Raw genomic sequence first — 72,089 nt, 5'->3', positions numbered from 1 at the left:
AAAGAATTCTTTTACGATGTGGGATTTTTGTCTGTGACAGAAAAATCAGGCTAAAAATCAGACGGTGTAATCCTGGCTTAAGTGTGATTTCCTGACGCAGTGAATGTCACTGTCAGTGTTATGTGCCGTAATGAAGCTGACATAAGCCTGATCAATTCAGTTTGCAATCCAGTACTGATGCTCCTGCACAGTTTTCTCCCTTTTCACTTTCAACCAGATTTAAAAACACTAGTACTTTAATCCTTGTTGGAAAAGAGGAACACATTTCATTTCAGTGTAGTTTTCAGAACTATATATAGGAGAAAATTTCAAGGTTTTTTACAATGTGAAGGGTTTTTCCAGGCTAGACAATGGAATAGGCCAAATACCCTAAAATACCAAGTACTGGATCAGTCCATACGGGCTGAAAGGACACAAAATTCACATTTTTAATATAAAGCCCATACTAAGAAACTGGAACCACTTAAGTATATTATCCCTAAGACGATTTGCCTACTTTTGCATCCCTTTGTTACCCAGCTTATAAAAAATTTTTTTCTATGTGACTATTCAAGTTTTTTTTTTTTTTTTTTTTTAAATCTTGCTATTTATATGTCAACTACTTGAAAAATGAGTAGTGAATAAATAAAAATACACATCCTTGTATTTAAGCCAGACAAAATAACAAAAAAGGAGGAAAAAAAACTTTTTTTTCACTGCTAAGCTGCAAAGCTAGGAAGAGTGGATTTGCAATTGTCTCTTTGACAAGACACAAAAAACTCTCCGTGCCAAATAATTTGTAAATTATTGAGCATTATGTAAGATCTGTCATGCTGCAGGTTACATTCCAAATACGCTGAAATGGCATGATGAAATTCATATACAGTATATGAGCTTAAAAGACATGATGAAATTACTGCAGAACCACTAAAACTGGCCCGGGTATAAAAACACACATGTTCATCGCAATGTACAAAAATGTAAAATGTAAATGTAAACAATGTAAAAATCTGAACGTGTGCCAGACAGCACTACATTTCCACTATGTCCACTGCACCAAGAATGCAAACAGATTGCATTTGAACGAATGAAGCCTTCAAGCTGCTTGCTGAAAGGAGTGAATAATTCCAAGAGAATGATTTTCGGTTAAATATAATGTTAATTCACCTTTACGGTGTGTCAAACTGCACGATTCGTTCCCATGCCGCAATGCTACGGAAAATTAGAAGAGAATGACTTTGTCAGCTCAAAGGATTAGCTTGTGTGCTAGTGACCAAGAGGCTAGATCTTAAATTCCAGGGCTGCCAAAGAGCCACTGTGTCAATAACCAGTAACTCTCATCTAAATAAAGGAATGTGTAACATTTTTATGTAGCATCTCGAAGGCTAGGCTGTGTGTGAATATCTTTCACTGCACCAACAGCTCCAGATTATTCAGCTGCATAACTTCAGCCCAGATCCCTTTAGTCCAAAGAGCTTTCCATATAAATATTTGTTTTTAAAGAAGCAGGCCTGTGGAGATCCTTCTCAGAGACCAGGAAGAGGAGCAGGAAGCTCGCTGATGATCCACAGAAGGCATGATGATGGAGGATTATTAGGTCATTCGCCAGATGTGCACTGAGCCTAGTTTTATTCTGTTTAGAAATTCTCGTCTAGGAAATCCATTTTTGGCTAGGACCGAGCAAAATTCATGTGATTCAGCCAACGCGGCCTTGTGTTAGACATGATCTACTGCTACTGAAAATAAAAAAACCCTTCAAAGACCATCTTATCCTGCATAATAATCACACCAAGTCATAACCGGATTCAAAATAAGTCTTGTAGTTTAGCAAAGAAAAATGCATAACTGTTAATATGGTGATTTATGGAAGGAGTCTCCAGTGTCAGCGCTTTGTAACAGTCAGAGGTAAAGCTGTAACTTGAAGTTTTCAGACATCTTCAGGACAGAGGAGTTCTGCAGTTTCTCAGTAACACGACAAACTGTGATTTTTATCTCAACTTCAGGAGAGAGAAAGAATAGAGTCTGGTGAGGGAGAGACTGTTTATAGCTGCTACAACCCAAGTGATAACAGGAACTTATTTTATGGATGTTTCACAACATTAAACATAACTATTAATGGATAAAAATATAATGTTAGTGCTAACTGCTGCGGTAAAAGAAGAATAAAACACTTTGGGACATGCTGTAAAAATAACCTCATCACACCACCCTTTTGTTGATTCTTTTCCTAGAACAGCACACCCTGAGTGTTTCACTCTTTACACAGCTCATTACTGGATGCTGTTTATATCCCTATGTGCTGTTACTTAATGGCAGTACCACCTCTGGACTGAAAGTGGCTGCGTTACAGAATTTTACACAGGCTTTCAATCAGCTAAAGTTGATTTAAAAACACAGTTGTACAAAAATTGAATCACAGTTGAATCAAATACAAGGAAAAAAAAGGTGTATGTACAGGCTGCTTTTCAGTCCCATCACTGGTTGTGCATTTATGTAGTTGTGAATAAGTGTGTAATGTTTAATACTCAACTTTAATGCATTAAGAGTTAATGAGACAAATATTCAGTGTTAATAAAGTTTTTAAAAATCTGATTAAGGTAAATGGACAAAGGTAAATGAGACATGATCGATTGAAGTGATGTAATAAACAAGTAAAAAATGAACAACCAAACAGGAAGTAGTAGAGTAGTAAGTAACTACAGCAAAATATAAAACTTCATCAGTATTATAAAACTTAATATTTTAAACAAGAGCAACTGTTTAGCAGCAGTGGGCGGGGCCTGAGAGGGACCGCACCATTTCATCCAATCAGAGCGAGATTCTGACACTGTGTGAGAGACACAACAGTGGAGTGCGTTTTCAGCTGATGTAAAATAAATAAATAAATAAATGAGAGAGAGAGAGAGAAAGAGAAACTTCATGAATTTTATTAAAACATAAGTATTAAATTAAACGGAAGTAAGCGATATAATGAGATTAGAGACGACTGGAAACAGGGAACAAAGTAAGTAAGTGATTATTATTGGCATTTTCTGGAGGTGTGTTTGGTGGTAAACAAATAATAATAATAATAATAATAATAATAATAATAATTCAGGCTGATTAGCATCTAGCTCTAAAGACAAAGTTGTTTTATATTATTATAGTAAAGTACAATAAATAATATGAGGATTAGGAAATGTGTCAGAGCCAGTATATTGTATAAGAATAAAGAAAAAAACTTAATTCCAAAAGCGTGGAAATAATAACTAAGCTTATGATTATTATAATAAGTGCCTGAGGCTGTTCTTAGAAGGATTAAAAAAAACCTTACAAAACCTTCGTCAACATCAGAGGCAGAAGGTCATATAGGGTTATTGTGGAAAGAAAAAAAAGAAACATTTCACAGCTCAAATAACAGTCTGTTATCTCGTGATAGTAATGAAGGTAATGCTGCGTCACTTGAATATAACATCTAAATGGTTTTATATGGAAGAAGTTAAACTCAAGCAGCACAGCACGACCTCACTGCCTGTCTGGGTTAAAGGTGCTCACAGGACATGTGCTGTCTGTTACAGACCTGGCCTGAGCGTGCAATGAGCAGAACTTTTCTCCGCCACATCAGAGGCACGGGAACATCTTGTATACACTGTTTCGTGCTTATATTCCTGTGTCCTGGATCAGCTGTCTGACTCACACTCGGCAGCCATGTTGAGTTGCTCTTATTTGTTACGGAGGACATAAACAACTCAGTTGTATTTGGTTAGTATTTGGATAAAGTAGACACTGTATGCTGAAGTGCAGTGATTATAAATAGCGAACCTCCACAACACGGGGTGGCGCGGGGGGGAGGGTTGTGTAGCAACTACACAAAAACAGCAAAAAAAAAAAAAAAGACACGAGCATTGTAACACTACTGCGCTCTTGAATTCTGATTCATTTCAATTTATGTAACTAATTAAGGTAATTAAATAATGAGTGCCAAAATGATGCTATTTGAGATTTCAAAAAAATTCTTCGTGTTTAAACAAGAGACAAATGTATAGCAAAACGACAACTTCAATTTACAGTTCAGTGTAAGGAGTAACAGACTTCAGAGTGTGCTGTTATAGTAAAATAAACCCAGTGACAGGATGAAGTGATGAAGCGTTACTGTTAGCACTCCAAAGTCCTGAAGTACGTCCTGAAGCGCTTTATTCCTCTCGTCACACAGCAGTTTACTAATGATTCCAAGTTATTTATATTATTTAAACAACATTTTTTTTTATCCATTTGTAGTTACATTTAACATCTACAAAACAAGCCCCTGCTCTCACTTATATTATAGCAGCTATAAACAGTCATTCCCTCACTTTAAAAAAAAAAAAACAGTTCACAGAGAACAGATTGAGCTGTTACTATAGAAACGATAATGTTTCAGAGCTAGCACATTGATAGAAACCTGCCGTTTATGTTACAGCTGGAACTACTCTAAGGGCCGTGCTGTTAGAGAACATTAATCCACACCTTCTGACCAATCAGATTCGAGAATTTAGCAGCGCCGTGGTGGAATGAAAACGAAAACACCTTTTAAGATGTAGTTGAAAGTATAAATGTGAGTAAATTCCATGCATTTATTTGCACTTTTCTGACATTATTGCTAGTTGAAACATCGAGCAAATGACACAGAAGTCTCATGGGGGAAATAAGGAGGTTTCACACATTGGAAAATAAGAAGCAATTAAGAATTTTAATTATCCAGCCTCATTAATCCACTGAAAGCAATTGCATTCAGTGTTAAAGTTACTGAGTGTGGTTACAAGGCACATGAGGAAAAATCAGCGACATACCACGTCCTTCTTCCTAAATTAGTGATGCTTAGCACAGACACCCACACACACACACACACACACACACACACACACACACACAGACGCAGAGCCTCAAGTGTGCTGCTTCTTGTCCCTGCTGTTTACTGCCTTGGCAGAGTTCCACGTTAGGTTATTCTTACAGATGTGATCCTAAGCAGATGTGCACCAGAAAACCCGACAAACTCGTGTCTGAAACGTGTACCAGTGGACAAGTTACTCATCCACAATGTTAAATTATGCCCCTGTTGACACATCCGATATACAAACGCACAGTTCTGACCGAGCCTTTGCGGATTTTCTGCCGTTTGTTTACTGCTTTGGGAGGAATTCTGTCTGCCGAGCTCAAACAGCCGTATTTCACTCTCACGTTCACGTTCGCTGCAAGCCTAGCAAAGCTCAGCGGAGAATCTAAAGCCTAGCGTGTGTCTATATATGTGGGTGTGTGTTTGTATATAGGTGTGTGTGTGTGTGTGTATGTGTGTGTTTGTCTTGACATCAGGTGGTGAAGCTGCAGTGCAGTGACGCGCAGGACCGCGTGATGCTGATGGGACGACACATGGTGCGCGACGTCAGCTGTAAAAACTGCAACAGCAAGCTGGGATGGATCTTCGAGATCGCCGCCGAGGACAGCCAGCGCTACAGGGAAGGCCGTGTCATCCTGGAGGGCGCTGGTGAGGAAGAGCGAGGGGTTCGAGGGGTTCGAGTTTCCTCAGACGCATCCTGAAAACAGGTGCATAACAAGGCTGCGTGCTGGTGTTTCACATTTACACTCAGACAAACTTGATATTAGTGTGCAGGCTGCAATTACACAACGAGAACATGAAAGCAGAGGCGGAGATGTGAGTTCAGTTCACAAAATGGGATGTGTGTGTGTGTAATGTGCACACACACACACACACACACACACACCCAGGGCTGAAAAAGTGTCCAGATTAACATGGGCTTAGATTTATGACCATAAGAGTCCATGCACGCACACACACACTCACACACACGCACACACACACACACACACACCCACACCCGGGGCTGAAAAAGTGTCCAGATTAACATGGGCCTAGATTTATGACCATAAGAGTACACACGCACACACACACACACACACTAAAAAATGATTTAGTTTATTTCAATTATGGCCCAGGATGAAAAAATTGACCAGATGGTGTTCCAAAATCCGATACATGTTGACTCAAATATAGAAGATGGGATTGATTGATTTTTAAATACACAGGCATATGCGATCGAACATGTCAAAAATACCAGTCATTTTTTATTTAAAAAAAAAAAAGCAATAGTGAGCAATATGTCAGGAACAAATCACTTGGTGTTGTGCTGTTGTAGGAAAATAATCAACGACAGCGTGGTGTGATTAAGCAGAGTTACTGTTACCACCCCAAAGTAATGATTTTTCCTCTAACAGCATGTTGTGCAGTGTTTTATTCCCCTTACACCACAGCAATTTGCAGACAATTACTTTTTTCTTATTAAAGAATACTTTAATTTTAATAGAACGTTAGAGTTTTGAGTCTGTGTGTAGTTAAATGTAATGTAGTGGAGCCTCCATGAAACACGTAGCACTTTGTTATAGCAGCTATAAACAGTCGTTCCCTCATCAGCCTCTCTTTTTTTCTCTCTCTGGAAGTTAATAAGACAAAACCTGCAGCTTGTTGTGTTACCGAGAAAGCACAAAGCGTAAACTCGTATGTCCTGAAGACGTTGTAAAACTTAGTTACAGCTTTACCTCTGACTGTTACAAAGCGCTGACACTGGAGACTCCTTCCATAAATAATAATAATAATAAACAATAAAAATCTCCTTCCAGAAAACGTCACCGAATCAACGATTATGAGTTAGTGAAGCATATAACAAGGAAAAGGACAGAATCTGCAATGATTGGGACAAAAATAAATGTTGCTTGATACAGTGAGTTAAAAAACATATAAAGTTTTAAAAGCACTGACACATGATGCAGTATCCTGATGTGTTTATATTAATTTCTTCTTATTTTCCTGTTTTATTTTGCCCCTGGGATTCGTGACTGTATACCACTGTTCTCATATTGGCAAGGTCTTCTTGTATAATATAAGGTCTTATATTTGTTTCTATGTGAAATGATCATTTAATTCAATTTAATACATTTTTGTCAGCTTCTTTTGTTAGGGTTTTTTTTTATATTATTATTTACCATGTATATTTGGAAACAAAAGTGTTAAAGCTCTAACTGTATTTAAGTGTTTACAGTAACTATAAACTCAAGGAAGTATGTTAGTCTCAAGGCACTTGCCCAAATGTGCCCATCAAGGACATATTCCCATCTCACACTCTGGCTCTGCCCTCACACTGACCAGGGTAAAGTGCTTACTGAAAGAGAATGAGACATTTATAGGCAAGGCAATGTAAATTTATTACAGTGCGATACATACACACTTCCAGAGTAATAGTAGCAAAGTTACATATATATTCACAGACATAGTTTTATATATATATAGCAGCAGGATATATACACTTAAAGCAGATTGATATATACATATAGTAGGGATACATACACACTCTCAGATGTGTAGTAGCAACACATTTGGGGATTGATTCGTTTATGTGTTATGATGACCAGATCAACACACATAGCAACCAAAGGCCTCTCTGAGTCTAGCTTCATCATCACACCTCCCATTGAAACACACTCCACTACACATGCTTATTCCACTAAGCCAAACAAGCAGCTGGTGAGGCTTTGGTATTTATGCCTCAGGTCCCATCCTGAACAAGTGCTCAGTGACAGCAGTAGACTGTCAGTGTTGAGGATAAATCAGATAAACACACACAGTAGTTTCTGAGTTCCTGTGGCTTTGTGAGAAAATGCTACTCTTTCACTCTTGAGCTTGCTGGTTCAAATCTGAGCTTGTTGGGTGTGTTTTTTTTTTCTCTCAAATGCAAATGAATAATAAGTACACTAAACAAAGCTTTGTTTTTCAGACAGCACTGATGGCTTTGTAGGATAAGTGACTGTCTAGAAGTCATGTTGAGATGCTGGGTTTGATTCCCACCTAAAACAAAATAGTGAAGTTTTAAACCTACATAATGGTTTCTTAACATTTTAGATCATAATTTTAGCAAGTACATAATGTATTCACATATTACAGTATAGATACAGTATGTAGCATTTTATCTTATAATGTCATATGTAGTGTAAATGGTGTATATGACAAGTGTGTCTATATACATGAGGGCATATATGCCCATATGCATGTGCGTGCAAATAGTAAAACATACATATAAACCTGGACACATATATATATATATATATATATACATACATACACACACACACAAAAATGTATAAGGACACTGTGTGTGTGTATATACACATATAAAAATGTGTAGACACACAAAGTATATATATATATATATATATACATACATACACACCGGGTACTATAAGGACACAGTATGCGTGTGTGTGTGTATGTATATATATATATATATATATATATATATATATATATATATATATATATATATATTTTACACACACAAAATTCCTAGCTGTTTATGGTCCACTGCAGCATAACCCCTGTTTTCAACTCTCCAGAAGCCCCAGGTGGGACAGACTGGCTTTTCTCTCTCTTTCTCTTTGCCAGATTTAGTGCCCCACCTGGTTCCAGCACTTTCAGCTCGCCTGCAGGCTGTCTCGATCCTGTGCGGTATACACCGCAGAGGGACTCACCCTTAGACATCTGAGCCACCAGCACCTTCAGACCAACGTGGTTTTCCCCAGGGGTTTATCTTTTACTTTACATCAAACAGCACCAACACCATGCCCTTATGACGCAAAATATCAAAGCTGGTCTTAAACCTGGATCCTCACATTGAGAGCACTATGTAGCTGCCTACTGAGCTATCCAAGCTGACCAACAAAACCTGCTCATTTTAGTGGGTTTATCTTTTACTTTCCACCACCTATGCCCGAAGACAAAAAACACTGATAAAGAGTGAATATGTTTGTTTAGTAAAAGCAGGGTGGAGCAGTGGTTAAAGTTCTCATCTCACAAGTCCAGTAGTGCTAGTTCAAGCCTCAGATAAGGTAAGTCTCTGTGTGGTGTTTCACATAGTCTCATCCTGCTCTCTGTGTGGGTTTCCTCTGGTGTTCACTACTAAAAATACATCTGTATATGATCCTGAAAATAAATAGACACAGGCTATAAATCAAATACAGATGATTCAGCCATATGTGCTTCTCACAAATATACATACTGACACCTTAATCCCACATTCAGATGTATAATACACACAACTAGGCATGCTGATTAGTAATGCCTACTACACATGAACATAAATCCTAGACAGCCTTACAAGCTACACATAAAGGAATGCACTGTGTCAACCATACTCACAAATATGAATGAGTCAGGTGCCCTACTTACACAGTACTGCAGTAACAAGCTAGACATACACACAACCCCAGTAATGTAGTTATTCATAATTAAAACAAAGTGAACACATTCGTTAGCAGCACATCTCCAAAAGAGCCGAGTTACTGAGACCTAGTTCACATGCACTGATACTATCATGAAGTAAAAGCATGGCTTATTTGACCAACAAGCTGACAAAATACATCATTGATTGCAGGTAAATGTTGAAAACAAAAATCTTATGTTACTAACACAGACTCAGTCTGATGATGAGGAACATTTTGAGCTTCATAAGTCCCACAATAATACTGAGTTCCAGACCTTTTTGCTCGGCCCTCAGCATTTTTACATTGGAGTACATGGGTATGAGTTATCAGTCAAAAAATACAGCAGAAAAGCAGTTTTCTTCCTTCCTTCTTAGTTCATTAATGCAAATAATATACAACTCAGCAAACATTAGACAAGTACATATTTAGCATCAGTTGACTACATAACCACAGTGCTGCTGAATACTCGATTCTGATTGGTCAGAAAGTGTTGATTTACAATAACAGCAGGTGATAATAGAGCAGTAACAGCATAAAATACAATATACAAATGGCTTGCAATACAGTATTGTTTCTGTATTCAGTCCCAGAGACTTGTATGGTGGATGATGTACAGAATACAAGGCAAATAATACATGGGTACAAAATCTTGTTTTTATTAAAATCGTTATTAAAATTGATAATTGTTGGTAATGAAGCATTCTATAAGGAAGCATTTAACATTTACAAAGAGAGTGACCAGGTTCAGAGCTTTGGAACAGTCAAGATTGAAAGAGCAAAGGAATTAAAAAAAAAAACAAAGAGAGTAAGACTGGTAAATGAATGTCATAAAATTATACTATTTCACCTTCTGGGTGTACTTGGACACATAGGATATTTATAACATGTTTATAGCCAGTAAGAGTGAGTTAGTAATTTTTTTTTTCATTAGTTGTTTTGCTGCTATACTAGTTTTAATTGACTGCGTTGTAGTTAAAATTGTTTGTCTATTCAAATAATTCAGTTTTATTTGTATAGGGCTTTTGTTGGACTATTCACAAGAACACTGGATATCTTTAGATATATATCCCCATAAGAAATAGGGGCCCTTTGCCCCTTACCAGTTTGTTAGATGTATTAGATTTCCTCTTGTTCTCACACTCCATGTCCATTGTACACACTGGAGCCACACATTATGTGAGCATTGTAAGGTTCAGTTGCACGGGAGGACCCATCAAGGTGGTCTTTAGAGCTGCTTAACTGCAAGTAATAACATGAACCTACTTGTTTGACAGACATTCCACACCCTTAAAAGTAAGCATGAATTGTTGATGAATGTTTGCTAAAGTCAAAAGCATCATCATTGGCAAATTGATATGGTATAAGAGAAATAAAACATGTCAGGAAGTGTACAGGAGATGAAGCAGCTTCAGCATCACAACAGTAACACTACCACACCGAAAACACCCAGTACATTACACATGACTTACTAGAACTCAGAAATTCTGCCCCCAAGATTTTTTTTTTTTAAACAATTTAAAAGGAAAGATAAATTTGTGCTCAAAATGATGTGCTTCTGTCTTTGGTGCTGGTTTGTAGCAACAGCTACATGGTGGAACACCTCCCTCAGGGAAAACATGGTATTTTACTCCCACGCTTCTTGGGAAGGACTAGTCATTTTTCCATAGTGAAGTGGGTCAGTGTAGACAGGAGACACTGTACACATGGCCAGGAACCCCATTGGATGTTATAGTACACCGTACTAGAGGATATATTATGCATGTGGTGGTAATAAAAATAAACTCCCTTTGAAATAAGTTAAGAATCTTTACCTTTGCACCTTGAAAAAGAAAAAAAAAGGAAGGAACTGCTTCTGTGATACCGGAAAAGCTAATTAGAATAAGAATGCACACAAGACCAAAAACAAAAAACACACAGTACTCTAAAGGACAGATGCCCCAACAATAAAGAAATCATAAATTAGTACAGGATAAACAAAACATCAAGCATAAATCAGTACAAAATTTCATACATCAACCACTACACAAAACTTATTACAAGATTTCACAAGACATTCCATTATTACAAGCCTGAGCGAACATGTTGGTGAAGGCAGCTGTACCGGAGTGCAGAGGTCACAAGTCTGAGTCACCAACCACCAACCCACACTTTCACAGATGATCACAATGTCTCTTCTGTTCCTATAGCCTGATCTGAACGGTCTGGAGAGACTGATGGGATGAGCCAGAATGTCTTTCCAAGCCTAAAGAGTGAATGGTCAAGTTTGTTCGTTTCAATTTCATCTCAGAGAAGCTGGAAAGTCCTTCAACAGCAGCCTCAGAGTTAGATCAAGAACATCTGAGAGGAGCTAGAGGGGTGGCTGAAGGAGGTTGATGAAGGAGATATTCAACAAAGTGCAAGGTTGCGAAGGATCCTGTGGCCACGGTTCCTCTACGAGTTCTGAATCTCTAGCATCACAGACCTAATGAGGAGTGTAAGCTAATACCTGAGGAGATGGCTAGCTGTGCCAAGGAGCCTGAGCTCGCCCTCTAGGCAAACACCTGCAAATTTAGGTTTCCCTTTATGTCCATAGAGAAGGAGTTCAAGGTTTTGTGTGCGATGGAGCTGCTGTAGTACTGGACCTCAAACAACTTTAAAGTTTCTGGAACAGGAGCACCATTGTAGTCCGGCAGGAAGCAGAGCTGGGCTAGGAACCTTTGCAGCTCACAGGAAAGGAGGAGGGCCAGCAGAGCAGAGGAGATGAGAGAGCAAGGTACCTGAGGAACCTTCCAGCATCCTTCAACCATCCTATGCTCTCGGGGAAGGTTGGTACCTCTCGGAGTCTGCTGCTAAGGCACAAGCAGAAACATAAATCAAATTACTACAAGGATTACAAAGAAATGAAGTAAAATCAATAACATGATTTCACAAGACATAAAATCACAAGATTCTACACACACACAAAAAAAAAACAAATCAAAGGCCTTATGTCATACTTGCAGACATGTATGAGGTTTTGTGACTAATTGAGCTCGGATTGACCGATACTGAACACAGAGCCCAATCTTTATGCTATGCACAGTTTCAAACAATTTCTTTTTTTTTCCTTGATTGCCAAAAATCAAGACAGTGAGGCAATACTGGATCAAAGGTATCAAAAGGAAGGAAGGAAAAAATTTTAAAACCAAACTTTGAGAAAAGCTACTTTGAAAGGACAGGGTCAAAGCAAAATGGCTCCTAGGAGCCATGCCACATTATTCAACTTTAGTACTTAAGACAAGTGATTTCTAGTGAGCACAATGATGTAAGAGAGCCCCCTGGTGGCTATCTTGGTAGCTAACGTTAATGTCAAATCCATCACTATGAGGAAAACCAAAGCATTTTCAACATATATGACCCAGATGGATATTGCTGCACATGTCAGTTAATGAAAAAATACCTACAGAGAAAAACACTATTGAATAAAATCAGGGCCATAATAAAAGCCCAGAGAAATACATAAGAAAAATCCAAAAATCCACTGTAAAATATTGTGTTGGATAATTGAAGCTTTGGGGCAGTTCTGCAGCTGGTGGTCCAGGGGATCTTTGGATGATTAATGGAATCATAAATTTCACTAATTGCCAGTATATTTTTACTCCATTACCGGTTACACAAAAAATGTTTTGTGATGACCATTTCGGTTCAAAACCTGGTTAGCTCTGCTAGGTTAAGAGTTTGCTTTAGAAGGGATTTTTCCACAAGATCTTGAGCCAAATGTTTTCGAAATCAAATGCAGAAATAATTCAAGAAACACAAAATTAATATTTTGTAATGACCATCTCAGTCCTAAACCTAGTTACCTCTGCCAGATGGTTAAGACTTGGCCCTAGATGGATCTTTCAACACGATGATGAACCAAATATGTATCTAAAACCAGCAATGGTTTTCATAATGATATGCGGTTGTTTCTGCCAGAAGGTTATGACTTGGTTGTAGAGAGATCTTTCAACAAGATAACGAGCCAAACATATTTCCAAATCAACAGAGAAATGGATAAAAAATCCCCACAATATCTGTTTTTTTTCCAAGTGGTTGCCTCTGCCAAAAGGTTAACACTTTGCTACTGATGGATTCTTGACCAAGATCACGCAACAAACATTTCTAAATCAACGCAAAGGGTTGAACAAACATCACTGTATTGCAATGACCATCTCCCTTTAAAGATTTGAGCCCTACTGAAAACCCGTGGTCTGGATTCATGAGGACGTCCACGTGCACAAACCCAGGAATATTCAGGACCCTTGATCCTTTGCAAGAACGAGGATCCAAGAGCCTCTGCAATTTCTCCAGCCTTACCTGAATCACAGGAAGGGATTCAGTGCTAATCTTCTTTACAACAAAGATCAAACACCAGTTCTTGTATTCATGTCTATGTCCTGGCACTAAGAGACAGCTGTATAGACCATGTTTACGTGAACTGGTTCTAAAGTAGTTCTGACTTTAAGACAAGATATATTAAGATATTTTCTACGTGCAGGGTAGACACCAGCTTACACAGTCATGTCTGATCAGGTTTCCTGCCTAGAAAAACCTCTGGAGGATGCGTCTCTGTGTCTGTACGTGACCTGCTGAGTCACTGTGATGTACAAGGAGTATGTGATGTGATTAACTGACTGGGTTACATCCCTGGTAATGTGCGTTAGCACGGGGCATGAGGATCAGGCACACCTGTCGTCCTTCATTTATTTTTCACGTTTAGGAACCTGAGCCTAGAACAACAGAAATGCAATTTTTGGACTGCTTTCCTTGTGCTCTTTCTTTTGAAATATTATTTAGCAAAAATGCCATGTATTACATCCATCATATTTAGCATCACTTCAGCTAGTTTAATTCTTCATGAAGTGCCCTTGGGCTTTAAAAAAAAAAACAAAAAAAACACCATACTGCACACAGTTAAATGCAAATACCTTATAGAAACCTTGTTTTGTAAAATATACTGAAATTACAAGGAAGAGAACAGGACTCTTAGATCTGAACTGATGTAGAATGCAGAATGCCGTTATGAACAGTATTGTGCATACAAAAACACCATGCATCACTTTTTCACTCTCATCAGGGAACCAGACATTTTTGGACAGTTAGTTAACCTGTTCAGTCTACAACAATGCTGATTTCTGGATAAACAATCCTCGTGTCAACATCGCGTCTGCGTAATTAAGCAGATGGAAGACATCTCCATGACATCAGCCAGCAGCCTTTATGTGGAGCTCCCTGAAGAACTGCAGGAGACCCGTTCACGAGGTCTCCATGGCCGCTGTTCCCAGAAGTGCTACTGATAACAAGGAGCATCCTGGCTCTGCCTGGTTTCACATAATTACCATGGCAGCAGTGGAAATTTCTGCAATGATTTTCCTGCTGGCTGATGCAATGGAGAAATGACATCACTGTTCCATGTACTGCTTGTGACGAAGCATCATTAGAGCTGGTCCAGGAAGGAGCATCAAGGTAGGTAGCACAGGTCAAAGCATGGTTAGACTTGTTTGATGGTTAGGTTGTCCCTCCGAAAGAACCGTTACAGACCATCAACAAAAGGTTTCATCAGAAAGGGTTCTGAGCAAAGCCTTTAGGGAGGCTAAGAACCATCAATTATCCAACAAACGCTTAAAGAACCCTTGAGGAATTTTTGATATTTTTAATGAGAAAATCCAGGGCAGGAAACGACACTAGAGCTTGTATCATACGAAGCACTTGAAGGAAACCAGAAACCGATATATAGGATATATCGGACATCGCAAAAAAGCAGACTGTCTGAGCCTTCACACCTTAAAGCATCCAAGAAGGCTAAAGGTGTACAGAAACCCAAGCAAAAATGATGGGTCTCTTGGATTGGGCTAAAAATTCCCAAGACCTGTAATACTAACAAATCAGACATCATGGGTAGCTTCTTGTCTCTTGTTTCGCCACAAAGTAACCCAGAGAGTTGAAACCCTTTATGGTCTTGATTTCACTCATGTGCTTTCTTTTTGAGCGAGAGAGAGAGAGAGAGAGAGACCCCTCCCTGGGGGTTAATATCGAGCTCTCAGTAGAAGCAATAGGAACATCGTGCATCTCCAAGGAAGAAGATATTTTCCACCTTCATACATGAATAAATCTGTTGAACAAACCAAAATTCTCCAAGATGTATGACTAGATTTGTCCAAGCTTTCCATAAAAAGAAGAAAATCCTCAAAGGAGGATTTCCCCCCTTCAGGACACACCCTTAGGACAGGTTCTCTCCAGGTGAGCTTGGAAAAGATTAAAGAAAAATGCAACATGTTCATATTGAGGAGGCTGCTTTGATGGGACAGGGCAAAAATGGGACTGAATTAAACTTTGATAGGTAGAAAGACCTCAGAAAATCTTCTAGAGCTTCTATGAAAGTTTGAACTTAGAAAAGCCAGTACACACTTCACACTACACAGCTCAAGCTAGAAAGCTTACTTACAAAAGTCCTGTACAGTTATTGAGAAGACTTATGGACAGATGACACAAAGATTAACCTGGCCCAGTGTGACTCAATCACAAAACTGTGGAGAACAAAGTGGCTATTCATTAATATCCCTGACCTTTGAAACATGGTGGCGGTAGTACCATGTACATAAGTATGTAAACTACAGTAAGCATGGCTACCAGTGGAACTGAAAATCATTTTTCATTCCAATTAAATGGCAAACTGTGCCTCGCCCTACAGCAGGACAGTAACCTGAAACGTATTTCTATAGCAACATTTGTGGAAAGTTCCTGTCCAGGCCCAAGTCAAGCACTCAACCTGAATTCTACGAAAGACGAGGCTGTCTCAAATCAAGAAAGAAATGGAAATTGGAAATGAAACTTACATACTTGCCAGGTACAGCAGACTTTAAATTCACGTTAATTACATACAGTATGGTCCACTGAAATGTTCGGACTAGCCGCGATTCCTAAATAATTTACCCAGTGTTGATGTAAACGCCATCAAATGAGAGCTGAAATTCTGTGATTTAACCTCATTCATTGCTCAATAATTCACTGATTATTTATCAGTGCAGCTTCTGTTCTACTGACAATGAAGTAGAACATCAAAGTTACCAAATAAATATATGTAGAATGCATATTTGTAGGCCAGTTATTAGTGTGACCGGTTATTTCTGGTTAGTTGTACTTGCAAAGTCAGTTCTCTTTGGCAGTGCAAAGTATACAGACCTATTTTAAGGCATAAATAAAGCCTATGAATAAATAATGGCCCTGACCTTCTACATATTACATCCTCCAATGATCTGATCTGAAGAGAACAGATCTTCACATATAGCCTCCTCTGTACACATATACACACATCCGAAATTCAGCCCTAATATAATACTGCTAATAGTTTTATTTCACTCATCACCACATTTGTCATTTGTGTTTAGTGACTCACTGGCAGCCTTATGGGTGATCACATGCCTTAAAAAAAAAAGGAAGGACTTTCCCACGTTGCTGCGTTTGCCGGACTTTCCTAAAGGCCTGGAGTTTTGACTTCTCATCACGATGCAGCATTTTAGATCAAATATCATTACATAACTTCATGTAACTTTTATTTTAAACCTATATATTACTATTATCTTTAAAACAACTGAAAGTTCAGATGAAAAACTCTTCAGGGTGATATATGAATATTATTTTTAATTTCATAATTAATGAAATAGCATAGTTCTAAAATATACAGCATAACATATCCCATAATATACTTTAGAGTAAAATTAATATTGTTAATCACCACATGACTGCTGATCCTGTAGTGAGAAGGAAAAAAAAAAAAAAAAAGTGAGATTGTGCTCTTTTAAATCCCAGGTTGATGATTAAACTTTTCCTAACTGTGACAAAGGCGGAAGTAACATAAAACCACAGACACTTCCAGTTATTATGTAGCTAACACACTCACTTCACTTTACTACAAGTGTGTGTATGAGACAATGCTTCAAGTTAGTAAGTGCTAATGATTTATCAGCCTCATGGCCACAGTGACCCAAAGCCTCATGAATGTATGACATGTTCCTCAAACAAAAGACACTGTTAAATGAAAGTCTGGTGAAAAATTCACACATGTTGCACTTGATTCTTTAGTTTTGGTCCAGAGCTACGAGCTATGTCTACGTGCATTTGCTTCTAACAAGCTATGAGATCTGCATTTTAAATAAACAATAAAATATAAGCTACAAATATTGCATATTTAATATATATTGTACCACAGCTGTTGTGGGCTCCCCCGTGTGCATTATTTTCATATAACAACATGGTCTGGAGTTTGTTGTTCTGCTTATTCCACGTCGATTTGCCAACAATTACAATGCTTAATGTACAAAATATTGTACATTTTAACAGTTTAGAGTGAGATTTAACGCTGTGGAATTTTCCTGCTTGAGCTTTTTCTCTTTCCCTCAGTTGGATCGCTCTTTAAACATTAAATAAATATTTCCTCACAAAAAAAAGTTACCACATTAATGCTTATACATTTCCCAAGGTTAAACACGTTTTTTTAAAAAAATCTGTTTAAATTATGTAGTAGAAACAGAATAGAAACAAAAACATTAGAATGAGTGCATTAATATTAACCTATTGTTCATGGTACAGATAGGACTACTGTCTGAGCCGTGCTGTTATATGAAAATAATCCAATCCAAATGATCTAACCAATCAGATTTGAGCATCCAGCAGCACTGTAGTATGGAGGGTACCTGATGATTATAGATGACACACTGTTCTACACCACGTCAGGCTTCCAAATCACTGAAAAACATTTGGGGTAAGAGGGGAAACCAGACCTTTACTCACAGTACATTCTGACATGATGGTAAATGGCCTTTTCTATCCAGCTGAACAACAATTCTAACCTGAGGGGAAAACAAGAGAGGTGAAAATGGTACAAAAAAAAAAAAGTAGTAGTGAGGCTACTGGACGAGCTAGACTGGTCTTACCGGCAGCTCAGTGGTTAAAAACAGCAAACTTGCCACAGTTGAGGGAAAAGTAAGCGATTGAAATCAGCTGAATTGCAGAAAATGACACGTGGGATTAACTGCAGACACACTTGGTTTAGTTTACAATGCATACACAGTTAAATTTGTTTTAAAGCACTATATATGATTACATTAAGAAATAGGAATAGAACAAATCCATCATATTATGAAAAATCTATAATTTGTCTTTTGGGCATGAGGTTGCTGATTTAATACTGCCATCAGACAATTTCTCTTCTATGTAGATTGCATTCATGTTTGCAGTGGTGTTTTTTTTTTTTTTGACCCCTCAAAGGCACAGGACGACGATCAAAATCTGTTTAACCTTTGTTCACAGGTGACTCTGCCTCGTTGCTGAGCAAGCATTTCCTACACCTATAGAAACGTCCCTACATGACCTACAGGACTACGGTTCCTGCAGGTACTATCACGACCTTGACCAAGATAAAGCTGTGAATAAATGAATATTTATATTTTCAGTGGCATAACAGCATAATAACGCCCAATTATTATGTTAAAGAAATTCTAATGATAATATATTGCAATATTGCCATTATTATAATTATTAACATAATAACAAACCCAGGGTGTATTCCCACCTCACAGCCAGGTGCTCCTGGGAATGAAAGAACATTTTCTTTCCTATATCTATACCAAAAATATTACTACCTAATACATCACAGTTATAATACTATATTTATTCAAAAATGTTTTCAATTATTAAAACATTTATTACTGACCCTAAGATAACTACTACTAAATAATAATCCTCCTCCTCCTCCTCCTCCTCCACCCACCTCAGAGCCAGAGTTCCTGGGAATGAAACAAGAGAAAATATTTGAAAATATTAGAAATATTACTGAAGTACATATTATTATACTACAATTATATTCACTTATATTGATATCAACAGTATATAATGCAATAATGTTTATTAAACTATTACTGCTATTACTATGTTAATACTATTACTACTGTAAATAATAATAATAATAATAAATGATCAAATATCCCACCACGAAGCCAGTGTTCCTGTGAATGAGAGCATAAACAAGAATATTACTACATATGATATTTATAATACTACATAACTACATTCTGATAGTGTATAACGCAATGAGGTTCTAAGTGTCACTATTATTTAATAAGTATTAATGATTAAATAATTTATTACTGATGCTACTATAACTACTATTACTACTCAACAATAATCATCGTCATCCAGGGTGTATTCCCACGTCACCGTCAGTGCTCCTGGGAACGAAAGAATGGATGAGCAAGATGAAAATATTTTCATCAGCTTCACTTTCCTGGAAATATTACTACACATTATCAATTATAATAATACATAATGAATAATTATATTCTGATAATAATAGTATACAATGTTTTAGATAATTAATGTATTTATTACTACTACTTCTAATAAATAAAACTATTAAAAATAATAATAATAATAATAATAATAATAATAATCTGCCCTCGCATCCAGGGTGTGTTTGCGCCTGATGCCTCAGTGTTCCTGGGATAGATCCTGGATCCACTGCGAGCCTCATCAGGATAAAGTGCTTATTGAATATGAACAAATGAATAAACAAAAAAAGACTTGAGAGTATATTTCACAGGCAAGACTTAATATACAATTATACCCAATGTACATAATACTACATAAAGCATAATAATAATAATAATCTGCTAATTCCAATATACAACAATCAGCCATAACATTAAAACCACTGACAGGTGACGTGAATAATATTGATTCTCTCATTACAGTGGCACCTGTCAGTGGGTGGGATATATTAGGCAGCAAGTGAACAGTCAGTTCTCAAAGTTGATGTGTTGGAAGCAGGAAAAATAGGCAAGTGTAAGGATCTGAGCGACTTTGACAAGGGCCAAATTGTGATGGCTAGATGACTGGCTCAGATCTTCTCTAAAACAGCAGGTCTTGGAGGGTGTTCCCGGTATGCAGTGGTTAGTACCTACCAAAAGTCATCCAAGGAGAACAACCGGTGAACCAGCGACAGGGTCATGAGCGCCCAAGGCTCACTGATGCGCGCGGGGCGTGAAGGCTAGCCCGTCTGGTCCCATCCCACAGAAGAGCTCCTGTAGCACAAACTGCTGAAAAATTTAATGCTGGCTCTGATAGAAAGGTGTCAGAACACACAGTTGAACATCACAGCTTGCTGCGTAGCTGCAGAGCGGTCAGAGAGCCCATGCTGACCCGTCTACCTCCAAAAGCACCTACAATGAGAACGTGAGCATCTGATCTGGACCATGAAGGTGGCCTGGCCTGAGGAATCACGTTTTCTTTTACGTCATGTGGACGGCCGGGTGTGTGTGCGTCGCTTACCTGGGGAAGAGGTGGCACCAGGATGCACTATGGGAAGAAGGCAAGCCGGTGGAGGCAGTGTGACGCTCTGGGCAACGTTCTGCTGGGAAACTTTGGGTCCTGGCATTCATGCGGATGTTACTTTGACACGTACCACCTACCTAAACATTGTTGCAGACCAAGTACAGACATTTTTTCAGACATAATACACTACACATAATGCATAATTCTAAATTTTAAAGATAACAGTATGTAATGTAAGCGTTTAAGTCATTAAATCTGATAATGTCAGCCTTCTAGAAATCTCTGAAAAATACAGCCATTTTAAATATATAAACAAGCAGATTTCTCCTTTTGCTAAAACTTCAGCCCTGCAGAACTCGACAGCGCTTTGCTTTAAGCAGTCGAGCTCGCTGCAGTTTTACACACCATTTCATTAAAAACCACTCCTGTGTTTTTGGTATTTATTTTTATCTCATTATTCTAAAATTTGTTGAATTTTTTTTTTTTCTAAAAGATTTTTATTCTACATAATCTTATTTTGTACTTGTATATGACATATTACAAATAGATTTACGTATTTTATCCCTGTAAACAGATTCTTCTTTTTTTTTTTTTTTTTTAATAATTTTTTCTTCTTGATTGTACAGCACTTTGAGCTCCCACATGTAAGACACGTGCTCTGTAAAGTTTATCATCATCCTCCTCTATAGAGCAATTTATTCCATTAAACAATTAATGGCAACATGAATATTTAATCCTGTTATCATGCGCGGTTACCATGGAGACGGCACCGCCCTCGTTAGGTGCTGCAGATGTGAACGGAAAGACTACAGAGAGGAGGAGGAGGAGCGTGAAGGGCGCGCGCGGGCGCGAGGCGGTGCCGGTGCGGCTTTAACGGAGCCGCTCGGCGCGCGCTTCCTCAGTGAGCTCAGCAGCTCTGCGCTCCGTCGCGCGCATCACCATGGGGCGCTACAGCGGCCAGACATGCCGCCTGATTTTCATGCTCGTGATCACGGTGATATTTTTCGTGGCCGAGATCGTTGCGGGTTATCTGGGGAACTCGCTGGCGCTGGTGTCGGATTCGTTCAACATGCTGTCGGACATCCTGTCCCTGTGCGTGGGGCTGGCTGCGGGCAGACTGGCGCGCCGGCCCGCGTCTCCGCGCTGCACGTTCGGCCTGGCCCGGGCGGAGGTGGTGGGCGCGCTGGCCAACGCGGCGTTCCTGGCGGCGCTCTGCTTCTCCGTGTCCGCCGAGGCGCTCAAGAGGCTGGCGCGGCCCGAGGCTGTGGACGAGCCGTTCATCGTGCTGGTCGTCGGCTCGCTCGGGCTCGCGGTCAACGTCGTCGGGCTGCTCGTGTTCCAGGACTGCCGGTGGCTGTGCGGGAGGAAGGAGGAGGGCAGAGACAAGTCTTCCGACAGCGACGGGAAAATAGTCATGAACGGCGAAGCAGGTGCTCCTATTTGTGCTTCAGTCTCCATTACTCTCTGTTCCACACATGCGATCATTAAAGGTGCAGCTCGGTGAAAAAGCAATGCCAAATTTTCCAACATGGTCTCGTGCTCAAAAAAACTAACAATCTTGTGATCACAGACTTCTGATCATTTAAAGGTGTTCGGTGAAAATAAAAATCCAACATAGTCTTGTGCTTTAAAAAAAACTTGCAGTCAGGAAAGGTGTAGTTCTGTGGAAAAAAAGATTCTCAGCATGACCTCATGCTCAAAGAGTAAAAACACGCCAGGAGAATTATTCTGTGCAAACACACAAAAAGGTTAAAATTAAGGTTAGGGGCGTGGCATCAAAGGTGTAGGTTAGTGAAGAAAAAAAAACAGCACAAATGGACACACATGGACTCATGATCAAAACATAGCAACAATTAAAGGTGTAGTTTGGTTTAAAATAGAATAAATAATCCAACATGTTCTTAAGAAAATAAAATAATGAAATAATTTTATAATGAATTCCAATCACATTGCCATTTAAACAAATTTCTAATGAAGCTGAAGCTTAATGGAAGCTTCTGACCACCAATTAGCATCATGCAAACTGCACACACCTTTCTCCAGTCACCTAATCTGGCTGAATTGTGCAGAAATAATCTCTAAAAAAATTAGCAAAAAATGTAAAAGTATTTAAAATACATAATTTACATGAATTTCAAAATGGCCAGATCTGTGGTTTTGATGTGTGATTTGTGGTCATTAACAGTTTGCTAAGCTAGCAGCACTAGTGTCCTGTAGAGGCCAAGCTTACATGCCAAGCATACCTCAGACAACGAGGAAAACAGCCTTTAAAAATCTGTAATCTTAAGATTCGGTTACACATTAAACGCAGTGCTGAAGTGCACGACGCAGATAAATCCAGCATTTTGTTTTCAGCTTTGTCAGAGTGAGTCAGCAGTTTGGTTTCCTCTTTACAGCCTTGTCATTAATGTGCTTCAGTCTTTCAACCCTATTTAATTAGTCACCTAGGGAACAATGCTAAACAAGGGGATGGTCACTGGGTTCATGTGGAAAAAAAAATAAAGCAATAACCAACGTTATGTAACGTTATGACTTTATATAACTTGTAGAAAAGCTGAGTGCACAAGTAGAGGCTACGTTTTAAATATTTAACCCTCATCTGACACGCAAGCTGTCATGATACACTAAAGAGCAATGCTAGTTTGGGTGGAGCCAATTAGCAGGTGTATCACTGGCAATCCGTTGCTTCCACGGAGGCTAGGCATCTTCAGGGGACTCTAGCTAGCTCTAGCTCTCTTGTCCACCAACGTTGCATGCTAAAACAGTCCGGTTATGGACTATAATCACTGAAGTGTGGAGTTGTGGACATTTTGTTGCACGACTATTTAGTTGCACCATTATGTCCCATCATGCACTAATGGACAAAAGCAACATGGCTACTACAGTACGACAGTCCAGCGATCCATCTCAGTCTCCTAACTGTGTATTAGCATTGTGAGTGAACAGTATTAGTTCGATTAGCAAGCTAACATTAAGTAATTTTAGTCCATCACTATGGCCTACCTTGTGTGAAGTTGGACATTTTCCATCATTTCAATCTGGTCAGTATTTGAATTTGAGCACAGATTTATATTAATGCGCTCATTCTAATACGTTATCGTTTCTATAGTAACACCTTAGAGACTTGTATAGCCAACATTCCACATAAACGGATTAAAAATGCATGTTGTCGTTGATATGCTTAAGATTTCTCCAAAGAGACATTTATTTAATATATATTTGTGGAAGGAGTCTCCAGTGTCAGTGTGGTAAAAGTTTTCCTACATGATAAAGTCATCAGGAAAAACAGCATTGTTTTGTTTATCCTTAACTTCAGTAGAAAAAAAAAAAGTTATAAACAACTAGTTATAGCTACTATAATGCAAGTAATAACAGGAACCTGTTTTGCAGACATTCCACAACATTAAATGTGACTATAAACGGACAAAAAGTTCAACATGACGTTCTTTAATTTATAAAAAGTAATGCAAATCGCTATGGTATAAAAGCAGTAACACACTTGGGGATGTGCTGTTATAGGAAAATAACTCCCTTCATTACACGGGTGATGCCGTGGGGTGCCGTCACTGATGATTTTCCTACAACAGCACACCCCCCAGTGGTTTGCTCACAGAGCACAGAGCGGGATTCAAGTCATAGCTGCTGTGAATAAGGAGAGTTCGTGGAGACGTGTGAAACGTCTGGTTTGTATTTGCTATTTGGATGTGGGCATGGCAATTGGGTGTATCCGAGAGGCATGAAAACAAATATTTGGGTTAACAACCTGATAGCTGAAGAGGTTATAGTAGACTGTTTGCCTAATAAAAGCATGACCTCGTGCTCAAAGAGTAGTAACAAGCCAGGAGAATTATTTTGTGCAAAAAAAAAAAAAAAAAAAAGGTAAAAGGATGTACAAACTCTCACACATGATTCCGACAGACTCATCTGGCAGCCATTAAACATGACATCCCCTGTCTCGCTGATCTACCAGTTAAATTAAAAAGAAAGAAAGAAAGATCTGCCATTACTATGAAGCAGCCTACATCACATTAACAGTGGGTTCAACCAAGAATGGACTGGGGAAAAAAAAAAAAAAATCCACAGAAGCTGCGAGAGATAATTTAAATCTGAATACAATCTTAGTCTCTATGGTTCCACCAAACTGTCCCATGAAGAACAGGCTTCCAGATGAGGTGCTAGTTTACAGGCTTAGCTAAATGTATTGAATTCCTAGTTATGCAAGAAAACGGAGAAGTTGCAGGTGCAGAGACATTTCTCTTGGGTCTCTGTCAACATGTTATGCTTGCTATGCAGTTGCAACATTTTGACATGGCCCCTGGGCCAAAACTGTTTGCCCAGTTCCCCTGGCCTGACTGGTTATTTCTGTACGCAACGAGCGTCAGATGAGGGTTAAAAGGGCAAAACCCCTTAGAGAAGTCTGCTATAAATAAAAGAACTTGAAGTGTGAACGTGCAAGTAAAATAACTCTTAAATCTGTTTAAATAACAAACTGTGAATGTTGTGTGAATGTTTTGTTGCAAGTGTACATTTTGCACAGTTAACAAATGCACAGTTACCGAATCAAACAGTCACCTGAGAGAAAAGCGATGATGTGTGAAAGAATGCATGTTGAAAATAACCTTGTCAACGTGTCCATGCACGTGTCTTCCCCCCTTAGCTCCATGTAAATGGTGTGTAAAACTCCTGCGTGATAGCAGCAAGTGCGCTCAGCACTTGTATTCTGTCCATCCACAGGCTCTGAGCTGGCTGCTTCACGGCAACAAGATAAGAAGCAGAGCGACGGCCCACCGCTGAACATAAGAGGTACGAGCGCTTCGGATCCTCCTGTATACTGTGTATCTGTTTCAGCCTGCACGCATTCATTACACTGGAACTGGACTCGTGATAGGATCCTTTCTCACGTTTGTCTTATTTTTAGACCGTGGTCTGTGCACTCGATATTTCCTTCCACTGTGTAGAGACGTGTATCAGGACAGCAACAATACATTTACAAACATTTACATCACTTTCATTTAGCTTCAGTCCAGATGCTGGACAACAAAGCTGCGTGTATCCAGTACTAACCCCTGCTGTCCATAATAGGGAGACTGGGCTTCATTTACAGCTAAACACAAAGACACACACACGACAGACAGATAGACACACCGAAAGAGAAAGAACTGATGGAAAAGGAAAAAGGAAAGGATGAAAAAGAAAGGTTTAAAGGAAAGAAAGAAGAATAAAGAAAAAGCAAAGGACAAGCAAAAGAACTGATGAAAGTAAAAGGAAAGAAAGGATGACAGAAAAAGAATGAGAGAGAGTGAGAAGAGGTGATGAATGAAAGAAAGAAAGCCTAGATGAGGAAAAAGGAAAGAATGAAAGAGCAAGAAAAGGACTGATGAGAGAGTAAGAAAGACAAAAAAATGGAATAATAAGGACAAGAAATGAAGGAAGAAGGAAAAGATAAAAAAAAGCTGTAAAAAAGAAAAAATGCTAAAAATGATAACAGGAAGAAAGGATGAAAGAATGGACAAAAGGACAAAAGAAAGAGAAAAGGAAAGAAAGGCCAGAAAGTAAAACTGTGTAATGAAATAAGGATTTTGCGTTCGCTAACTGTTCTCGATGGCTGCCACAAGTTCAGATCTCAGACTCTCCGGGAAACGTGAAGGTGAAAGGTATAACGCTGATCAAAGGTGAAGAGACACCGTGCAATATATGTATGGTTCTGATGCAGGTCTTAGGGCTCTTGTTCTTATTCTTCATTTCCTGCCTGTAGGAGTTTTACTCCACGTGCTGAACGATGCTCTGGGCTCAGTAGTGGTGGTGGTGGCCTCAACGCTGTTTTACGTCTGGCCCCTGCCGCCCGACACCCCCTGTAACTGGCAGTGTTACGTGGACCCTAGCCTGACGCTGGTCATGGTGGCCATCATCATGACCTCAGCTGTTCCTCTGGTCAAAGAGACCACCAGAATCCTGCTGCAGATGAGTCCACCTGACCTGGACGTCTCCATGATCTGTGAGTATAAAGGGCTGGTGTTACATCACGTTTTGTCATCATGGCATTGTCCAGGCTGATTCAGCTTCTCTCCATTTCTCTCTCTCTCTCTCTCTCTCTCACAGTGGAGGACGTGTGCCAGCTGCCCGGCGTCCTCGGCGTTCACGAAGTGCACGTGTGGGAGCTGGCCAAGGATCGGAACGTGGCCTCCATGCACGTCAAAGTGACCTCTGACCTTGAAAACTCTAAAGGCGAAATCCGGCGCCTCCATATGCAGATCAGAGAGGTGTTCCATCGACTGGGAGTCCACAGCGTCACTCTTCAGATGGAGTTCACCGACGAGGACATGGAGAACAGCCACTGCAGCACTCCGTGCATCTCCTACGACTGTCTAAAGCAATCCTGCTGTCCTGCCGATCCAAAAACGCAGAACCATACCGATCTCCATAAAGTGAACAACTCCCTTTCTTCTGGAGAAGTGGCCGTTGACTTTGCAGATGGGAATGGAGAGGAGGAACCAAAACAAAAGGAGAGCACGCCGTTTTAAACCTTCAGGTCCGGCTTCTCTAACTAAACTGAGCTTTAACGGAGTGTGTCTCCCAAGCAGAATGGCAGCCATTTTAAGAAACATCCTAAACGCTAGAACCATAGAATCCACTCAAAACCAGTCGTTACAGATGAGGGACTGTGCATTTTCCCCAGAATGCACTGCAAGCATACACATCATTCAGACGATACTCATTAAGCTTAACTGAACCTGGTCATTTAGTTTCATTAATGCTTGCCCTAACCGCTAATTAGGGGGCGTGTGATAGGACAGATATATTGTTATACTAGAAGCTAGCTATATTATAGCACAACTATAGCTACTATATTTCCGCTATACACATTACACATCAACATAGATAACAAGCTGCAACAAAACAAACCAGGGTTTGATAATACTTTTAAGATTTACATAAATATTCAACACCAAAAAGGAGGCAAATTTTAATTTTCTTATTTTAACATTTTGCAATTTTAAAGGTTCAGTATAATATTTTAACATCACTTCAGCCTTTTATAATGTAATTAGATGTAAAAAAAAGTTGAAACATTTTATTGAAAAAGGATAAAATAATATCTTAGAAAAGTATTGCCCAGCCCAACTGCTAATTAGCCAGTTTGCTAGAAGACTCTTAGCTACTGACTAGGTGACAATGCTAGGAGGCTTTGTATAAAAACATTACCATTTGTCTGCTTTTAGTTGGTCCTGGCCTGCCTTGATCTGGTTCCTACATATACTTTATTTTTAATCAAATTTAATCTAGACATCTTTTCTACATCCTCAAAGAGACGTATCATAATCACATCATAATCCATTGCCCTGGCTAAAATCCCACTGCCTCATAAACATGGCAAAAATAACCAACAAATTCTATCAGACCGTAGAGTTTGGCTCCTGTTGGTTTTTGTCCGGAGAATAAAGCTACTACGGCTCTCTAAAGCTACCCTTAAACATTCCAGATAAATATTACCTCAGACAGGTGCTGCTAACTAGCTAGCTATGGAAGAGGCTACAGTAGTGCAAATTTATATTGAAGAGCCATATTTCTAATGGCTCTGAGAAACTCCCTGGAATATTCCAGATAAAAATCAAGGAGACTAGCAGAGATTTTCCTCTATTACCAAAAAAAAAAAAAAACCCACACACATTTAAGAGGATTAGTCTTAATTTCTATCTGCAGATTAGCCAAATAATTACCTTTGTGCAATGTTTGGCTAGTAATTAGTAGTAGTAGGACTTTTCTATCAAAGTAGAGTTTGGGATACACCCTAAAGACCTATACAGTTAGCTTTCTGGTCAGAGAATATGGTTACTATAGCTCTGTAAAGCTAACCTGGACCATTTCAGCTAACTCTTAATTGGTCATAATCACTCTTAATTGCCAACTGCTAACTAGCTAGCATGGTATTAGCTAGCTAAGTACTCTGTATAAGGTCTCATACTGTTAGCTTGGTTGGTGAATATGGCTACTAGTAGTGAAAGGACTGGTCTTAACTGCTAACCATTAATTAGCCAATTAATTAGCAGGCTACTGAATAGACGAACCCTGTGCAAAATCTGACTAGCAAAAGATCCCCAAAATCATTACTTCTCAGAAGAAATTCTAGCGAGGACTGACTTTAAACACCAGAGTCTGGGATGGAACCTAAAACCTCATTCTGTTAGCTTTTGGGTTGGAGAATACGGACTATTCCAGATAAAAATCCAGGTACCTCAGGGACTAGAAGGACCATTCCGTACTTGAGTGCAACCTACTGTATTTATTTAAGTTCTTGTGCTGTGACTGTGATGCAATCAGTTTCTCCTGGACTCTTCAGGTTTGTACGCCGTTCTGACTGTGCTGGAGAACGGCTAATTTTGTGAAGAACAATCATACGATCGAGACCGATGTGTGCTTTTATGATCTTAAATCTCATGGTGCTGTTTATTTATCCCAGTGAGCACCGACTGGACACCGACGTCCATTTGCCTTCTAAATACACGTCCTTTCAGGGTCTATTTTGTGTTTTTAAAAAAAGCCCTGAACCGCAAGTAGCAAAAATTAGTAGCAATAAAATCCGATTCTTTCAACTTTGAAACAAGATCCTACTTCGTTATTTTAACTTAACACCTCATTATTGTGACTTATCGCAAATTATCTCGTTACTTTATATTTAATACAGTTTATTCAATGTTAGCATACAGAATAAAGATTATGTGCTAATATTGCAATAAATTAGTCTTATTGAGTGTCAATAACAAGCTATGTTCAACATAAAATATGTAGAAAAACATGAGAACTCGAAACATCATATTTCGAGATAATTTATTGAGATGTGATAATCTATTTTAGCTTAATGTCATTATTTCAACTTAATATCTCATTATTTTGATTACTCTCATTATTATCTAATGACAATACAGCTCATTATTATACTAAATACTTAACACTCCACAATAAATATGATACAGAGTAAGAATTAAGCTAATATTCAGTAAACAAGGCTTATTATCAGATTGTTAAATATTAAGTCAAAATAATGATTCGTCAAAATAACAACAAACTTTTTTCACAACTTGCAGTTTAGGGCTTCTATAGTTGTATACGGTCACTTTTATCACTTTTTAAACCTTTCATAGTTGCTAAATGTCTGGCAAAGACAACTTATTCACGTTTTTTAAATATTCGAGTGCTCGCTGGGATTATAATTTACTACCGTGTTAAAATCTCCAAACAGAATTGCTATCCTAAACTAGTTCTCATTTTATTAGCATCTCAGATTTTTTATTTTATTTTTTTTTTTAGTAGATTATAATTTTCTAGCAGATCAGCAATTCCTAACTCAGATTTTTGGGTATGATTTTTCATAACCAAAAAACCAAAAATCAATGTAGCAAGTTCCTATTTTCATCTTCTACTTTCGTTTTAGTTTTTATGCACGATGTTATTGCCTCAAACATTACTATAAAGGAACAGGAATTGAACATTCACTTTTTACCTCAGATTCTACAGGAAATACGCCTTCATTTTTTAGGCAATGCTAACTATTATGAAATAATAATCATTCATAGTTGTAAAATTGTAAAATTCACTTTAGGGTACCATTAAATTTTTTTTTTTAATCTGCAATATGGCATTGTATTCATTTTGGAGAGTTCGCATTTGCACATTACTTTGACATCAGAATGTAAAGTAAATATCAAAGTGCACCTTCTGTTCGTTTGGCAGCGTAAGGAAAGAACTGTCACCGTTACAAAAAACGTAAACGTAGCAAGTTACGATTAATTCAGACTTGTCTGTATGTAGCAAATCCTGCCTTACAGCTCTGCTTTCCAGACATTGCGACAATAGTAACTGGGAACGTTGGCATGAAAAATAACGTGAAAAACAAGTGCTAATAAATTATGTATTAAAGTAACTGAATCTAACTGAACTCAAGGAGTTTTCCTCGCTGTCAGTGGAGATGTACAACAAGAACATATTTATAAATAAAACAAGCTCTTCATTATAAATCAAAAGAGCTCTTCCGTAGCTTTCAAATAATACCAAAGACCGCAGAAATCAGGCATTTTAGCCGACTTTGGAGCTCTATTTCTGCTACAGAGCTCATTATGCTTCAGTCGATCGTTTTCAAAGTTCCCAAGTCAAGCACTTTGTTTATTCAATCAAAATTTTGGGGAGAATTTAAATTTATTTATATATTTTTAAGATATGGTGAACCTATAGTACATCTTGTTTACAATATTAAACCTCCATTCAAAGCGATTCCTTTGATTTTAGTTTTATAAAGACAAAAATGCACATTGTTTTGCATTATGATTCAGAAATAAAGAGAGTCTGTTCAGTCAATATTTCTTCATTCAAATTTTGTCCAAAATATTCAGAGAATCAAACCGTATCGAAATCGTGAAGCCACTATCGTGAATCTAATTGAAACAAACAGCCCCTTACTCATCAGATCAATGATTATACATTTTTTTTAAAGTTATTTGACAATCAGTTTAATATTAGATTAGATTATGTGGAGTACAAGTGTACAAGTGTGTACAAGTCCCAGTGTAAGTTGTTACTATAGCACTGTCGTTTAAATTTATTTTATCTTTGGCCTACATTTCTAGTAAACTGGTCCAAATTAACGATTGGACCAGTCTGAAACGTGACGTCTGGAAAGCAGCCGAAAGTCTCACAGACTCTTACGCATGCCTGTGCTTTTTTTTTTTTTTTTTAAATAGATTCAGTGTTTCTGATGTGTTCTTTTTTCATAAAATCAAATTAATAAAACGTCAGTTACTGTTGCGTCTGTGTTTTTTTCCCCCCACAAACTCTAACCTCATCGACACACGTGAACTTGTCAACCTGACCGTGGAACAAGTAAATTATTATTATTTGTTAGTATTGCACATTTAGACACTGAATTCTCAAGAAATACAAAATACCATCACTGGTTAAGCACAAGCTTCTTTTGCTATCATGAGTCAAAAATAAGAGAGACTACTAGAGATTACACAATACCACTTTTTCCTTTTCCAGTACAGATCTAAAGTTTCGAGTATCAGTTGATATTAATACCTATCCGATATTTATTTCTTTGAAAACTGCTAAGCTTCAAAATGATTAACTGAATCACGTACAAACATACAGGAAATAGACATAACTAAAAACATAATAAATCGTTTACATCACAAGAATGAGAAAGCATAAATAATAATAATAAAAAAATCAATCCTAACAAAAAAAATACATATAAAAGAGAATTGAAACATATACAACTCTGATTTAAAACAAAAACACAAACACACTAGGGTTCCAAACCCAATTCCAAACTTTTTCATTCATTACAGAATCGGATAAATTTAATTTTTTTCCCGCTGATATCCATTCCACCATTTTTAGCTGGTATCAGCCCAATACTGAACCTGAGTATCAGATCGGTGCAATCTCTAGAAACAATATGATATTTATACTATTTCTGATTTTCAACTTAAGCATATAGCCATTCATTATGAATCAATCATTTAGTCCAAAGTGAATTCTTCCATAACCAATTTTTATACCATCATCATTATAGAGGCAAATTTATTGTTTAAATCGTCTGTTTATTTGAACAAAAAGCCTTTAACGCCATTTTCTTTGGGTGAACATGAAGCGGTTTGTGCGTTTAACAGGTAGAGACACACACACACAAAAAAAAGATGTTTCATGTATTTTAGCAGTTAAAATGCAACAGTACAGTAGGGTCCAAAAGTGCGAGTCCACTACCAAGAACTGTTTATATGTGACTAATTGTGTGTCTAACAGTGGAAAAAAGGACAGAAAATTATATTTAAGTGAAAGTTTGGGTCTCAAAAAAAAAAAAAAAACACTTAGGAGTTAAAAAGTGTCCACGTTTACATGAAAGTAAAAAAGGTTAACGACTTGTATCGAAATCTTTTTTTTTAAACGTAATTATTTTCTAACATGTTCTCTTATAAAAAGTTACCAAACGTAAGGTTAGGATTAGCCGTGGAATTTATACCTCTTCTTACAATTACATTTACATGAAATCCAACCGCATCAACTTTCCTTGTTCAAATTTATACAAAGTGTTCATAAGCCTTTTTTTAAAAATTATTTTTCATGAAAGTAACTTGTATGAATTTGGACTAATTAGCAGCACTTTGACAACTATGGTGGATATTTCACTGGATGTTTTAAGGAGGGAATAAATCATGATGGGAATTGCTGTTATAGGAAAACAATCAACAACCAGCCTGCTTTTTTTTTCCCTCTTTTAAGTGAATAAAACAAAAATTGCCAAGTTCCTGGGTCAGAAAACGTGACCGCTTTACCTCTGACCGGTGCAAAGCGCTGACACTGGAGACTCCTTCCACAAATAATGAAATGTCTCCTAACTTAAAGTGTCATCATATCAACAATTACATGCGTTATTTTTAAATCCACTTATGTGAAGAAATGATAACGTACTAGAATAAGCACATTAATATAAACCTGCGATTTAAATTAAAGCCAGAAGTACTGTTCTGCCGCTGTTCTGGAAAATTAAACACCTTCTGACCAATCAGAATCGAGAATTCAACAGCACTGTGCTATAAATATACTTAATATTTGAAGTTAAAACATACAGAAGTATGACAAGTCGTAGTCTGGAATAAAAACACTAACATGTGCTTCAGGACCGAAAAGGCTGTAAACCAAGTAATACTTCAATTAATTTTAATGTTGGAGGAAGAGTAAAGTATTAAATGTCACTTGTACTGAAGTAAAGTACAAAACACTCAAGTATCGTAATAAAATACTATTACTTAAATCTTTTCTACTTCGGTTTCATTTCGAACATGATTCCATCATTCTTCATCCAGGATGTCAGGCACCATTTATGGAAGGAGTCTCCAGTGTCAGAGCTTTGTAACAGTTGGTAAGTTTTGCAGGACGGAAGAGTTTACGCTTTTTGCGGCTTCTCGGTACCATGACAAGATTTTCTCAACAAGATTTTTTTTTGTTTTACTAAATTCAAGCGAGAGAAAGCGAGAGGGTGGTGAAGGAAAGTAGTTATACCTGCGCTAACAGAAGTGATGACAGCAACGTACCCGTCTCATGGATGTTCCATAACACAGACTATAAACAGATTAAAAAAAAATAATAAAAAATAATCACATGACATGCATTAATAAATGAAATGAGGTAATTTGCTGTCGTATAAGAGGAATAAAGCATTTTCCAGCTGTACTGTTACAGGACAACAAACACGTTCAGGATGGTAACTGCTTCACGCTGAGCTACATCACACCATCCCAGTATGACCCGTCGTACCTTTTTCCCTAGCTAATGTGTGCTGCAGAGCTCTTAACAAGAAGTTCAAGTCTGACAGAGTGAAACACGTGGGATTAAGTGTAAAGGCAAACCTAACATGTCCTGATCTGCTGCTCTGAGATTTTCTGAGATCCAATAATCTGATATCTTAACAAGCCAATGAAACGGTTCTAACATTTCGCATCATAAGATTAGTGGACCGAAACTAAACAGTCTACAAGTTTACGTCTTTCTAAAAATAAACAGCTGAAATAAGCAAAATGATCGTAATAAGTTATTATAATAAGCAAAATTAAGCTTGAAATGAGGAAAACATTAGGCTTCATAATCTTGTATATATATTTGTTTTAAAACAATTTAATAAGGAGACATATTAGTTGAAAGAGCTTATATTTACGATATTTTTACTTGGTTTTTTTTTTATTATTATTTTGCAGTGTGTTCTATCACTTAGCTAGGCGTCGGCCATTTTCTTACCCTGAACCCACTCCGGATGTGTCTCAGCTGGGCTTCCGTACTGCCATTTTAACCTGGTTTGGCAGCTCCAGTCTTCAATTATCGCTTATGAGTCAGTGAATTTTGCATTTCTGGGAGTTTTGGGAGGGATTTTAACTGTGTAATGTCTAAAAATGAATAAAATAAGCCCAGTTGGAGAGCTAACAGAAGCCACACCATCATATCTCTCGTCTCTACTAATTATTCCTCACCTGTTCCTCATTACACTCCTCAGATTCTTGAACAAATCTCCCTCATTCTGGATCTCACTTTGCTACACAGCACAGGTTCTGGACAATGTTAGTGTTTTTTCTGCTCTAACACACCTGAGTTAACTAATCAGCTAATTAACAGCTCTCCTGGAAGTGTGTGTGTGTGTGTGTGTGTGTGTGTGTGTGTGGTTCATACAGAAAGAGCTTTTTCTTTAGATTTCTTTTTCCAAATCATAAAGTCTCATTCAGTTTTTACTGACCTCCACAGATGACAGGCTGTAGAGTGTTAAGTGTATTAACACAAAGTGGGTTCTAACTTTAAATCAGTTTTAAATGCTTCTGTTTCAAAAATAAACCTCAGCCCATTTTTCCCTCCCAGAGTGTATGGTGTATACAGTAAGGGTCAGTGCAAACCAGAGGAAAGGGAAAAGACTTCTCTCTCTCTCTCTCTCTCTCTCTCTCTCTCACACACACACACACACACACACACTAAAATTGATGATTTAACTGTCAAGGCATTAAGCATAAGACTAATATTTTATTCACTTATTTGACTGCATGTTTCATTATTTCATTATTTATTTTCCTGTTTTTGTTTTATATTTTAATTTTTTTCCTGATTACAGTTTTTCTATATTTGATTTTTTTTTTTTTTTAACTTGTTGATTTATTTTTAATTCATGTATATTTATTTAATTATTTCAGAAATAATCACAGCCTTCCAAAGTAAGGGCATCGACACTCCTTGAGGTTACACATTGTACTTTTCTTTCTTTCTTTCTTTCTTTCTCTCTCTTTAAGAGTGCAGATTAAACCCTGGAAAGTTTTACAGAAATCTGCAGCAACTTATATTAGATCTGCCATCAAACCAATCATCACAAACATGAAAACATGGTTCCATAAATAAATATGACATTTTGGTGTCAAATCTAATTAAACTGTAGCTTGTAGACTGTATTATACTGAACATCTTCTTGCCAGAAATGCTAAAAAGAATGTGAGAGAGTGAGGTAAAGGTGTAGATATGATTAGGTTGGTTGGGGTAAGAGCAGTTTCTCTCTCTGCACAGCAGATGGCATCAAAAGACACGGAGATAAAATGCACAGGGTTTGTGGGTTTTTTTGTTTTGCTTCAGTATTCATCAGACAGTAGATGAAAAGCACCCAGTCGCAATCCTACATCAAACACCCAAGATAAAAGATTGTGAAGCTGTAATATAATGTACTTTTTTCTCCGCTGAAATTGAAATTTGGCATCTCTGAAATAAAAGCCCCAAATATTCACGAAGTTTAGTTTCAGTAACTAAACGCTCCCTGCCTGTCCTTATGTTTGTATTGTTTACATTGCGTTAGTGTTACTCCTCTGCTGTGTGTGTATAAATGTATAGTGTGCTGAATGATGATTTGTGTAAAATGGCAATAAAGTTACATTGAATTGAACTGACTTGAGCCTTTGGAGCATCGTTCATGACTGGGGAAAAACTGAGTAAGTACGCAACGCAAATAGAGCTCCACTTTCCTTTCCTAAGAAATGAACTCTGTATCTGTAGGTCATCAAGGTGATTAATTTTCCAACACAGCAGCTCTGACAATACCGAAGTGTTATTTAACAGAGAAAAACATACAACCGTTGATATGATAAGGCTGTCTGTAAGTAGACATTAGTTTTATTTTTGGAAGGAGTCTCCAGTATCAGTGCTTTGTAACATTCATAAAGTTTTCCACTCGTCTTTATGACAGACAGGTTTGTGCTTTCCAGTTTCTCTGTAACATGACAAGCTGTACTTTTTTTCTAATTTACTTAAGACAAAACTTGCGAAAAAAGTGGGAATGTCTATAGTGAAGTGAAGTGAAGTGAAGTGACTTGTGGCCAAGCATAGCTGCTATAATGTAACTTATACAACAGTTAGCTCCGGTCCACTAATCTGATTGGACGAGTGGCGTTCCGAGAGTGCTTATATTTCCTATAACCACACTGGGATGTTTCTCTGTGTGTCTCACTCCGCAAATACTGAATCTCATCAAATGAAGATGAAAAGGAAGAAGGGATGCCAATTTCACCTTTAATGGGAAAATACAAATCATTGTGAGCTAGCTAACCAGCTAGCTAATGTGCTATAAAGTGAGTGTGGTTTATTTGGGATCTATTTACACTGGTGGAGCAAAAATAAACAGGACATTTGGCCACATTGTGTCCAAAATGTCACTTACTTGATATGGTTTCTAGAACTGTTGTATAAGAGCAATCACGCGGGTATAGTGAATATTGACATGTGCGATATTGCATAATGATAACACGACCTAACTTGTTTTGTAGACATTCCACAACATTAAGCATAAATAAAAATGGTTCAAAACTACAACATACATGCATACATACATACATTTTATATATATATATATATATATATATATATATATATATATATATATATATATATGTATAAACTTAAATTACGCTCAACAGTTTTAGCGTAACATCACTGCTATTTGTCAAACGTTTTAAACTTGTTATATAATTATTAGAATCCAGTAATGCGTTTGTGGGCGGTTGTTTTTTTTAAGCATCTAAATAAAGCTCAACACACAGCAGCTCGAAGGAAATAAGATGATGAATGAAGGAGACTGAAATGGAAATATAAATAGAAGCAATGAGTGAGCAGGCAAACAAAAGCCTTCAACAGCACATGGAAGGAGAAACATAAAACAGGGTTCATGCCATAAATATGGCCGGGATCACACAGGTACTAGTGGACTGAAGAAGAAGAAGGAGAAGAGTATGAGTGTATGAAAATCCAGTTCAGAATAGAGCTGCTGAGAGTTAGGTACTCCGGACGTTCTGGGATTTCAACTCTTCTGCTCGCAAGAGGACAGAAAAGAACTGCAGAATTACTTGCATGAACATTCATACACTTTACAACTAAAACATTCCCTTCAGGTTTTTTTTCCATTTAATATGAAGACCGCAGTGTGATTTTTTTTTTTTTCACATCCTCATAACCTTTTACGAACAGGTGTGTAAAGCCTCAGCTGGTGAACCGCACCATGAGGTCGGGTTTATAAGGTCATGTTTATGACTTATTTAATGTTTCTTTTTCCGAGTGCTCTCAGTTGACGGTCACGCTCAGATCTGCATGCGGGTGATTTTTTTTTTTTCAGACTAAGATCGCTTTGTATCGCCATTGCAAGACGAGAATGTTTGGATACGCACAGAGACGTGCCAAGGAAACACGTCTTTGAATCCTGCTCGAACAAGTCCAGTGTAGTGCAGCTAGAAATGGCATGTTAAAAAAAAAAAAAAATGAATCCAGCATCCGTACACATGAAATGCACATTATACCACAGCGCTGTTGATTTCTGGATTCTGATGAGCTGTTGATACGGTGACGTTTTCTGTGAAGAGACGTTTACGGAAGGAGTCTCCACTGTCAGCGCTTTGTAACAATCAGCCTGTTTTCCAAAAGTTATAACAAAGGAGTTTGTGCTTTGCGGTTTCTTGGTTACACGACAAACTGAGAAAGAAAAAAAACAAAACAAAAAAAGCTGTTATGTTTATAGCTGCTATAACGTAAGTGAGAACAGGAACTATCTTGACATTAAATGTAACTATAAACAGATAAAAGTTGTTGGCAAATTGCAGTGGTACAATAGGAACATGACTATTTTCTTATAACAGTACACCATGAAGTGTTTTATTCCTTACTTAATCCACAATCCATGAACAAACATGCATGAAACCGCAATATCTGATATTCTTATCTGAATTCATAAACCACTTTCTTTTAGGAGTGTTTGAACAAAGAGCACTCGCATGTTCCTGTTTCTGTTTCTGTTCCTGCGCATTACAAACATCTTTTCAGTGAAAAGCCTTGTAGCTTCAGCTTGTGAGGTTTGTTGCACTGATTCTACGATGCTAATGTAGCTAACAAGTAATACAAGTCAGAAGTCTTACCCGAAATCTTTTATAAATATTTCACTTCAAACCACATCCTGGTCTTCGGTGAAGTCAAGCAAACTTGATTATGGGGTTTAGGACACATTAAATCTTCCTGTTATCTCTAAACATGAACAAACTTGTAGCACAATGTAGCTGAACTTTGGTAAGCTGTGGTGGTGGCCATCTTGGACAAGTCAAATCACTTTGTCTTGAAGACGACCCGCCTCTCAAGCTTTGTAGTTGGAATTGTACCAAAAAGCTGGTTGTTTTGCTAATTATATAGCTGATTAGTCTTTAGTCTTTGAAAGTAAATTTGTAAATACAGACGTTCACTACTAATTTTACGAAATTGTTGACATTGCACATAAAGTTGCGGTTATGTGGTCATTAAATGTAGCTATAAACGGACAATTTATAGTTTTTATGTGAAAGATTTCCATTACTTGTTAGCTGTAAAGCTCCAGGGCAAAACTTCAGACAACAAAAATAAATAAATGTGATTTCATTAAGAAAAAGTATAATCTTTGACTTTGTACTCTCTTTGTACTCGTTTTGTAACGTAAACTCCTCTGTCCTGAAGATGTCGGAAAAGCTACAACGTAATCTTTAGCCTCTTTACACTAATCTTTACACTGGAGACTCCTTTCTTAAATGTTCAGTAAACATATCTTTATTGAAAACTTCTCCATATCAACGATTATACTTGTGTTTTTAATCTGTTTATGTGAAGCGTCTGCCGTACAAGTCCCTGTGAATGAGATATTACTAGAGATACAATGATTATTATCATAATAATGTATGAGAGTGAGTGCATTAATATGAACCTGTGATATATATATATATATATATATCGATCGACAACTAGGAAGGGTAGGAAGGGTGTGTGTGTGTATATATATATATATATGTATGCATGAGTAAAAACATTTTTATTTTTGGCCCGTCATTATTCCTGTCTCCAGCACTTTAGCACTTATCTAACAGCTGTCCTGCAGGGACACTACATGCATGGACAGAGGTTTAGATTTGTCCTCTGGAGGCATCCTTTTGAGCTATAAAGGTCAAAACGGATACGTAAAGCACACATTCTTTTCCTTCACCTCCACCCCGATGTTCAGGTCACGCTAACAACCTCATTCCCTGAGGTTTCTGCTTCTCTCCATGATGTCAAAACAGATAGGACGTGTGTGTGTGTGTGTGTGTGTGTGAGAGAGAGTGTACACACAAACTAATACACACTCCACCCAGATCTCTATCAGCAGCAGAAAAGGAGTGAAGGGAAAAAAGAAAAAAGGGCTGACTGCTTTGCATTGACATCACACATTCCCAGGCAACCTGGGAGTCAGTGGTAGTTGTCAAGGCAACAGCGTTTCACCTTGAAATGTCTCCTGTCTCAGTGTGTGTGTGTGCATGAGACCATCATGGCAAGATTCATTGCTTCAGTATTAACATAGATTCACTACATAGTGCACTATTTTGGCATAACTGTGCATTCATTCCGTATATAGACCACATAAACACTGTGGATGTGTCCTAAATGGCTACAATGCACCGAGACAACTCAGGACCTGTGTAGTGAATAGGGTGTGATTCGGGAGATGTCCACACTGGCGGGTGAGATGTTTGCAGTGATGATTTATGTGGCCTGTATTTCAATACACGGTGCTGTGTATAGGTTTAGCTCATTGCTCACTGACAGTGTGGTGTATGTAGCCTAGAAAGAAAGGTTTGTGGTTTGGGACACAGCCATCGTGTAGCATCCAGAGTGATGATGTTTATGTGGCCTAGATAGTGAATATGGTTTGTGGTTGGGAAAGTGGCATGACATATGTCTAGATGTTGGTGTGAACGATGTGGTGAACAGGGTGTGGTTTGGGACACATCCCAAGTGGACTGAGATGGTCCTAAATGGCACACTCTATTCACTATATAGGGCATATAAACATTATTATAGATGTGCCAGCAATATCATGGTGTGATATTGTGACCTTTGCTGACTGATACTATGCGGTTTGGAACGTATCCAAATCAGGCTGATGAAGGAGAGACACTTAGGATGGCGTTTATATGGCAGCTATGTAGTGAACACACTGTGTGTTGTTTGGGACACATCCATAATGAACCAATGGTAAGACACTTGTGTTGCTGTTTATGTGGCCTTCAAAATGGACAGTGTGTGTGTGCTTTGGGGCACATCCATAATTAAAAAATGGTAAGACGTTTGCAGTGGTGTTTATGCTGCCTCTATAGTGAACACTATGTGTCATTTGGGACATGTCCATAATAAACCAAAAGTAAGACATTTGTGTTGCTGTTTAAGTGGCCTACATAGTGAACACTGTATATGTTTTGGGATGTGTCTGTAGTGACCCAATGATAAGACGTTTGTGTTAGGGTTTAGTGAATAGTGTGCAGTTTGAGCCACGTCCATAGCAGACCATGATGGCTGTTTTTTAAAAAACAAAATCGATTACACTCTTTCCTGTAACCATCTTTCTTATCAGTGCTGCTAATGATCTCATTTATGGATTTAATCAGCGGGAAACTTAGCATCCGTTTCTAAAGAGCAGAAGGGACGAGGTACGCGCGGCTGAAAAGGTAGATATTTATTGCAGCATTGGTCTTAACAGCATGAAGAAAATGACAGTGACTGAAAATTATAGTGTACCTGAGGATAGCGTGAGACTCACAAGCAAAAACATGACATATAAATGAAGAAAAAACAAAAAGAGAACAAATGTGTGTATTACCTGACCGATATTATATCCTATAATGCACCTATAATGTTCTATAGGCAAACTACATTCATAAACATGATGCGATTCTGAATGACCACTAACAGCAGGTAGACTGAACGCTACAGCATTCAGAAGAGCGACTGTTCTCACGTGTGTGTGAGAGAAGGTGTAGTTATAATCTACTGGATGGCTGTGGCATCGTTAGGACCCACACTTTAAATCTCTTGTTGATGGAGCAAAACCTTTGAAAGTTCTTTGAGAATATAGTAAGAGTAGTGTATAGTAAGCATTCATGCTACTGGAAGCCTGTGGTTTTATGCTCCTGATCTCTGAGTTCTCGAAATTCTTTTCCACTCATAACCTGAATATGAATAAAGCTGCATTTGTATATCTAGGGACTAATTTTAAGCTATATATAGCTACATTCTGAGCAAATCTGCATAATATGCAAATCTTACTCTTTGAAACTCACCCAACCAAATCATTAGAAATTTACATAAAAATGTCTCTATTATTTGCAAATCAAGGAGCAAGTGCTTGGACCCCGATGATCGCTGTTTGCAGCTATATTTTCTATATTTATGTTGCTGTTCATCCCCGTTTAAAGCAAACCTATTGGCGTATGGATAGTACTGGCATTTTCAGCTCCGTAAAGTGTGTATCAGTCGGGCCCTAGTGTGTATCAAAGCAGGCAATGAGAAATAATATCTGGTGATGTGTACGAATATAACATTCTTCATCACAGTGGCTGGATTTTGCTCTAAATGTGCTGCACTGGGAAAACATGTAAACTTTATCACTCCACCTTAATCATTAAGAATTACACTCTTTGTTTTCCTGGATGAGGATAACATAAGATCAGCATTGAGTTACTGTCACACACACACACACACACACACACACACACACACACACAACAAAAACAGCTGTTTGAATGGATTGTCACGTACACTGAGAAAAATCAGGGTTTACATTAGTTTGTTGATGGATAGCAGGGAAATCTAGATGGGTGTGTGTGTGCGCGTGTGTGTTTTACCCTGTAAAACCGTCCTATAAACCTCTCTGGTTCGTCGGACAAAGAGGAGAGGAGAGGAGAAAACAGATAGGAACGGACTATCAGAAACCTTCCTCACACACACTACACCATGACCAGGCATTGCATTATATGTGACTCACATTAGCCCCGCTCCAAACACGCCACGATACATCACGGTTCAATACCAAATAACATTCATATCATTAGTTCGTACTAGGGAGCTGAGCCGGTTTTCTAGGACACTAAATATCCTTATACACCAATAACTAGATCACTTATACAGGGAACTTGCACCCTACGTAACATATAGTTCACTATGCAGTAGCCTTTCTTCCTTAATGATGTAGGACTACGAAATGGCTCAGTCCTAAATGGCTTCATATGCACTAGGTAGGGTGTACAATCCACTGTTTATATATTTGCTGGAGGGAGAACAAAAATATGAAAGTTCCCCTATTAGGTATTTTGTGCACTCCAAATGCTTGGCTTACTCCCATATTAACCCTTTAGTAAGGGCACTATGTAGGGTGTAGGGTATAGGGTGTAGATGTGATAAAGAATGAAATAGTATAGTAAGCAATATTCTATAGCCTATGTAGTACACTTAGATTAGTTCTAGATACACAGAGTGTAAATGCTATTACTTTAAACCCCATGTAGTGGACTCCTGATTGGTTAATGTCCAATATAAGGAGTAAAGAGCACGAATTCATTCCTGAAGTTCTCTACTGGACATTTTAGTGCACTACTTAGGGTCTAAGAGCCAATGTGCCATACATTCTTAATGCACTGATAAGGACTAAGGTGCTGAATCCCAATTCCTTATTGGACATACAGGGTGCGAAAGCTTACTTCAAAACCCTACGTCGTGCATACACACAAAATGGGGGAGGCATTTGGGACGGAGCCTTTTTTCCCTGAATTATAGACGTTTAGAAAATTACAAACCAGTCCACACTGCAGCAACATGCAAATACAAGGCTGTGTGTTAGGCCAAATATTTCCAAAGCATAATAGTAAAAACTGGACTTTATATATATAGATATCCTATAGCAACCATCTTCTACAATGTTTAAGGCGATTTGTATATATTTGTAAATTTGTAAAGCTGTCTTGTGTGCTGTTAGTCACAGAAAACTTCTGAACTCGTATCTGAGGAAATGCTTGAGAACGAACTCATCAATCTCAATCTGTTTCTTCTCCAAAATCCAGCTTTTGGTTTTCCTCGTGCGAAAAGCATTTAAAGCCGTGCACCTTCCACTGTTTAATCTCGACGTTTGGGACGCAGCCAGAGATGAGCATCATTACATTCGCTTTCAGTTCTTTTCTGAACGGCTTTTAAAACATATACATACATCTGACGACTATAAGTGCCTTTTTCCCCCCTTGATTTGGCTGGCTACATCAGGAGACACAGGTGAGTATCAGCGCCAGCTATGTGCTATGAGTCCATAATTATAAAACTAATAAATAAAAGAGAAAAATAAGAAATCATTACTAAAATTATGTTTCAAACAGGAAAAAAAATGCAAGAACCACAACCTTTAACAAGAGGCAAAATATAGATAAATATGTGAACACATAAAATTAAATATTGATACATGAGAAAATGTGGGTGGAACTCAACTGGATAAAAATGTGTGCTTACACACACACACACACACACACACACACACACACACACACAGTTCCTCATACACAGTGAAAATTGTAAAATGACACATTTCCAGCACTGAAGATTAAGTTCATCCTGTTTCAGGCAGCTAAGAGTCAAGCACGCTCCTCCTTTACCCCTTCCTCCCTTCCTAGCTGTGCAGTACACACTTGGGTCCAGAAGGGGCTCCACTTCCTGCTCAGTCAGAGAGAGAGAGAGAGAGAGAGGGAGAGACCAGACAGACCTCTCAGTCTTTCTTTCTTCCTGGCCCATCACTTGTTCTTTTCAGGCGTTGATGACACGCCAGCTCAATCAGCTCGACCCCGCCCATCACCTTTTGCTGAACCAGGAAGAAGATCAGCACCACCAGGAAGTAGACGCGCAACGGCGTCCAGAGCCAGAGGCCGAGAAAGGAAAAGGCGATGAAGGCGTTCCAGTAGCACAGCGACGCGGCTTTGATCAGCGCCACCCTCAGCTCGCTCTTGCAGGGCGGTATGCGGGCTTCGGCTTCGTCGAAGCGCTGAGAGCTGTAAAACGAGCGCAGGCGCTCCTCTTTCTCTGCCCAGCGCTCGTGGCACCAGGCCTGGAGGGCGGCGGTCTCCTCCGGCAGAGAGGACACTGGGTAGCGGTGCACGTGGAAGTGGATCTGGTGTGGGAAGGTGCCAGCCAGCAGGTGGCGCTCTGTCTGAGGGGTGCTGTGCGGGTATGCTACGGTGATGTCGTGCAGCGCGTCCAGATTGTCCCCTGCGTAACATACACAAGAACTGAGATGAAACTCTTTTACGTACAACTTTGCGCTAAATGTGTGTTCATTCACGCTCAGTTAGTTCTCTAGGTGCCTAGTCTTACACAACGAACAATCCAAGCCACAGACTGTGACCAGTTTGTTCAGATGAGGGCATTAATTTGCAATACAAACCACAAAACGTCATAAACTGTGAACAAATAAGCAAATATCGATCACAGACAATACGGAAATCTCCTGAATTTTGGAACATGGTCCTAGTGGTGAGAATAAATAAGTAAAATAAATAAATAAATACTAAACATCATCTAAAAATACGACAGATGTCTGCTTACCACTTTGCATTTTAAAAAAGCTAATATTAAAAGCTAGCATTAAACAGTGCTGTGGACGGAAAGCAAAGGATAAGTAACTTGTTCAGGCAATTACTGATTTGTCTTTTTTAAAACTGAGAGAGTACTGTGCCTAGAAACATGTGATAACTGATTACACAATACACCACCATATTTGTGTTATATTATCATCATGAACACTTTAAAACATCAGCGCTGCCTTTGCATTCCATTCTCAATTCCGTTAAGTACTAATAATTGCCTGGGTGTGTTGAAGTGAAAATTGCCTTGTAGTATTACAAACAGTATTAGAAATAGCCAGTAGAACACAAAGATGCAGTACTGAAAACTGGTCAGGAAAATGTAGTATAGAAGATTAGTCAGTAGTTTTGTAGTACTGAAAGAAAAAAAAAGTAGTATTGAAAATTACTGATGCACAGAAAATCAGTCTGTTGTTTGGAAGTAATGGAAATGTGATAGTATTAAGGTATTAAAACTAGCTAGTAGTACAGAAGTACTGAAAAAAAAATCAGTACTGAAAATTGGCCAGGTGTTGTAAAGTACAGAAATTTAGTCAGTAGTTCAGTGGCTAGTAGCACTAAAATAGACAGTAGTACAGAAATATTGAAAATTAGAAAGTAGTATTTTAAAAAATTAGTACTGAAAACTGACCAGGTGTACTGAAGTATAGAATATTGACTAGTAGTGTTAAACTATTAAAAAAAAATAGTGGTATTTAATATTGGTCATTAAAACTAATTAAAAAATTGTCAGTAGTATTGAACATTGGCCTTGCATGCTAAAGATCAGTCAGTAGATTTGAAGTACTGAAAAGCTAGTAGTATTACTAGTTATATTAATTGTAAGTATTAAGCATAACCGGTAGTTTGGAGGTTTAAAATTCAGTCAGTAGCTTTGAAGTATCAAATGTAGTACTGAAAATGACAGTACTGAAAATTGGCCATGTGTAATGAAGCATACAAAAAAGAATCAGTACTTTAGAAGTAGTGAAAATAGGCTAGCTGTATTAAAGTATTAAAACAGGCAGTAGTACAGAAGCATTGAAAATTAGTCAGTAGTACTGAAGTACTGAAAAGTTTTGTAGTCAGTATGTTTTTCTGTCTGAATGACAGCCATGTGCAAAGTGTTCAAACCTCATATTTCTGTTCACCGAAGAAAAAGTTAAAGATGAACAAATACGTCAGCGCCGCATGACTAATCATCTGCATATTTATTTAGATTAGTTTTGCGATTATCCCGCAAGCTTTTGTATTACCAGCACGACTTGCAGACTTCATATCCGCTCGCGCCTGATACCATCAAACCGTTCACCTCGTCTCGCCTGATGAGTCAGCCTCGTCCCTGGAGACGTGCTCTTCAGAAAAAACTTCACTAGTATATATTTCACTGGCTGCAAGAAATCAGCATTCATATATTCTTAGCTGCAGTTGACCAGAAAAAAAAAAAAAAAAGAACTACGCTCATCACCATGTATTTCTGGCACAGTGCCTGAGCGTAACACTCTTTAAATATAGCACGTTTATCTCCACCAACACACACACACACACAGACACACACAGACACACACAGACACACACAGACACACACAGACACACACAGACACAGACACATACCAATTTTAGGCCGCTTACAGAAATGAAGCCTGCCAGCATCAAAGCATGGCGAATGTGTTTATTGGATGACATGCCTGGACACAGACACACACACACACACACACACACACACACACACACACATATTACTGGAATAGGATCTCTTGGGTGTGACGTCAGAGAGTTTGACACCTGTTTAATGGCGCATTAGTATCATTCAGCTCTGATTGCTTCACGCAACTGTACGGCTGCCAGCTTTACCTCATTGCAGAGAGAGAGAGAGAGAGAGAGAGAGAGAGAGAGAGAGAGCGAGAGAGAGAGAGAGTGTGTGTGTGTGTGTGTGTGTGTGTGTGTGTGTGTGTGTGTGTGAAATGCCTCTACACTACCTGGAATATTGCAGTGTTCTGAGGAAAGCAGAAACAGTTTATCCCAGCTATTAAAGACTGATAGGACACGGGTCAGACGCCAGCTGTGCTACTGATGGATAAAAAAAAATGTTCGTGGCAAAAACAAGAGAACTGACTAGCACTGCTGTATGAATCGAGGTTTGAAATTAAAAATTAAAAAAAAAACCCTCTTGGTTTGGAAATGTGTAACCGTATAACTGCAATTTAAGTGAAAATCTTTCAAGATGTAATATGTATTTAGCCTTGTTTTTGTTGTATGTTAGTTATATAGTAGTATCTTTATTTATCATTCTTTAGCCTTCTGGCCAGCACACACTCAGCTAGCTACTAGCGCAATGTTAGTGCGATCTCTTCCTAGTGACTTGTCTTTATCATGCACCATCCAGTTACACGTCATGTCAGCTCTCGTTTTTTTTCCCCAGAAACCGCTCCTTGTCCAGATACAGTACATTCAGCCAATCGCATTCTTTTCAAACAGCCGTGTTCGTGATACAGCACAAACCGGGGAGCGTGCGTATTCCCAGCGCCGATGGGAATCAGGTGGAGGAAACTCTGATAATTAGCACATCGCTTAGAGACCCAGAGACACTGGAGTCATGGGAAAGAGTGTGGCAACTGCAGGATTTTTGCTCCATACTTCCATACTATTACCCTGGGGATTAGTCTGTGTACTAGGGGACTACTTCCCTTACAGTTAATATTATAAAGAGGAAGAGGATCACACTGTGAAAAAAAAAAAAAAAAAAGCCAAACTTCATAGTCATAGGCCAATTCATAGAAATGGACATATGATTTATTAAGCAGTGTTAGCTAGATAGCTGTGCATGTTGCATTTCTTTAAAGATCTAAAAAATTATTTTTATTTTTGTATTTATAAAAAATTCCATATTGAACACTGACAAAGAAGGAAAAAATTAACAGTTTTCACATCAAGTCAGCTGCTTCTAGTCAGTTTACAATTAAATTTATATTTTAAAAAAAGCTATCAAAAGCTATCACGATAATCATGATATCGATTTTATATTGTCATATCGCCCAGCCCTGTGTTTTAAATGGTTTTCTGAAGTTTGATTAATGACTTGAGAATTACGAATCAAAATGCATTGCGAAAACCCTAAATTACACAACAATAATAAAGATTTTAAAATGCAAGATGCTCAGCCATCACAATCTATGGCTTTTCCCTTAAAATCCCTTAGAACGTTACCGTTACCACAAAACAATCAATCAAAATAAAAAAAAAAAAGTGCAAATTCATAAAAATGACAATAATCCCTTTTCATAGTTTTAGAAATACGGACAAAAGTACTGACATTTAGCCAGAATTTTCGAAATATTAAAATGCAGCCAGTGATACTGAGGCACCAAAAGTTTGCCAGTAGTAGTAAAATACTTTAAATTACCATAATTATTGCCCTGGTGTACTGAAGTACTGGAAATACTACAGTAGTACTGAAGTACTAAAAAAAATATATAGTACTGGAAACCGGCCAAGCATAATCAAACATAGAAAATTGGCTAATAGAATTAAAAGTACTAAAACTAACCAGTATTGCAGAAGTACTTAAAATCAGACAGTAGTATAGAAATACTGAAAAACAGTAGTACTGAAAATTGGCCAGGTGTACAGAAAATTAATCAGTACTTCTGAAGAATTTAAAATTGGTTTGTGGTATTGAAGTATTAAAACAGCCAGGTGTACTATTGTGTAGAAAATGAGTCAGTAGTATTATAAATGCTGAAAAGTAGTATAGAAAATTAGTCAGTAGTTTTGAAGTACTGACAATTTGCTAGTATTAAAGTATTAAAATAGCCAGGTGTACTGATGCATAGACGTATTAAAAAAAACAATAGCACTAAAAATTATAGTACTGAACTCTAGAAAATTAATCAGTAGTTTTGAAGTAGTGAAAATTGGCTAGTCGTATTGGCTAAGGAAATTGTCAGTAGTAGTCAGTAGTACTGAAGTATTAAAAATTAGTGACTGAAAAGTCTTTTTTAAGTACTGAAAATTACCCAACCGTATTTAAGTACTGAAACCTGGTCAGTAGTAGTGCAGAATGAAACATTAGCCAGTAGTAGTTGGATCACTGAGGCACATCCTGACCTTTGCGGAGTTGTTCCACGATGAAGGTGAAGCCGGTGGTGCGTGGGTGCAGAACGTACTTGTACTTCGGCAGGCCGTTCTTCTCCGCGTACTCATCACTTCTGGCACGAGTGTTATCTACACAAGAGCAAACAAACGATTAGAATGCTTAAGCTGTACTTTACCTACAAACCGAACGTCTTTTTACAAATGCTTGTCAATCGTTCTAATTTAATGCTTGAACTTTTATTCAGAAAGCTTGCACTTGTAAATAGGACTTCTTTAAAGTGTCAAAAACCTGTCAAATTTTCAATGAGAGAAGGTCAAGATTTTTTTCTTGTTCGCTACCACCCTGGGATCATGCGGGTTTTACTGTGTAACAAACAGCATCGTAATATTCCGGTAATAAATGTTGCGCTAATCCTTTAGCGTTATAGTTACTTTATTTAACGTGTTTTAATCCATTCGCTGAACGCCACCTGAGACAGCACTCGCAATACCGCCTTACATAGCCATCGGCTGACTGAGGTCACTATGTTCATGCTCTGACACACATCCACACACACACACTCTTCACCAGTAATTAGATCAGGCCTTTCTGATCCCCTTTGGGCTCCTACAGAGGGGATTAAGTGCCTCATTCCTCCAGGCTACAGAGAGACAAAGAGAGACAGACACACTAAGTCCACTAAAATGAAGATGTCACTGTTGGACAGGTCTCAAAATCTCTTTTAAAGCCAGGACTAAAAATAGGATTGTTCGGATGCCCAACACACACAGCTTTAAAAAAAAGAAAATCCTATATGCTCAGACTTGTCTCACCGCGCACTTAACTATATGTAACTCTAAATAGATAATATGTAGCTATACAGAACGATAAACAGATAATACACAACTATACGTAGCTATAAACAGATAATATGCAACTATACGTAGTTATAAACAGATAATACGTATCTATACGGAACTATTAACAGATAATACGGAGCTATACATAGCTATAAACAAAAATTTTTGTAACTATATGTAGTTATAAACAGCTAATACGTAACTATAAGTAAATATAAACAGATAATACATGACTCTAAGTATATATATCAACACATTTAAATATATCTGGCTATAAACAGATATTTAAATATATGTGGATATTAACAAATAATATGGAACTATTCGTAGCTATCAACAGATAAATAACATATGATACGTAACTGTATGAACCTATAAATTATAAAAGTGTTGGCAAATTGCTGTGGTAAGAGAAATAAAACACTTCAGGACATGCTTTTATAGGAAAATAATCAACTTCAGGGTGGTGTCTGTAACTCTGCTTCATCACCCCTTATTGTTCATCATTCCTTACTTGCTGGATTGATGTATTTACTCACTCAATACCTTTTTTCATAAAGTGTGCTGTAGAAAAAGATCACCAAAAAATGGACGAAAGGATGTCACAGGCTCCATCATGAATCTGAATCGCGTTCTTCTTCAGCACGTAGGCGTGATCGAAGATCGAAGTGGAATTGTACATGAGAAGACTTTTAGATGATAATACAGTTCTGAGTGAATTTCTAATACACTTATTTTGTTGTTTTCTGAAATTGTTTGTATAATTGGGGTTGTGGAGCCACTTGATGGTTTTTGACACGATTTGGACATGCAGCTTGCATGTTCTGGCAATCTGTGTACATTCTGTCATGGAAAGTTTGGGCACATTTCCAAACAGGTTGCAAAAAAGTGAACGGTTGTGCGTTTCCATCGACTTCCCTTACAGTAAATATTATAAAGAGGAAGAGGATCACATTGTGGGGGAAAAAAAAAAACAGCCAAAATTGTAGTAATAGGCCACTTCACAGATGTGGACATGTGATTTATTAAGCAATGTTAGCTAGATAGCTGTGCATGTTGGTTACCATGACAACAGGCCAGTGGCTATGGTTTCATCCATAATGGCGATGATACATAAAACTGTTTGAAATGTTCCTAATAAGGCCTTAAGTGCAAATTTATATATAAATACATGGATTTATTAGAGATGGCCAGTGTGTAAATGTGTGACTTGTTGAATGTAAGTGTGTGCGTGCATGTGCATGAGTGTGTGTGTGTGTTTGTCTCACCAGTGAGGTCAGTGCCCTCAGGAAAAAGCAGTAGCTGCAGCGGTTGCCTGATATCACAGAAGTACTCCAGCATATTGGTCAAGTGATTCTGATCCTCCTCCCACTTGCGATGGATGAAGATGAATGAAGCCACCTGCATTGCCCAGCCTACACACACACACACACACACCAGATACTCATAAACCGTGATGTCAATATTATGAGCAATGTGGTTATGCTAAAATCAATGATAACCAATATTACCTTCAAACACACATACACACACACACACAAATACACCACAGGTAGTCAAGATGCTCAGACTAGAAAGGAGAAATGCCGCCTGTCACAACGTTCATCTTTCTGAGCATCCTCAGACAACAAGCAATGACGTGAGGTAGGATATTTGGATGAGACCCAAGGACACAAAATGGACGCCAAACTAATCTGCCTTGCTCACGGGCCTGTCACTTTAAAACCACGTCACTTATTGATGACTTGCTCGGCTGCATCGCCTGTCACTGTGCATAACAGATTTGCCGTAACACAACATGGTCATTACACACCCAGTTAACGTCTAAATATTACTGCATGAGCACACGATATGCTTACATGCCACTCTATCCTTACAGGCATCATTTATAGAAATTCAAGCACATTTCAGTAGGAAGGAATAAAACACTTGGGAAAATGCTGTTATAGGAAAATAATCAACAGTGGGTGGTGTGATGAAGCAGAGTTACTGTTACTAGTGTTTTATTGCCATTATAGTGCAGTAATTTACCAACAATGACACTGATTCATTAATTAAAGAATGACATGGCACACTTTTTATCTGTTTATAGTTACATTAGCTGGCTAGAAGGAGAACCTCCCCTAACTAGCAGAGACAAACACAGCACCATTTGGTAGTTAACTAGCTCACTTGTGTGGCTATTCAAGCAAAAGCAACTACAGAATGAACAAACAAATCCGATTTGTCTCTTGTAATTTGTGGACCTTCTAAAAAAAGTAACAAGTAAATCGGATTTGCCTTGCTGTGTAAACATGAACTGAACATTTAGAGCAAGACTGTTTCGATTTGACTGCTTGGGTTGAAGTGTGTGCGCGCGCGCGTGTGTGTGTGTGTGTGTGTGGCAGCTCACTAACCGAAACCAGGCACGGCTTTGAGAGCTGCTTTGAGGCAGATCTTCTCCAGCCGGAGGTAGCTGTGCCTCAGCAGGCAGCACCAGAGGAACATCCAGTCCAGACGTGTGCGGTGGTTCATGATGATCACGCTGCGCTCGCCGGGAACAAACCCGTCACCCGTGATGATCACCTTCACCCCGAACACGAGCTCCAACAGAGCCTGGGGAGGAAGAAAAAAAAAACAATAATATCACAATAATATCTTGGAATGTAATGATATGTACGTTAATGTATTAGAATGAGTGCATTAATATAAATCTGCACTACTGAACTGCTGTTGAACAAAATAAATAAATAAAAAATGAATCAACACCTTCTGACCAATCAGAATCGAGAATTCAACAGCGCTGTGGTATTGTTATAAGACAGTTATTTTCCAGGCTTGACAAATGAACACAATGTTCAAATATTTCACGAAGAATATGTATAAATATTAATATGGTGAAGGGGATGTTTATTTAATATTTTGTGGAAGGAGTCTCCAGTGTCAGCACCATAATAATCAGAGGTAAAGCTGTAAGTTTTCCGACATCTTGAGGACAGAGGAGTTTACACTTTGTGGCTCTTTTTGGTAACGTGACAAGCTGCGATTTTGTCTAATTAACTTCAAGAGAGTGGAAAACTCACATGTTCCATGGACGTTCTACAACATTAAATGTAGCTATAAACTAGTAAAAAATACTACGTCGTAATCATACCACACCGTCGTTCATTGTTTCCTATAACAGCACTGACTTATACTTCTAACCCAGAGATTTTCCTATATAATTAGTAAGAGTTCATTGCAAACTGGATCGTAATTCTTTATACACACATATACATACATACATATATATATAAACTCTGGGCCACAATCAGGATGAGGTTCACAAACTGAATTCCTTAAGAGTCAGTGGTTTGGTTGTTTTGCCAAAAACACGGAGCTCTCGCTCAGATACACTGGGTAACATCATGTTGAGTAAACACAGGCTGCTCAATTTATGAGTGAAACATGTTATACATTTAAGTTTCCACATGCAAGCAGGAGGCTATATTTAGGAAACATCAGGAACGGACGCTCAACGCATGTTTTTACGGTTAACCCGCTCTACTGCATCGCATTCCAGTCGCATGGTAATAATAATGACCTTTGTGAAGTTTGTGATGCGTGTTAGAGAGGGGGAGAAATACAGAAATGTGGACTTTCCAGGATCATGAGTGAACAAATAATACAAGCATGAAGTCCAAATCTTAAGGAGGTTTAATCCAACAATTAACTAAAAAAAAAAAAAAAAAAAAAAAAAAAAAAAAAAAAAAGTAAGTAATTGTAGTATTTGATAGTGCTGATCTGTGTGTGTGTGTGTGTGTGTGTGTGTGTGTGTGTGTGTGTGTGTGTGTGTGTGTGTGTGTATACCACGGGCAGGGTGAACCAGGTGGCCACGATGCGGTCCGTAAGCCAGCGGTACCAGGCCGGAGACAGCAGCATGACGGGCAGCACCGGACCCAACATGAACACACTGCCAAAAAAACTGCTCAGGAAGAGTGTGAGAATGAAATACACACCTCTGATGGACACCGTCGCCATGCCTGTATGAGAGAGAGAGAGAAATGGAGAGAAAGAGACACAGATAGATAAAGAGAGACAGAGAGAGAGAGACAGATAGAGAGCGAGAGAGACAGACAGATTAGTCTTTCTCAGTCAGACGGACCTCAGCGGAACACACTGACTGGATTATTGACCTCGGAGAGTAAAGTGGAGCAGTCGGGCTGATGGAGCTGGAAAGAGCATGAAGCGTGTTGATTTGGAAAATCAATTTTGGGTCAGTCGTTACAGGGAACTGTAGGTGCTAATGAATGGAAACCTTTAATGGGGGGGATAAACTAGGCTTTAAAAAAAAAAAAAAAAAATCACACACACACAAAAAAAACCCACTGTTGCCTGGGCAATATGATGTGTTTACATATCGTTATCATGACAAACTGTGTCACTTTTCTGAAATATTGCAGGTATCATGATATTTTATGTTAGGACCTGTATTTAAGGAAAAAAAATAAATAAAAAAAATAAATAAATAAATAAAATAAAAAAGTATAACAGTTGCAATCTCTGACCGAAAGCTGATTAGATGTTAAAATAAATGTTAAAATTCTTTAAAATTGTAAAAGGTTAACAGTTTGTACAGATTTTATTTTCCTCATTTATAGTATTAACTTGTGTTTGCAGTGTTAAATTAAAAACAAAGGATTAATGAAGCCCTCAGTACAGATTTATTAAAAAAAAAAATTATTTAAATGTGCACAATAGGATTTCGGTTATGAATTGGAGCCAAAGTTTTTTTCCCCAAAGTTATTTGTGACTTTTCCACCCATAAAGCGTGCATTTAATTAAATTGTTATTACATTCCATTATTTATATACATAATAATTTTAATAAATTAATAAAACTAGAAAGCCGCAGACCCCCGGGCGGAGCTTCACAGATCCCTGGAGGTTCCTGGAGCCCACTTTTCGAACCATCGCTTTAGAGGACAGCTGATTATTGCAAGGTGCCTAAAGACTTCAGAAACATCGTCTCAACTTTTGGTTCTCTTACGCCTCCTGATTCACCTGAAGTTTTGCACTTTTTTTAAAAATTATTATTTCCATTACACCACTTTCATTCATTCAATCCCAGGCTTGGCTTTCTGTTTAATCATGATTCAGCACAAGATGTGGTTATGGAATCACTTATCCATTTCCCCCCTTCACCAATGGAAAATATGAAATCCAAGAGCGAAGGCTATGATGACTCGACACAAACTGATTACATTCCCGCACTTGGGACTCGGAGTCCAAATGTGTTCACACACACTCACACACACACACACACACATACATACCCACACACACCTCTGAGACCTCTGGACAGTGGGTGGTGGTTTGTCAAGTGGAAAGATTGTGTTTTTGTTGGGTCTGCATGAGGTCGGGGGAAAAAAAAAAAAGAAATAGTTTCCATTATGAGAACAGGAAACGAGCGGGTAGATTCACAGCTGACTCCGCATTCTCCGACTCGGACTCGGGCGCTCCTGGCTGCTTGTGTAACGTGCCACGGCTGGGCTGTGACCTACATCAGTGGTTCTCAGCACATTAGCTAATTACCAACAGCTTCGCGAACTGGATGTGGAGGTTTTTAGAGTCTACAATGTTCTTCACCTGACTGCACTTGCTTTGGGATATTTGTGAAGCTTCTGGCGGGGAAACGGTTTATTCTAGATTGCAAATTCATTAGCGCGAACATGTTAAATAAATATTCAGTGGTGGACAAATCATAAATCGGGCAAGTGAAATCTCTAAAAAGGGGTAGCTAACAATGTAATAACAGATAGTTAACTAGTTAACTAGTAACTAACAGCTAGTTAACTAGTTAAATGCATCGATACAGACTGATGATGTTCTTTCAGCTCCTCCCATTAGGGGTCTCCACAGCGGATGATTGGTCCACATGTTTGAGTTGGCACAGGTTTTACACCGGATGCCCTTCCAGATGCAACTCTCCCATTTTATCCATGCTTGGGACCGGGACTGAGAGTACACTCCCAGTGGCTGGGTTTGTTCCCTGCCCGAGAATCAAACCGGGGCCTCAGCGGTGAGTTACCGCATCAAGGTGCTTCATAATACAGTAAAAAAGATTTAATGTGTAAAGAATCACCCTGTAGAATGTAAGAGGAGCAAAATAGAGCAAAATCTCACGGACATAAGCTTAGGCCCTGACAAAAACGTTCTAATGATAAGAAGGCCCTAATTCTTCATTAGCAAGCTAACAATTGAACATATAATACCAATGAAATCCATTTCAGTTCCAGGTTGTAAATGTGGAACGGTTCAAGCAGGGTGAATACTTATGCACAGCACAAATTTTAGAAAATTTACATTTCAGTACTGAAAGGATCTGTTCATTTGTTTTTTTAGGCAATTTATGTTCAATCCATTTGTACCTTTCTGATAAATGCAGATAAATGAGAACATTTAAAAAGAGTTGTTGATGCGTTATTGGCCAAAACAAAGGACTAAGTGTACCGAAAGGCAAGTGAACACTACACAACCTGCACCTGGAGAGATCCCTGTTGCCTTTCTCATGAAAATAAACATGAGAGCTGTCCGTCACGTGACTTGTCCCTATTTTGTTTGAAAAAGAGAAATAAGAGAAAGGAAGGACTGGCTGGGGAGACACAGGTAGTAAGGACTGTCTTTTCTGCAAAGAGAACTGGAGATAAAGTAGAAGAAATGTAGCTATTTTTATACTTTGCACCACCAAAATTCAAGTCGTGTTTGTTTTTATTTTGCTGTTCCAAACTACCACTATTTTACCGTACTCACTTACACAAATAGATGAATTAAGAACTGGATTCAGGGATCTGCTGCGCATGAGAGCAGATGAATTTGATCTCCTCTATTTCCTCTGACTTTCTCTGGCTGTTTCTTAGCGCTGTTCTTGCAACTAGTCTCAGAGGGGCTCACAGTAGGTGATTCATCAACAAGAAAATCAAACGTCTGAAAATATAGTTCACAGAGTAAGAAATTCATGTCACCGATTTGTTCACGTTACACGAGCAGTCAGCAAATTAGTCGCCGATTTGGAAATCGGGGGAAAACAATCACGGTTTAAACATGCCCAATAAATAAAATCTTTTGTTAAGAAAAAGAAAATAGGGGGTATGGTTAATTGTCTTTCTCCAGTTGTTGAATCAGCCCTAAATATTCTAAGTCTTTTAGTAACTACAGTGAAAGAAGATATAGATAAGATATATATATATATATATATATATATATATATATATATATATATATATATATATATATATATATTTATTAAACTTCAGCATTAAATTTGTGCTTGGCTCAGTTTACCTAAGTATCATACTTATATTATACACACGATGATTAGAACATTTTGACCAGAGAGTAATAAAGTGGTCAAAGTGTTTAAAAAAAAAAAAAAAAAACACCATAGGAGAGATAACATGATGGAAGATAAAAGAGATGACAGTCAAGCAGACTTTTATGGAAAATCTTCAGAAAGAAGTGTTACAGTGGTCAAGAGGGGTCACAGCAATCTGCTGAACAATAGCGGAAAAAAGAATCAGAAGACTTTGTCCTCTTTTTACCATCCATCCATCCAACACACACACACACACACACACAGTTAATTACTGTCTGTGCAGATGAGGGAGGGCTGTGGGAGGCCTGGAAATTTGGCTTTGTTGATTTTTTTTTTTTTTTCCATCCAGCTGCATGACAATATCTACAGCGTGAATGAGCCAGGACACACACACACAGACACGGACATCACGTCTGCGTCTGTGAAGATTAATGATTAGAGTGCTGTATCATTCCCCAAGTCACGTACGCGCCTTGTTAAGGGTCACACATTGGGAAAGGCAATATCAGACAGGGAATGTGCAGGTATCCTTCATCAATGCCACCAATTTCGCAAGCTATGAAAACTCATTACATAATCTAATATAGAAAATCTTTGTTTATTCTAAAACAAGGGGAAAAAAAACAAGGAACTACTTCATCTTCCATTAGAAGTCACACCATTATATTGCGTTTTACGACATTAACTGAATTTCCAAGTTGTTGGTGGAAACAGTGTTTAAGCCACTTGAGTGTACGTTGCTTGTATACAAAATAAAGCCGGTTTACACCGTGCACTCTTTTAAGATTATTACTTGCCACACTGCACGAGAGCACAATAAAATCTTGCTCAGATTCTGTAACAGACTGTGTTTTCCATGTCAGGGAGTACGAAGAAGATCCTCTAACGATGGATCTACGACTAAAGAAAATTACTACGTTCTGCTTATGTCATTGATCGGCACGATCCGGGGCTCGGTTCTCACAAACAGAAATGTGGGTTTGCAATAATATGGATGACTCCCTGTCCATTTGCATGTTTGCACCGCTACCGTATTTGTAGCTGTCCCGAGAGTTTGGCGTCCTCCTATTGGTGGATTTCAGACGACCGGCTTGGCAGCGCTCACACACTGAGATTTTAATCAAAAATTTCTCTAACCGCCAGAAACTTTTGCCGTCACTGTCTTCGGGTGCAGTGGCACTAAAATGGCCGCCGGATGCGCGTGTAAAAAGTGCAATATAAAGACAGCTTATATAAACTGCTGCCCAAAAATTGCTGCCTGTCTTGGTAACTCACTCCCAATTGGAGTTACAGGGGTTTTTTTTGACACCGTTGGTGGTGATGATGCAACTGTAGCAGCGTATATCACAGCTGCCTTTGTTGTCTATACAACATCTCCTAGACATCATCTAGACATCTCCTGAATGAAACACAGTAAATCCTATATTACAAAAGGGCACACAGCTTTCATTTTATGAACGCATATTCTCATTGATAAGCGACCTCAAGCTTGCTTATAAGTTCAGTACTGAATTATTGCACCATAGTGTGCCTCGAGATTTCAGACATCTTCCTGGTTTCCTTTCACGCTCCCGTCACACGCAGATTTACACCGCCAGTTAATCCTTTTATTTCCATTGTACAAGCCACAGTCATAAAATTCCAGTCCTTCCCTTCCTCTTAAATCATGACTCAACTCAAGATCAGGTTATGGATCATTTATCCTGGCCTGATTTCCACCTTTACCAATGGAAAATATGAAATCTTGGAACAATGACTCGGAACAAAACAAGTTTATTGCATCACTGCACTATGGACTGCGTCCAAGTGTGTAACTGGTTATCGGAACAAGGCTGTGTGGGATGTCGGGCAACTGGTGCCACGCAATTCTGCAGAAAAGAGTTCAAAGATACACTAGCAAGAGTTCACTACTAACTAAAAATTAGTTTCTTATGTATGGAAAACACTTGGAGGAGTGATGTTATAGAAAATCAGTCAACAATGAAATGTTTTATTTCTCTTCTACACCAGAAATTTGCCAACAATGAAATTTTTTTATTCATTAAAAAATTACATCATGCTTTTTATCCATTTATAGTAACATCTAATGGTGTGGGACGTGCATGAAACGAGTTAGTTTCTCTTATCGCTTACGTTATAGCAGCTATAGAGCAGATATAAGTTGTTCACTGAGCAGCCATGCTTTTTTCTCTTTATTAAGTTAAAAAAAAGGAAAAAGTGCAACTTACTGTGTTACTGAGAAAGCACTGACACTGGAGACTCCTTCCATAAACGTTAAATAAATGTGTCCTCATACAAAACTTCACCCTATCAGCAAATACACATGTTTCTTTCTTAAATAGCATGTTTTTTTTTAAAATCTGTTTAGGTTTGAATGGTTACGTGAATAACATGCAAGTACGTAACATAAGCACGCCTTCATGTGATTTGTTACTACAGAAACAATAACACACTGGCGTATTAGAACAACTTACTATGCAACTTACCCACACCAACCATATCATTTTATATCTACGAATGAACAAAATTAATACTTTATTAGCTTTGATGAAGGAAAATGGTTAACAAATAATAAAATAAAAACAACTGAACCATATCATAAATAGTTCTAGATACTAGCTAACTAGCTACTAATGATTTCCATCTCAATTACATCAATAGGTTGAAGCAAGACAATTGACAAATTGACCAAGTTTAATTAATTTTGGCTCTTTGGCTTTTTTAAAGTTTTGCGTTTTTTTTCTTCGCCCCAGGTAGATATGAACACTTCATGATCGCCATTTCTTCATGATCGTCTGACCTAATTTAGTTACGCAAATTGCAGTTTCTATTCTTTTCACACCACAAGGAGGCGTCATGTGACTGCCTGATACGTAAACCTTTTGTCCAAATCAGAGTAAAGCGTGATTTTTTGCCTGCATATCTAATTTAAAAATCATGGAGCCCCCTGGTGGTCTGGAGGCCCTAAGCGACCGTGTAAAGCACCTAAAGCAAGAAACTCCTGGGGTTAAAGCTGCTGTTAGAGAAAATCAATCAACACCTTCTGACCTATCAGAATTGAGACTTCAACATCACAGCAGTATAAAGTGTATTATTACAGAATTCTTTCCATTTATGACATCGTCTTACTGTACATAGGCTACACCAACTTTTCAATTTCAGAAAGGTTTTTTTTTTTTTTGCAATATTAAAGATTTTGCAAGTTTTGTAATATTTTGTATTAAAAAAAATCAACATTTGTATCAACACTGATGAATGAACTGTCTCCTTCAGAGACTCAACAGCAGCAGTGCTGTAGATTTCAGTGTGTTTCCCTTCCTCTCTCACAGATATACCCGGCAATTACAAATCAGTTGTGTTCTTCTTGGGAATTGAATAAGCACGGGGGGAGGCAAAATAGCATTTACGGCCATTTTCCATGCAGACAATTAGCCTTGCTTGGCTCGCTTCCATGATGATATTGTACTGATTGTACACGTAATTGTGAAAGCAAAATTGCTGTACTCCATAGAGTGAAGATGATTTTCCACTTAGGTGATCTGTTTATGGAGGAGACGGCTCAAGATAATATATTTTAAAGCTTATAAAAAGCAATAAAACAACAATAGTTTGCAAAGCAAAGTGCTAGGAAACTTTAGACACCTTACAGAAATCACACAAGGCCTTTACTCACCATGCAGGAAGTAAATGTCTCAAAATCAAAAAAGTCAAACATGCAGATATAAACAACATAGTCACTGGACATTCATTCATTCACTCTAATGATATTGAATATTATATATATTGGATTTTAATTGCTTATCAACACAAAATTGTATCAGAGAAAAGGATTTGTCCTTCAAGTACGCTATAACCTCAACGCAACTCTCGTTAAAACAGAATAATTGGATAGCCTTTCGAATTGGTTGATAACTAATAACCTTATTTATAAAACAGCATTACTGAGTTCTCTATTCTGATTGGTCAGAAGGTGTTGATTGATTTTCGACAGCTCTGACAGTAATACGGGTTTATATTAATGCGCTCGTCTCTAATATGTTATCATTTCTATAGTAACAGCTTGTATATGATAACAGGGACTCTTATGATGGATGCTCCATTTATTCTAAAACTAATAATTACCAAATTTTAAAAGCATGTATTTGTTTATTTAACAAAGAAAACCATATATAGTAAAGCTTTCTGTAAGGAGATTTACATTTCTGGAAGGAGTCTCAGTTGACGGAACTTTCTAACAGTAAGGGGGTTTTCCTCCATGGGAAAGTCTTCGTCGAACATGTAAAGCTGCGGGTAACATGACAAGCTGCACGTTTTTTGTGTCTTATTAACTTCAAGAGAGAGAGAGAGAAAAATCAAGAGACTGGTGAGGGAACGCCTGTTTTTAACAAGCTGGTTATAATTAGCAAATTGCTGTAGGAAATGAGGAATAAAACACTTCAGGATGTGCAGTTATAAGGAGAACAATCAACTTTGGGGTGATAGCAGTAACTCCATCGCTGATTATTTTCCTATAACAGCATGTTTTAACTCCTTTCATGAAGGCTGTTCCTATATCGCAGACTTAACCTCAGGAGGAAAAAATGCCCCCAAATTCTAAACCATCCATGATGACGGTATTGTTATAGAATCGTTACAACCGATTACTGACCTGCACCTACATGCAGTATTCACATAATGAAAATACATGCACTCCTAAACCTGTCTTATTTACTTAGTTAGTATCACATGAGGGTGCACGAGGCATGAAGACATTTTTCCTTGTCTTATCTCATCATGATACCAAGTGCACGCTTTCTAACAGTGCCATGCAGGTAGTAAAGAGCCGCGAGAGTAATAAAAGCACTGACTGTGGCTGATTTTGCTGGAAATTGTGGCATCAGCACAGTTTCACCCTTATCGCCTCTTTGAAAAGGACATTTGTGTTAAAGACGTAGCTGTTCATCCTGATGCTTTACTTCTGCACTTGTGACTCACCTTCTGCTGTTCTGGAAGGTTCCATACGGATTAATGGTGTAACGATACGGCGATTCGGATCAATTTAAAAGGCAATGTTTGAATATCGAAAAAGAACTGTGACTGATATTTTCATCATTCTTTGCAAATTAATGGCTGGCCTAGCCTGGTCGATCGCAGGCTACTAAATCAAATCGTATTGTATCGTAGCAGTACTATCATCAAATACTGAATCATCACTTTATGAATCGAATACATGGCTACCCTAAAGAACTGTTTATGCTGCTTCAGTGTTTAATCGTACCTGGGTGCTGTAGCTTTGTACCTACAGCTGCTGCTGTAATCATAAAGACTGTCTTATGCTCAGCCCAGGACTCTGATACTCATGCTGAACATCCTTTCAGCACATTCAGTACAGCTTGCCTTTCCTCTACACCTGAATACTGTAATGATTTAGAAATCGCACTCAGAACAGGACTGGCTCCCTTTTCAGTCTGGTTCCTCTTAAGGTTTCTTCCTCATTGCTCATTTGTGAACAAATTCGCTGGTCAAGTCAATCAGGTGGAAGTCATTTCCTTCAGAAGGAAAATCGGACTTCCCTGAAGTTGGCGCTCCTCTGGTGCGGTTTGTTGTGATAGATCAGTCAAAAAAAAGTGCAGTTAAAAAGTACAATAATCTGGACATTTGGACTGTACCAAATGTTTTTTTTCATCTGGAATAAGACAGCAATGGAAAACCTGGTCACAACCAACACCTAAATATACTACTGGACATAAAGATTGGGTCTCAAATAGCAGTACATAAAATGGGCAGTGAGTGTAACCACACGGTAGATGTAGCTAAAGACCTGCTACTCAATATGGCCTATAAAGACTCAAACACCTCGTACCTAATACAGCGCCATAGGCCTGAAAAGCCACTGTTTCATACCATTCTAAGTAGTTCACTTGTACAGAAATTAGGGAGCTATTTAGGACAGAACCGTAATAGTTAATAACAAAAACATTTTGTTATGATTTTTTTAGATTTTAGATCACATCACTTTTGTTTAAAATGCTTACAGAAAGTTGAACATGGACTACATGATAGCTCAAAATTAAAATGACTGAAGCTGACAACCAAATTTTATAGAGTAACAAACAGAGTTAAATTGAATTAACTTTAGAAATCCTGCTCACTTAAAATAATGTCAGTGTGGCCGTAGAAGCTTACTGAGTTTCATTAGTGTCCCAAATGGCACCATACTGCCTACATATGAGCCACACATTAGGAATAACATGCTGCTGTCTCCACCCTATACAGTCCACTATATTGACCATAAAGAGCTATTTGGGATTGAGCCTTAATATAACGTTAGCTAGTTAGTGAGGTTAACGCAAAACCTTATATATTGTTAGCATGGTTAATTTAGCTAAATTCCTACGTTAGGTTGATTCCAGTTTATTTCAAATCCTTGAAGATAATGTCAATAGTTTAATGTTTTTTAGTCTTCGCTCCTGCTAAGTAGCCAAGAGCCTGAGGTAGCTAAGCAACCCTTGCTATTTGCAGAGGAAGCTATTGACAGTAGCTAGCGAGTTAGCTCAGGTTAATGTACATAACTTCCGTTTCAATGTAGACTAACTATTTAAGTAGTTTAAATTACAAAATATCTTAAACTCACCTGAATCTGTGGTTTTTCAAACTTCCGGTTTGATGGCGCCACGGAAGCGAAGGGTGTTGTTAGCTGGGTAGCTAGGTGGCTAACAGCATAGCACCTAGTCCAGATTCCACAACTAATTTTCACATAAATATTGCGTTGATCCGCATAACAAAAACATTTAGCACCCGAAATTTATAAATGTGAGATAATGTTATATCTCGACGTTTTAATTCAGGAATAATGTCATTGTGTATTAAATAAATAAACGCATACGTAACATCAAGCTAGCGAGTCACCTATTAGCCAGGTAGCTAGCGTTAAGCAGTAATGCGGATACGTAGCGAGTCAGAACATCTTCAGCGAGCTTTAGTTCGGCTAAAAAATCTTTTTTCCCCTCATAACTGAAGACATGGCGACTGTTAAGAGTTAAGAAGTTGTAAAGCTCCAAGATGTTTAGCTTGTGGTGGCCGCCATGGTCTTAATCTTCTTATTAAACATGCTGGTAGTCAGTAGGGGCCGCCGTTTGGTAGCTAGTCAAGTCCAAAAGTACTGGCACCCCTCATTTCCTTCAAGAGAATGGCCATAAAGGCATGCATAAAGTCAAACTTTGACACAAAAATGGGGGGAAATGGATTAAGAAGTTATCATATGTCTTTTATGGGTACCAGTAACATGAATGGGAACATTCATTCATTCATTCATTCATATTCAGTAATTCACTTCAGTTTTATCTGTACAACACTTTTAACTATGACCACTGTCACAAAGCAGCTTTACAGAAAAAGATGAATTCAGGATATAAGTTTTAAACTTATAAATGTATCCCTAAAGAGCAAGCCGGAGGCGACGGTGGCAAGGAAAACTCCCTGAGACCACATGAGGAAGAAACCTTGAGAGGATCCGGACTCAAAAGGGAACCCATCCTCACATGGCTGACAACGGATAGTGCGATTATAAAAAAAAAAATCCCTCCTATAACTGTGTACTACATGGTCAAAAAGTACAATTGTGTTACCAGGAAATTCATTATAGTTTTCACATGAACTTTATTTGTTATCAACTGTTCACTGATGGAGACAAAACTGATCGTGGCAGTTGTAGTCCTAAGCCATCGTAGCAAGACTGTTCGTATCAGTAAGAGCTTTATTGGGCCAGGGTCACGATGGATCCCACACAGGCATGAGGAGAACATGCAAAACTCCAGACACACCAAAACCGAGATTAGGGTGAAACCGGTGACCCTGGACCTGTGAGGTAGCAGTGCTACCTGCTGCACCTCCATCACATCCAGTACCGTGGTATTTCAGCCCTAAACGTGGTTGTCTCTGTCATGAAGTTAAGACTTGGCAGTAGACTGACTTTGAGCCTCTATAAACACAGCAGTTTATCAGGGATTACAAGTAAGAAGTAACAAGTTGTACTTCTGATCAGTTCATAGTTACGTTTAAAGTTGTGGAATGTTTTTACGAATTTACAAAATACTATAAAATCTGCCAAGAACACAAACAACAACAAAAAAAAAAACAGTGAGAGTGAGTAGTCATGAAGGAAGCAGTTACTTGTTTCTATTACTATCTCAAAGAAGCGAGTTTAAAGTGAAGAATGAAAAAGTGAGAGGGTAGGGCAAACAGTGGTGGGCAATCAGTGATTGGTCATTGGGAACAGTGGTGATCAGTGATTGGTCATTGGGAAACAGTGGTGATCAGTGATTGGTCATTAGGTACAGTGGTGATCAGTGATTGATCATTAGGTACAGTGGTGATCAGTGATTGGTCATTGGGAAACAGTGGTGATCAGTGATTGGTCATTGGGAAACATTGGTGATCAGTGGTTGGTCATTGGGAACAGTGGTGATCAGTGATTGGTCATTGGGAAACAGTGGTGATCAGTGATTGGTCATTGGGAACAGTGGTGATCAGTGATTGGTCATTGGGAAACAGTGGTGATCAGTGATTGGTCATTGGGAAACATTGGTGATCAGTGGTTGGTCATTGGGAACAGTGGTGATCAGTGATTGGTCATTGGGAAACAGTGGTGATCAGTGGTTGGTCATTGGGAACAGTGGTGATCAGTGATTGATTATTAGGTACAGTGGTGATCAGTGATTGGTCATTGGGAAACATTGGTGATCAGTGATTGGTCATTGGGAAACATTGGTGATCAGTGGTTGGTCATTGGGAACAGTGGTGATCAGTGATTGGTCATTGGGAAACAGTGGTGATCAGTGGTTGGTCATTGGGAAACAGTGGTGATCAGTGGTTGGTCATTGGGTACAGTGGTGATCAGTGGTTGGTCATTGGGAAACAGTGGTGATCAGTGGTTGGTCATTGGGAACAGTGGTGATCAGTGATTGGTTGTTGTGAAGAACCTACCAACTGTTACAAAGCGCTGACACTGGAGACTCCTTCCATGGATGTTAAATTAACATCTCCTTACAGAAAACTTCACCATATCAATTATTATACATTTGTTATATAATGTTTTTTAAATAACGTTGTTAGACTTTGCAGCAAATTATTATATGAATTTGCAGCTGAACTACTGCCAGAGATGCTGTTATAGAAAATTAGTGTGTTGATTGGTCAACACATTGACCAATCAGAATCCTGGATTTAAAACTAAAATACTGATGGAGGAAAAAGCAATCGTCAAAAATCACAGACAGCGGGACGTTGCAAAACCTCCGAACTCGGAAGTAAGACGTTTACGAGGAGTACTTAGAGTGCCGTAATATTTCTCAGAACTAAAAATGTCTCTTGTAATAAAAAAACAAAGTTCACATTGTCCTTTAGATTTTTTTTTAACATCATCCAGAAGATTGTTATCATGGCACATGCACTCTGGACTTTTAAGAGAGTGACAAATGTGGAAAGGGTCGGAGAAGTCTATTAAAATTACACTTGATGAATGTTGAAAGGGTTAGAAAAGTCTATTAACTAGCCCATGCAGACACTGAGCAAATATTTTCTTGCGCTGTTCTCCGTCTCATCCAGAGAGCAAATGGAAGACTGGAAGTGGTTGTATAACCGGGACCTCCATGAGTTATCATAGCACTCCATTTAAGGGCAATGGAAAAATGGACAGCTCGACAAATAAACCCTTTTAATAGGGACCAATCCTGCCATCACATTATCTCAGCACCAAAGGATGTATGTGTGTGTTAAGAGTGTGTGTGTGTGTCCACGTGTACACGTGTGGCCCCAGCTCTTCGCCAGACTCGAGACTTTTCCATGACCTGGTTGGTTTGGCATGTGCCTTTATCTGTAGGGGATTGAGAAGTTTATCTATAAACCACTCCAGGGTTAACATTTTGTCCCGAGAGGTCGAATCAAAGTCTGACAGATTTAATGCCAGTCTGCACCAGCATAATGTCTCTCCTCTTTTCCTGAACTCCGAAAGTGGAATGCACCAAAATAATGAAAAACAATCCTTCAGGCTAAAGAGGGTTGATGTTCAGCACTAATGTTACCATACATGGTGTAATAGCAAGGGGTATGACTAAAATTGGCTTCTCGTCTTACCTATTTAGTATTCTGCCACAGCACATAACCAACATAAAAGCATAAATAATGCGTCTTACGTACGCAACAGCCAACCTTGATTATGCAAAGTGGATGCAAACAATAACACAAGCACATTTTCTGCTGTTTGCTTTCGCTCTCACAGACTGTTCAAACCCTAATGGTTTGTTTCGCTCGCGTCTACAATTCCCAGCTCCGTCTCGCCGTCTGGATGCGCGGCTCATCCCGTGTGAGCAATCATTTCATCTCTGTCATTTCTTTTCCTTGCCACAACAGCGACTCCGCTAATGAAGTACGTGCAGGGGCCCAAAGAATTCGCAACATGCACTCGCTTATTCTTTTATTCTTAGAAAGAGACTTCCAGTCTGAGGTGAGAAGCTGAGAAAGAAAGGTTCTAAAGAACTCAAAGACCCAACTTTCCATCAGTCATGGGACTAGAGCTCACAAACTTCCACTTGTGTGTTCAGTTCAACCCGAGGCTCTGTGTTCCTATGCGGTTTAAATGAAAAGGAAAAAGAGGGCGGGAAAGTTGATGTGTAGTACACATCCTTATAATAAAGTGGTTCCTCAAGAATTCTTTGGAAGGTTAAACGTTCTAGGTTTCTATAGGAGTTACTAAAGGTTGTAGGTTTCTACACAGGATCTAGGGACAAACCGAGGAATCTTTAAGAGTATTATGGCATATAGAACTTTGTATTACTTTTAAACAGCCTGCTTTCTCTCGGGTCAATTGGATGTATTTTGTGATGTATTAAATATGGAAATATTTTTCTGACATCATTACTAGTACTTACAGTGTTACAGCATAAAGCTAACAGTATAAGTATTTTAATCCTCTTTCCCATGGTACACTGATATACCGATGTATCGTCCCACCAGTAATGCTGAATTAAGAACTAATGCTTCTCATCTGACTATGAAAGTCAGCGAAAGTGACCTCGTACTGATTTTGCGTCCTGCAAACATTTCTGTGCTAATTGAATGCAGGTTTGTGCTGATTTTCTTTTAAATTGATCAGTCTATGGCCAAGTTTTAACCTCCCTGCAGAGCCAACCAGGTTTTTGGCTAAAACATTGTGATACTTAGAAAAATACATTTTTAACTGTGATTTTTGTTTTAAATCCTGGCTCTGATTGTGTAAATATAATGTGTGTGTATGTGTGTGTGTTAATGTAGTCTCAGGTACAAGGACATTAGGAGTGTGTGCACAAGCTTGTGAGGATGAGGATGTGGACAGTGTATTTTTTTGGTGGATGTGTGTTTTAAACCCACACAGAACATGAACTTATGAGGATGTGGACAATCTTTGTGTGGTTTTAGAGACACATGGACAAAAAGTGCGTGCGTGTGTGTGTGCGTGTGTGCGCACAGGAGGCAGGAAACGGCGTATTAAGAAACGCTACAGAGAATGTTTTCTTTTCAACTTCGGACATTCTGTCTTGGGTTTATTTTAAAAGCAGGCTATTGATAGCACTTTAACAAGGCTTCGTCGGAAAGAATTTGGTGTTTTTAACATTCTCGTGACCTTTGACCTCTCTTCTTTTTTTTGGGAGAGGAGCAAAGAGAAGTGTGCCTGCGAAGTGCCATAATCTAAATTTATCTTTACTCTTAATCTGCATTCCAGTCTGAAGTATTCCATTTCTCTTTGTGTCCTTGGGCTAGTTTACGTCTGTGATGTTCGACCCGTTTAATTTGGATTTAATATCCATTCACAGAGTGAAGATATTCAGATAAAAGACCTATAAACCTCCCCTCTTTCTCTCTTTCTTTTTTGTTTCTTATAGACTTAGTTTTTCCAGAACATTCTTTAAGCATAAATAATCAGCAGACGACAGTGACTTCCTATTTATATCAGTGTCAGTGGAGGAAGTGTGGAGATTAGGGCATTAGCATATTAAAACCCTCACGCAAGCTGCTATAAAAGAAAGACCCACTGATTAAATATGGAAGGAATAAAAAAACAATGGGGCATGCACTTATAGGAAAATAATCAGTGATGAGGTTGTGTAATGAGGACTGATACGAAAAGTTACCACCGTGAAGTTGATTATTTTCCAATGACTGCACATGCGGAAGTGTTTTATTCCTCTTATAATCCTCTTAAGCAATTTAGCAATGCTAACAAATTTATTTATTAAAGAACATGTCATACTTTTTATCATTTTATATTTACAGTTAATGCTGTGGAACATCCATGAAACAACTTAGTTCATGTTATCACTTACATTATAGCAGCTATAAACAGAGCATGAAGCATAAAGCCCTCTGTCCTGCGTGTGAAAAGTTACGGTTTTACGTCTGACTATTACAAGGCACTCCTTCCATAAATGTTAAACAAACATTGCACAGAAAATGTCACCATAACAACTGGTGATATCAGAAACTCCACAACATTAAATGTAACTATACACTAATAAGAGAGTATGTACGTTAATAAATATTTAAAAAAATAACATAATTATTAGGAAATTGGTGCATTATAAGTTTATAATTAAACACTTCAGAATGTGCTGTTATTGGAAACTAATCAGCTTTGGAACGCTAACGACAACGTCACTGACTGTTTTCCTATAACAGCACACCCTGAAATGTTTTCCTACAAAAATTCCATACGTACTGTAAATAGCAGGATATCAGCACCATACAGGTGAGGAGTTTTTTTTTAGTAACATACGAGTGCCTAGATACAAAAACAGGAATACAAAATGGTGTAATGACGACCTTTTTTATACCAAGAAAAAATTTATGACCAGTCATCTAGTGTTTATGATGCACCTCCAGCGAATGATGTAAAGAAACTGCCTCATAATCAGGATGGTAAATGATAATTATTACAAGGATTTTCACCAGACAACTCTATCACTTAACAGAAACCTATTTCTAATGATCAGTTAGAAGTAGGTCCCTCTGGTAAAGGCTGCTGGGGAAAAAAAAAAAACACACACACACACACACACACACACACACACAAGCATTTGTTGCATCATATTTCAGTGCAGTAAAAAGTGTTAAATGTGTCTGCTTATAGTTCGGTCGCTTGTCAAAGCCATAACTAGATCTTATGTGTGACACTGATGCTGGTTTAGAGGACCAGTGACACACTGTGTATGGAAAAAGATGAGCTTTAGTCTGTAACTGAACACCTACAAGGTGCGCTAATAGGGTAGGCGTGTACAAAAAAAAGTAAGCGTCCAAGCCAAAATAGTGCCCTAATCTACTGCTTATATACACGAGATGAAGTATTTCCACTACTAAATTGACTTGTCATGTAATGTATAGAAAACTGTAGGACTGAATGACATGTTAACAAGCTTGAGGTAATTTTATCTGAGAGAGAGAGAGAGAGAGAGAGAGAGAAACATGCTGTCGGGATCAGTGAAAAGACTTCATGATGAAATAAACCCAATCAATCCAAGGACATTTAAAACCTATCATTAAGGACTGGAATAGATTTTTATACACTAAAGATAGAAGGAGGAACAAAAGAGACAGACAGATGGAGACAGGGAAAATGACAGACGGAGAGAGAAGCATGACAACCAAAGAGAGGCAGTGAGAGACAGAAATATCGAGAATCCAACAGACCTAGATAGATAGCTAGACAGACAGATAGATAGATAGGAACTAGAGAGAGAGAGAGAGAGAGAGAGAGAAAATGAAAGGCAGAAAGAAAAAGAGAAACAGAAAGAAAAAAGAGACAGATTGTATATGTACTCTGTGCATATGTGTGTGTGTGTGTGTGTGTGTGTGATTGTGTGGCCAGCACCTATATAAAGCAGTACTTGTGGCGAGCGGGTGCTGCTCTGTGTGTGAGGACAGCTCAGGGTGTAAGTGTGTGAACACGGATGACAGGTTGGAAAGTGTGAGCAAGAGGGTGTGTGTGTGAGTGTGTGTGTGTTGAGAGACAAGGATCAGTGGCAGATTGTTTCCACTGGAAAGAATTCTGGGAATGAGAGAGAAGAGCTATCAGTGACTGAGCACTATGACCCTGAGAATAATTTAAAACACACGCGCGCACACACACACACACACTCACACTCCTTGTCCACGTTGTTCTGAAACCACACAGAGACTGTCCACATCCTCCTCCTCCTCCTCACACACACACACACGCACACACAACAGTGTCTACACTCTCCTCCATGCAAGCACATGCACACACTCTTAATGTCCAGGTCACTCTGAGACTTACATTTATCCACTCACTCACTCATGCACACACACACACACACACACACACACACAACAGTGTCTACACTCTCCTCCATGCAAGCACATGCACATACACTTAATGTCCAGGTCACTGTGAGACTTACATTTATCCACTCACTCACTCATGCACACACACACAGAGTGTCTGTATGTACACAGTTAAGATTAACATAAAATTACAAAAGTTGAGAACATTTGAAATGGAGTTTTTTACTCTGCAAGGATCTATTAGTGACTGATTTGTGATCTTAAACATAAAATTATTTTTATTTTGTGGATCAATTCAGTAGACAACGAAACTCAACAGTTTTTTAGGATTAGGGTTTTCTTTGAGAGTCCCATATTCCTTTTTCATTCATTTCACCATTGTCTTTAAGAAAAAAAAAAAAAAACTGCTGAATGCACACTACACAGTGTTATTTCCTT

At 38.4% G+C, this 72,089-nt stretch overlaps 2 protein-coding genes and 1 long non-coding RNA gene across 4 annotated transcripts; 1 reads left to right on the top strand and 2 right to left on the bottom strand.

Annotated features, from left to right (window-relative positions):
* Window positions 1-19,716: 19,716 nt before the first annotated feature.
* Window positions 19,717-21,482, bottom strand: LOC117596877 (uncharacterized). The gene is made up of 3 exons (XR_008301406.1): window positions 21,349-21,482; window positions 20,590-20,729; window positions 19,717-20,342 (listed from the first exon to the last, which is right to left on the bottom strand). It is a non-coding gene; the product is annotated as an uncharacterized LOC117596877 (long non-coding RNA).
* A 42-nt stretch (window positions 21,483-21,524) lies between these two features.
* slc30a10 (solute carrier family 30 member 10) lies at window positions 21,525-31,077 on the top strand. Its single transcript, XM_026939215.3, has 4 exons — window positions 21,525-22,022; window positions 25,327-25,395; window positions 26,348-26,587; window positions 26,692-31,077. The coding sequence occupies exons 1-4, from the start codon at window positions 21,533-21,535 to the stop codon at window positions 27,111-27,113; spliced, it is 1,221 nt and encodes a 406-aa protein (XP_026795016.1). The 5' UTR covers window positions 21,525-21,532; the 3' UTR covers window positions 27,114-31,077.
* A 10,060-nt stretch (window positions 31,078-41,137) lies between these two features.
* lclat1 (lysocardiolipin acyltransferase 1) lies at window positions 41,138-64,540 on the bottom strand. Of its 2 annotated transcripts, XM_053232391.1 has the most exons (7): window positions 63,952-64,540; window positions 59,567-59,645; window positions 53,835-54,007; window positions 52,403-52,601; window positions 51,275-51,421; window positions 49,179-49,295; window positions 41,138-44,718 (listed from the first exon to the last, which is right to left on the bottom strand). In XM_053232391.1, the coding sequence occupies exons 3-7, from the start codon at window positions 54,003-54,005 to the stop codon at window positions 44,222-44,224; spliced, it is 1,131 nt and encodes a 376-aa protein (XP_053088366.1). In that variant the 5' UTR covers window positions 54,006-54,007; window positions 59,567-59,645; window positions 63,952-64,540; the 3' UTR covers window positions 41,138-44,221. The 2 variants fall into 2 exon arrangements, with proteins under 2 accessions (XP_053088366.1, XP_026795017.3); XM_026939216.3 differs by lacking the exon at window positions 59,567-59,645 and having other exon boundaries at window positions 63,952-64,530.
* Between the last annotated feature and the right edge of the window lie 7,549 nt (window positions 64,541-72,089).

The sequence above is a fragment of the Pangasianodon hypophthalmus genome, chromosome 3 (assembly GCF_027358585.1).
Source record: "Pangasianodon hypophthalmus isolate fPanHyp1 chromosome 3, fPanHyp1.pri, whole genome shotgun sequence".
NCBI lineage: Eukaryota > Metazoa > Chordata > Actinopteri > Siluriformes > Pangasiidae > Pangasianodon > Pangasianodon hypophthalmus.
This window is presented reverse-complemented; position numbering and strand designations above follow the sequence as displayed.

Coding starts and splice junctions, on each gene's coding strand:
- slc30a10 (XM_026939215.3), top strand. CDS start 21,533: ATGGGGCGCTACAGCGGCCAGACATGCCGCCTGATTTTCATGCTCGTG. Junction 22,023..25,326: donor AGTCATGAACGGCGAAGCAG/GTGCTCCTATTT, acceptor GTCCATCCACAG/GCTCTGAGCTGGCTGCTTCA. Junction 25,396..26,347: donor CCCACCGCTGAACATAAGAG/GTACGAGCGCTT, acceptor TCCTGCCTGTAG/GAGTTTTACTCCACGTGCTG.
- lclat1 (XM_053232391.1), bottom strand. CDS start 54,005: ATGGCGACGGTGTCCATCAGAGGTGTGTATTTCATTCTCACACTCTTC. Junction 52,602..53,834: donor CCTGGTTCACCCTGCCCGTG/GTATACACACAC, acceptor CTTCCTCCCCAG/GCTCTGTTGGAGCTCGTGTT. Junction 49,296..51,274: donor TGAGGGCACTGACCTCACTG/GTGAGACAAACA, acceptor GCTCTTGTGTAG/ATAACACTCGTGCCAGAAGT.